Source organism: Meleagris gallopavo, chromosome 15 (genome assembly GCF_905368555.1).
Source record: "Meleagris gallopavo chromosome 15, MGAL_WU_HG_1.1, whole genome shotgun sequence".
Taxonomy (NCBI): Eukaryota; Metazoa; Chordata; class Aves; order Galliformes; family Phasianidae; genus Meleagris; species Meleagris gallopavo.
Window position 1 is genome coordinate 14,964,471 of NC_139418.1, and position 72,089 is coordinate 15,036,559.

The window sequence follows — 72,089 nt, forward strand, 5'->3', positions numbered from 1 at the left end:
GATGGCATGAATCTCTGCTGAAAACAAGAAGTTACAGCAGATGATGTAATTTTAAAACCATCTGTTGTAATTTACTGAATAATGAAGTGAAGCCTGGCTCTCCCCCGCCTGCGTGCCATTTGCCATTGTTCTGGCACATCCCTAAAATGCCACTGGCCTCTTCTCAGTGTCTCTGGGTGCCAAAGCACACGGGGGGGGATTATGGTGCTTCAGCCCTAATGATGACTGTCCAAGCACTGCTCATCCATGGGAAATGTGAAATGCCCAAATTTAGTTCAACCCCTGCACAGAGACATTACAACAGAGCCAGTTTTGCAATGCTCTCATCGGAAGTTGTTTCCATCTTCCCAGTGTCTGAGAAGGGCAAGGTCACGCTGAATGAGCAGCAAATCTGAGTGAATCTGGAGTTCATTGGGGGATTGATGGACTAAAATACAAACACATCTCAGAAGGTAAAATCATATGCTTCCTCATCCTCTCTCTTTTTATCTTATATAGCAACTTGGAATTCTTTCTCTCTTCTTTTTATTCAAAGCCTGTTCACTTCTTTTGGTGTCTGAAATAAAAATCAGCGTGTTGGAAATATTGTAGTTGATGCGTGGGAACCAAACTCTTGCTTTACTGTTGGGATCCCCTCTGATTTCAGGGTCTCATTCTCCACTGATTGCCTGCTAGACTTTGCTTGGAGTCTAAAAAAAAATAACACAAGAAAGGACTAAATTAAAGAAACAGCCTGATCTTGGCTGGGTATCCTTCATCTAGTTTAGAGAGGTTTACAGCATTGCATAGGGAGACCGGGAAGGTGTTTTACAGCGTATCCTTTCAAATGTGAAACACCAGATGTTTTTTGGTTTTGTTTTTTTTTTTTTTTTTTGTGGGTTTTTTTTTTTTTTTTTTTTTTTTTTTGCTTTTTGCAGCTTTCCTTAAGAAGTCACCGTGGTGCGAGCTGCTGACTCAGCACTGCCTGATAGTGAGCTGCAGGATAGCGTGAAGCTGGAACATCGGGCATGGAGCAAGTCCTTCCATCAGCAAAGCCAACCTCTGGGGCAGACTGTAATCACACAGCTGAGTTCTGAGGTGATAATCAAAAGGTTGATGTAAGAGAAAATGGGATGTGCTGCCTGGGACACCAGGGTGGGCTGCTCCTGAGACACTGCCCAGCTTTTGCTTGCCTTGCCCAGCAGCATTTGCCAACTTTCGAGTCCTGGGTCTCAGTATGGAGAATTTTTTCCTTTTTGCCAGGTGGAATACATTCGCTGAAGTGAAGGTACTTGGTAATAAATTCTTTCTGGAGCTCTGTTTAATGTTACTTGGACACAGCACCATTTGTCCAGCTCATTGGCTGCTGTGTCTCTGATGGGTGCTGAGACATTAACAGCAATTCACTCTTCAGTTTTACAGCTTCCACTATTTCCTTCTGTCTTCCCAGGCACTCTGCTGAGCAGGTGCCTTGCTGATTTCAACATATGAGCTCAGATGCAGATGCCAGGACCTGGAAGACATTTTAATTCCTCCAAAACCTGGGTATTTTTCAGTAGTTTTTCAGCAGCCTGTGTCAGTATCTCTGAACATGCTTTTGGTTTTGCTTTGTATTTCATCTCTGAGCCCTTTGTCACAGGTTCAGTACCACCAGTTCAAGAATGGATCTAGTTTAGATTAAAGCAGTAGCTTTTCTGTAGCCTCTACAAACTGAAATTTCAGCCTGCACATTTTTCATCATAGCTCTGCCTGTAATTCGCATTGTCTCAGCAGCAATAGGGTTGTGTCATCATCTGCTTTTAATGGCTGCCAATTTCCTTTCTTCTACCACATAGCTCAGAGAAAGTCAGGGTAACCTGGCAGGCCCTGAATTGCCTGGCTTGTTGGCTTTCTCTTTCCTTTTTGCATGCTCCTGCTCATTCTTATGCCCAGTATTAGCCTGGATTTTGTAGTTTCCCTCTCTGTGAGGTTCTGCAAGCCATTCGTGCTGGAAAGGTACAAAATTTCACCCCTCAAATCCCTACAACACAGTGCAATTACTTATTTATCTATTAATTTTTTTGCTGTAAAGTGCAGCATAAGGATTTCTCTGGGTGCCAGCAGTGCTTATATCTTCAGTAGCCAAAGCACAGCCTGTGATTGTTTTTCTTTGCAGCCTTGCATGCTTCCCGCGCTGCTCTTTGGTATAAGAGCAGAGGCTGCCTCCAGAACAGAACAGCTTATCACAGAAACACTCATAAATCAGGTCTTGCCTTTAACCTTAAGCCAGAGCTCTCAGTGTAAGATAAAGCGGTGCCAGACCACACAGTTCATCTCGGGGCTGGAGGTATAAGCCCTGGAGCCTGGCTCCATTCCCAGGCAGATGCCAGCCCCAGACATGCTGCTCCAAGGGCCGGCCAGGTCTGGCTTCTCTTGCTTTGGCTGCTGTTCAGCTCTGGATTCATAATACAGCTTAGTGACAGATGTAATAAACCCCTCTCTCATCTGCCTCCCATTGCTACCAAAGGAACATTATGATTTTTGTCAGCTACTTCTTGACCCTCTCATCTCTTACTGCAGCTTGCAATGAAATGTTGTCATCAGATCTTATCTGATCTTTTCCCTCTTAGGAACCAAGGCAAAAAATAAAAACGCTAAATTGGGAATTCAGGTCACCTGAGTGTCCCCTTTCCCTTCTTGTTGATTCAGGTATGTATAAAATGGACAGATGACTTTAAAATTAATTTACATACAGCAACAATTATTCAACACTCCTCCACGCTCCAAAGTCAGTATGAGTGAGTTAATATGTGCCAACACTGCACCAATGACGTGGCACACAACTAAATGGCCCGACAGCTCATGGAAGCTTTAATACCCAAAACTCTGCCAGAGCTGTCAGTAAGAGGCACTTCCAGTAGCACATCTCCGACTAAGCCTAAACCCGAGACCGAATTCTGCTGCTTAAATGCAATTTAAACTCCACCTGCTGGCTGAGCTCCTTAATGGCATCATGTCTTCTCACCGATGGTGCTTAAGCTTCATCCCTTTTCAGTGGTTACGGGCTTAAGAATAATCTCGTGATACATCCAACTAAGAAAAAGACTAGGTGAGACATTCCAAGGGGATTACTGATTGTGAAACCTCTGTTTAATAGACATAGCTCTGGTTTGCAAAATCACTGATCACTTTTGAAAATGTTGGCCAGAACAGTATAGAAATATTGGAATGCATGTTGGACTATGGAGGAGTAAAAAATGTCTGCATCAGTCCAAAAAAAAAAAAAAAAAGAGAGAGAGAGAGATTATGTTTTATGAAGCAGGCTTGAGATAGTGGTAGAGTAACCAGATGGTGCTTCATTTGCCAAATCCAGCTTCCACAATTGTCAAATAATTACATAACAGTGGACTTAACTGTACGTACACATGCAGAGCATGATGCGTATGCATGATAATGCAGGCAATGAGGTTGGTGCAGACAGTGGACATTAATTTTATTGAAAGTTCCTGCACGCCTATGTTTTGATGCTCTGAAAGAAAATTTGGATTTTGCTTTTTTTTTTTTTAATTTTAATACCTAAAAAGCAACTTCAGTGGAAAAACAACATATAAAGCAGATGAATATGAGGGGCATAAGAAGCGTAAGAATATGAGGTGTGTTCAAGTACTGTGCACTACTAAATGCTTCCATCTGTGATAAGGGCAATTTAGCATAAAACTGCACATTTCTTACTTCCTAAAAACTGGCCAAGCCTTAGAAAAATGTTATCATATTAATGAGATAGAAACCTCTGAGAATTCAGTTCATAGCATATAGAGAAATCAAAAACTAATTTGGGAGGCATGTTCCCAAGACATGGGGCTTGTCCACAACAATCAGTGCTCTGCAAGTCACCCAATATTATTTCCCTGTCAAAGTATGCGTAGAAATACTTGGATTTTCATTTTCTCTCATATTTGTATTTCATATTCATTTATTTTCCAATAAACCATATATGTGACTGTATTTCTATTGTATGATACGTTTGGAAAGTATTCACCACAACTATCACCTAGAGAATGCTTTGATTTTCAAGGTTTGAGATGATCAACCGACCCACAAGACTAACCCTGCTTGCCTGGTTCATCCAGAATCCTCTCCATGACCCTCAAGGCACCACCAAACCGGTATCCTGGCAGATTTCTCACTGACATTCAGCCCAGTGCTTTCCATAAGCCACTTTTTATGAACAAAAATGTAATCAGATGAATTAGCAAGGAACGAGTAGAAGGGAATAGCATAACCCAAAATCAGCTGTAGGGCTTTGTGTAAAGACAGCAACAAAGGATATTTTTCTGCAAGGAAGGAAGGAAGAAAGAAATAAAGAAAGAAAGAAAGAAAAATAACTCTTTTCCATTTGTGCATTACAGATACCTGCTTATTCTTCTTGTGTTCTGTGACACAATATGAAAATGACAAAGAAACCTGCCTCATCTCTAGACCTGTGCTTGAGTTTCCTGCCTTTGTATAACGTGTTCCTTCTACCAGGAATCACGTATAAATACGGTCTTAGGGATGCACACTTAGTTTCATGGTGGCTACCCCACCAAAGGCAGGACATGGGAACACAGTCGTATTGCAAAGCACATGGGGAAAAATAAATAAATAAATAAAAAGAGCAAAACTTAGCAATAATCACTGGGTTTCTCCTTAACATGTGTAAACCCTTTAAATGCACAAGTTCTGAATAGTTGTCAGGAAACCAAGACTTCAGTTAGGAATAATTGGTTATGGTTCATCCCCTCAGCATCTGCTCAGTGTCAGCACTACAGCCCATCTGCAAGCAGCAGAAGCAGCTGGAGATGTGTGGTCAGCTCTGTGAAGGTTTGGGAGCCAGAGGCTGGGGTGCAGTACAGGTGATTCCCACAGAGGGAGATGTTGCTTTCTTTATGCCTTAAGTTTTTTTTTTTTTCCATCTAGCCCTGGGAAAACTTCCATGTGTTCCAGTCATTACACAGACGCTTGAACTTCACATTCATGGATATTCCTGAATGATGTTTTTTCTATTGTCCGTATGTATAGCTTTTCTACTCCACAAAGAGCTGAAGGTGGACTGTTACAAAGTGACTTGGCAGACCATGTTGAGCCAGCATTTATGACAGCCCATGCCTGTTTTCTTAGCCCACTCTGATTACATTCCCCAGACAGGGACAGAGCACCCAGCCCAGCAAAGCAGTGGGGTGGCTGTTGCTCCCCAGCACTTCCTTGGGTCCTTCAGCCACTTTTGCCACAAACACACAGGGACAATTCACACCTCAGTCTCAATTGCAAACTGGTACCAAATACCACCGTTTGTTGCTTTATGCTCCTTTATCTGCACAGAGAAGTATAGCAGAAATGCTAAGTCAGGGCTTGAAGCAGTGATGGAGCACCTGGTGGGAAGGCAGGGGAGCTCAGGTGCATGCAATGCAGATGAGTGACCAGAAGGGCTGGAGCCAGGATCCACCCCTTCCCAGACCTCATTTAAGGGTTGGCAGTGGCAGTAAGGGGATCTTGGTGGAGATCCTTACTTACCTGAGGCCTTCTGAAGATAAGAAGCTTCTTTCCTTTATTTCTCTGCCTACAGCTGTTGCATTTGAGCAAATCCTCACTTGTTGAAATCTTCACTTGCTGCATCCTAGGACCTTGCTGCACTGCTGTTTTTGCTGCACTTTCCAATGTGTTCCAGTAACTTATTTCAAAATAAACAGAAGTTGCAACGGTTGCTCTGATGTAAACAAATTTATAAAGTTGTTTAAATTGAGTGTGTCAGCCTCTAATGATCTTTTGTTTGCTATGACAATGATCTTCACAACTGCAGATTTTAATTTAATGAGTAGGGTTTATCTCATGACGTGAGTTTGCAAGCCCTTGACTGCAGTGCTGCCTGGACGGTGTTACAGCAGGCTCCAAATCTCTCAAATCCTCCATGAACCATATTCTAGATAATGTCTCTTGTCCAGGACAGGAGCTTTTTCAATTAATGTTCCTCAGAGACGTGATCTGATTTTGCTTCTGGAGGCAAAGAAACGAGAATTGGTTCATTTTAAAAATAACCTGTTATGTGAAGTGATGCATCATAGAGCTCTCACACAGAGGAGCAGTTAGTAAAGTATTCCATAGCAACAGCCACATCTTAATAGGAGATCATCTCCTGGACATCTCCCTTTGCATTTCTGCAATTACTGACTCTGTCTCCTACCATCTGCAATTATATAAAATCCCTCTGGCAACAGTAGCTTTTGCTTACATGGAAAATTAACATTATGGAAGCTATGGGATTTAACAACTAAAAATAAGAAATATGAGTTGTTGCATGACTATTCACCAAGCTTTCCACCAGCTACAAGGAATCTCTGAGCGGATCATCATGGGACATAATTTTGAATCCTCTGGCTTCATGATGTAAAACATAACTCTTAGGTTTAATACTTCATTTGCAAAATAACATGGAACTTTCCCCCACCCACTTGACATTAAAAAAGCAGTCTTGCAGGAGGCCAGGAGAATATCAGAAGAAAATGAGCTGTGATGCTTAACACACAGCCTGAATCAGGTGATGCTCAGGGCTGACATCAGAGGCAGACAAGTGTTCCTGTTCTGTGTGCTTCAGTCTTATTTTAGAGCATGCTTCTTCCATGCTGCTAGGAGATAAGCACTAATGTTTCCTGATGTCTCTGCGTCACGCTGCAGCAGTACTGCTACCAATTCTATAATTCAAAACAGCATTTATCTTTTATTTAGGTGAAGTATGTTTTGAAATGCATTCGGTGGCTTTTATTTTGAAGGAGGGGGCTTTGAACTGCGTTACACTGGAGGTCAGTATTTTCTCTTCTCTACAGGTTAATTATGACTGTACCAACTTTATCATGTTCTTAATCACAGCATCCATTGGCTGCATAAGGGATTTCATAATCCAGGTTAAAAAGTGCAATTTTTAATTTTCCAGATTTGAAATGGAAAAAAAAAAAATACCCTTTCTTTTAGAAAAAAAAGTCTTTTTGTCTTAAAAAAAAATTCAAAGCGATTAAAGATTTTTTTGTAGGAGGGGTTAAGCATTGGTAACAATTAGCATAGGCGATATTTTTCTGGAAGAATGCAATTCAAAAATGGCATAGATATTCAAGAATTTGATTTGTCCCAAATTTCTTTTGTGGAATTGCACAAAAGTTGGCCTGCCTACAAAAGAAGTTTTGAACAAAATAAGTCAATTATGTGCTGTAACTTGCAGGCTGTTTACCAGGCTGGAAAATGAGTCCCAGACACCCACTTGTGCCTGAAAGTATCAATCTAACCATAACATATTAGCACTAGTTGACACTTCTGCTACAGAATAACAAGCCTGGCAACAATATAGAGCCAACAGTGCTTTGAGAAAACTGAGGCAAGAGGAAATAATTGTTTTTGATGTTCAGAAGAGGGGAACTATATGATCAGAATCGCTGGGATGTGGATGTCAGAGCTAAGAGTGACTACCTGAAAATGAAATTAACTGTGGTAGAGGACAGCTGGATATCAAACAGCGGTTCACAAAGTCAGCTGGTTTTTTGAGGCATGCTGGAAATCAAACTGCAGTTTTCTATCTGTATAATGAAGCTAAAAATGGATCATTATGATCAATGGCTCTGATCCTGCTCAAAATATGTACCAAAACTCGTGCCAGCACGTGTTCCAGCACCACTGCTAGGTGTTTGTGATCAATCTTGCTTGCAAAAGCTCCTGATTCTGATGGGTTAATTTTGAATAATGGTGGATCCGCATATCTTTATGGTGGCAGGAAATCAGGGCTAAGTGAAAGAAAAGACCTTGTTCCACTTCTGTACATTCAACTTGTGTAGTGCAGAATTTCTCACGACGACAATAATCACATTGGATTACAGCAATCTGTATGGAGGCCATTGTCAGCCTGCTGGAAATCACAGTTAATACCCTCTGCTGTCAGGAGGGATGGATTCTAGGTCTGTGCAATGCATTAGCAGTGTGATGAGCATTGACTGGATTTGGTAGGAGGTCACTGTGCCCATCTGATGCAGCATGCAAGGATGTCAGTGGCATCACACATACTATAAGCACATAGATGTGATTGCTACCTGACTTTAAGGGGTTAAATGAAGCATGGATTAGTGGTATAGTCTGCAGAAAGAGAGCAGACTAAGCAACTGAAGGAGTTTCAGAAGCCCCTCCTGAGAGGTCGGTCATGCTTGGGGAATCTGAACTTTCTCTCGACCAAGTGAAGGTGGAAGGGAACCAGCAGGAGTCTGTTGGCTTTGCACGCTAAATCCTGAGGAAATATTTCAGCAAACTGAAGTAACCTAGGCCATGCATTCGAAATATCCAGAGTAATAAACACAAAAACACCAGTGACTAATGAGGTCACAATCAGAATTAAGGTAGCTATTCCGAAGTGAAAAATGCTTAATCTATGTTTAAGAATACTACATCAGCTGCATTCCCTCCCCCCCCCCCTTTCCCCCCCCCTCCCCCCACCCGCATCACTCTGTCCCCTCTCAAGGAATATTTCCTTCTCTGCTATCTGTGCTGCATAAACAAGTTGGGTGTTTAGATTCTCAGTCACTCAAAACTGTCTTCTACAAACAGTCCCTTGGTGTCACTCATATTGATTACAGAGTCAGTTTCAAAATGAGCATGAGCATGGGAATGTAAGAACACAAACTGTTTATATAAACCATAAGGGCAGCAGAGCTCTTAGAAAGGTGCTTTTTATCATTCTTTATCTAAATAAATATATCACTAATTTGGCAAAGGGAAGAAAACCTAAGCCAAGGTTTGTTTTAGTGAGGTAGTTTATTTAGTGTTGTTTTACTGTAAGCGATTCTCCCTTTTAGAAAATTATTTGTGCCATGCTGTGTGCTTTCAAAGCCAGATAGAATGAACCCTCTTTGCAGACCCAGCAGTATGATGAATCTGTTGTTCGGTGGGAGGTGAGGCAGTCAAAGTTAACATTAAAAGGATCATCCACTGCTTCTGCACTAGCATCCTATTCCAGGCACAAATTGTTTGGGCTCTCTGCAAACTCAGGAAGCTCCAGAGCCTGTCCCCAGTTGTGTTTGGAAAGCTTTCTTCAAAGGCTCAGAATGCAGAGATTCCCTTTAAAAGAGACAATATGAGCAATGACAGTAGAAAGGCACAGAAAGCAAGCTATGCTGGCTTTTAAGGTAACTATCTTCACCTAGTAGACTTGTATCAGCCCCATTAGACAAGCAATGTTGCATATTCTTCAAATTCCACACAGACCTTTGCAGCTTTTTCTGACAACAGAGATATTTGGGTGTCTTTGGTTGGTTTGGTTTTTAGTAACATTTGTGTGGGTGACAGCAAAATGGGGTGGGGTGAGGCAAGCACTGCAGGAGCTGTTCTGCTCTGTGCTCTTACAGCCTGCAGGAAGGGTTCTGTGTGGGCAAGGGAAGGGAGTGGATCTTGGCTGCAGTGTGAATGCAGAGGAGGAGGTGGGAGATGGAGCATGATGGGAACATGGGGAAAGCAGTGTGTGTCCTCAGCTGTGTGCAATGATCCCATGGTAGATGGCCTAATAAGGAATGTAGTCACATCCTTAAGTTAAGGGCAGTCAGGGTCTACTCAGTGCTTTACTCAGCAGAGAGTCTTTGTTTAACAAATCTGTGTGTGGAACAGCATTCAGCCTGCAGTGAGTGCTCAGGGCACACAGTCACACCGTGCCTGCATGTGACTGCATGCTGCACTGAAACGTAATGAGGCATGTCTTGGGAGACCAGGAGTTTAGCTGCACTAAAAAGCAGACCAATCCTGGCCATTTGTACAGATGAGAGCAGTGAAATTATAATAACTGAGCTCACAGAACTGCACACAGCACTGTTTTTGTAGGCCTGATGCACTGTGCACAGCTCAGCCTGTGCTACGCCTTCAGTCTCTTTGTTTCAGAAACTTCTTCTGAGTGATGTTTCTCAGACCAAGTGCAACGTTAAACTACATCTCTTTAAGACAATCTGCCTTTCGTCCCTGAATTTTCTTTCTTCCATATACCACCCTCTTTCTGCTTTCTTTTTCACATGACCAAGTAAAAATAAGGAGAGCTGGAGTGTGCGTAGATAAGACAAACCCCTTCCCTCTCCCAGCTGCTCCTCAGCCCTTCTCGACAAAGGTTTAATAGCAATGAAGCTGTGTCACAGTGCTGCTGTCACCTGCCACAGCTCCAGCCTGAAAAGAACAGGAAGGAGCACCAGGGAAGGCTGCAGGCTGCATTGCAGAGCAGCAGCAGAAGGGCCCAGGAGCAGCTGGGTGAGGATAGGAGCATGCTGAGGGGACAACGGGCCCTGTGCTCTGTGACTGTGTGCTCCCAGCACAGCAAGGTGTGCTCAAGGACATCTGTGCCTCCACGGCATAAATTCCTCCCAAAGCTCCATCTGGGGCCTTTGCAAAATGGCAGCAAGCCATTTTTGTACAGCATGAGGAGCAGAGCGAGCAATCCAGTCAGTGCCTTTCATCCCCTCGAACAAGATACTCTGCTCAGGGAAAGAACGCAGCCTTAACCCTCCGCTTTGTCCTCCTCACCGTGTGAGGATTTAGGAGCAGAACACATCTGTGAGAGAGGGGCGGCTGTAGATGTAGGAGCCTGACTGCCAGGAGCGGCTCTCCATGGAGGAGCCTGACTGCCCCCAGGGCTGCTTGCAGCTACGGGAAGCCTCCCAGAGCCACCGGGCTGCTGCTTGGGGAGAGGGGGAAGCGGGGCCGGAGCCTTGAGGAGGGGGCGAGGTGGAGGGCGGGGCTGCGTCAGGGGCGACCGTTACAGCACCGGGACGAGGCGGGGGGCAGAGCTGCGGTGAGGGAGGAGGAGGAGGACTGGAGGGATGTGACGCCAGGCAGCGCTCGGCATTGTGGGAGCGCGCCGCCAGCCCGTCCAGCCGTTCCCGTTGGCCCCGCGGGCGGAGCGCAGGCAGCGGGAGCGGGGCCGCCGCCGCCGGGAGACATCTTGGTGCCGCCGCCGGGAGCCGCGCTGTAAGTGGGCGCCGCCCGCCCTTCGCAGCGGTCGTTCCCCGTGCTGAGGGCTGAGTGGGGCGGGGGGCGCTGAGGGGAGAGGGGTCCCGGCTGCCGCCTGGCTGAGGGAAAGGCGGAGCGGAGGGAGCTGTCTGCTTTTTTTTTTTTCTTTTTTTTCCTCTCGTGGTGGCAGCGGGCTGTTGTTTGTACTCTGAGTGTGTGGTGAGGGGTTGGAAGGAAGCCCGGGAGCGGCCGGCTCCTGCAGCCTGCCTGCCTGCCTTCCTCCAGGCGGGGAGCAGCGGGCTGTGCTGTCAGCGCAGCACCCAAGTTAGTGCCAGACGGTAAACGGCTCCGGGAAACAAAGCCCGATGGCGTGTTGAGAACCGTTGGCAGAGCCGTCGAAAGCATCCTGAGATGATGAAGAGAAGCTTAAAAAAAAAAAAAAAAAAAAAAGGGAAAAGGGAGGGGGTCTTGATTGTGGTAGAGCTGTCAGCCTGCAGTGTGTCTGCCTGCAGGGCCGGGGACAGCCGTAGTGCAGGGCGGGGGATGCGGTGTCCTCCAGGTGTGGGCAGGCAAACACGGCTGTGCCGGCAGGAGGGGCACTGAGGGAGCCTCTGCTTCCGTAACTCGTCCCGTCTGGAGTCCTTGCGTTCCTGTGTATGTTCAGGAGCCGGGGCAGAAGGCTGCATCTGGAGCTGGCTTGGTAGCAGAGGCGCTTCGCTGGTGTTGGTGGAAGGAGGTGCTGCTGTGAGGTGTCTGCAGGAGGCTTGTTTATTTCTTGACTGCAGAAGTGAATGACCGTCTTTCCCCCCAGAACTATGTGAGGTGTGTCTTAGCAACAGGTCTGTGGGGAACTTTGCGGATCCGCCACCTCCCCCAGTCCTAAGAGTCAACAGAAATAAATGAGCTGAGGAGGCAATTACTGAAAGCAGAACCTGGGATTGTAAGCACAACGGGGAGCAGAAAGAATTAGGCATAAACAAGACCACTACAATTGCTTTGACAAACATGAGTGCCGTTGATTGATGTATTTTGTATCGAGCAGCCTTTAGCCAGGTCCTTGTTGTTTCTTTAGAAGTTGTCTGAGAGAGTTACACTGTGTTTTTCCCAGGCTTCAGGTTGTTCTGATGCAGTGTTACGTTGTTTGTTTCTTTTTCCAGGTAGTGTTAGAGGTTGTTTTGCTGTGTTATGTGTCATAACCTTTCACACCAATGTTTTCTTGACCCATTATGGTCCTACAGAGTAACTGTCTTGTTACTGAGTGTTCGTTTGTTGCAGAACTGAGGCATACACTTCTGATCACCAGTAAAACCAGATGATGATTGTGCATAACTGTTGATACCCATAAATGATTTAGAAATTCATAGCTAAGGCTAGAATTTGGCTTAATGACAGTAAGATAGGAAGAATACTTAAGCACTGCTTGTTTCATACATCAGCATTAACGGAAAGAAAAACCCCTACTGTAAACTCACAAAGTAGGGATAAAGGAGCAGGAAGACGTAATTGATGCCACGGGAGAAAAAGGAGCCTCTAGAGAGAGCCTCCCTTGGGAGAAAGGTTATTGACCCAGCAGCCAGTGCAGGGAGCATCAGGTTTCGTCAGCTCCTTGCTTCCTTGAGGTAGATTTGGGGGAAAAATGTGCTAGATGCAGTATCTGTAGGAAAGTGCACTGAGGGGATGCGTGCAGAGAGGCTTGGGTGCCTTACCTAGAAGAGAGGATGTACAGTAGTACAAATCTGTACTACTTGCTCCTAAAACAGCGATGCAGTGATGCTCAAAGCACATCATTCAAGGCAGTGGGCTGAGTTCTTGCACTCTCTTCCATCAGCAGTACAACATCTATAGTACGCTTCTGAATTTTCCATTGGAAACATCTGCCTGAGTTCTTTGTGTTTTTGCTGTTGTCCAAAATGTCAAGCAGAAAACAAGTTCTCAATGTTCTTTGAAACAGTTTTTCTTCTGAATTTATAAAACAGCCTAGCGACTTGTATCGAATCCTTCCTACCAAATATACAGAAAGCTGCAACACACAAATGGTCTTATTTTCATGCTAGTGCTCCCAACTGGTCAGCGAAGACAATTGTATTTACATTTTTTCCCGTCTATTGGTGGCAGAGTGCCCAGCTAAAACTTTTGTCGTGCTCCCATCACTGTTCATAGTGGGGGCTTGTGCATTAAGGGGATATTTGTTTCAGGGTTTTGGTCCCATTGTGGGAGGAAGGGACTTCTGCCAGCTGAATAAAATTGGGCAATAGTATCTTCTTCTGCACATGGGTTTGATGAAAATATTATTTCTCTGTTTACACTGCCATGATGGGAGTTCTAGTCTCCCTCACCTTCAGTAAAAAGGACATCTGTAAGGCATTTGTAGATGAGGAACATTCTTTGATTTTTTTGAGTGAAAATAAATGTATACTGCTGCCTTTCCAGATAAGAAATCAATGCAGTGCCAGAGCAGCTGGTTTGCAACCAGTTTCACTCCTCTTTTTCAGACCACAAGGAACTTCTGCTTTGATAAAGCACTTAAGCTAAAACTTGAAATTACACCAGGCCAAACGATTGCTGAGTTGCTCTTTTTGTATTACTGTAGTACCTGGAAACCATGGTCACAAACTGAGACACTGTTGTGTTGGGCAAGCATCAATAAAGACTGTTTTATACTGACTCTATAAGCAGTGCGCTTTATAAATATGTCAAACTAGTTTCTGATTAGCCAAGAAGAGAGCAAATTAGTTGTCAAAGCAAATTCAAGTGCACCTTTTCAAAACGAGTTCAGTGAGCAGCTATTATTATGGTACATAAATAGATTTTAGATGGAGTGGCAGCTCTTACTTGTTAATCTTTTGAAACAGTGAGAAGAAAATAGCATTGCTGTTAAGCTCTCGTGATACGAAAGTGAACTTTTCAGCTTAGTCTTCCTCCTGGAAAGAGGAGGAAAGGAATTGCTCAATCTTAGTATTTTTCCTATTGTAGTAATGGTGTACTGCATTCCACTATACTTACAGATGTGATCTTGTACATCTAGGTGCAGTTAATGCACTAAGGTAAGCCCCTGGTGAGAACAACACCTATCAGACAGCAGTAGAACCCACAGTAATTTGTTAAGTCATTAAGAATCAGTACCTGAAAGCTGTTAGTATTATTGTTTTTAATTATTACTACTGTTTGATAAAAGAGTCACAGTGACTGAGCTAACGAAGTACTGGAATTTGAGCTATTGGAGATGAGATATCATTTTACCAGGATGTGTGGTCAAGTACTCCAGAACTGTATGATGTTAAACTTTTCAGAAGAGCAGATGCCTATGATCACTTTAGGAAAATGGCATTTAAAAGTAGAGTATCAATCTTTGTACAGAAAACTATGGCCAACAGCCAATTTCAACCAGGAAAATATAAATTACATTGATTTCATTGCTATACCTGATCATTATTTTGTTTCTTGGAATACATATTTCTGGCTCGCAAAGACCTGACAGCGGGCCTTGTAGTTTGAACCTTCACTGGGAGTGAATATACCATCATATTCTCATTTCTGTGAATTTGGGAGTGTTAGAAAGCAGTGAGAATCTTGCTGCAGTCCTGGAGAGCTTTTCAAAAGGCCACGAATCTGGTGCTGCAGATAGGGCAATCTGTGGCCCAGCACATACATATACAAAGTGTGTGTGTGTGTATGTGTGTAGGTATATATACACACACTTCGAAATACATTTAGAGTATTTTTCAGTTATTTTCTTGCCAAGGCAAGAGAGGAGTAAGAAAGAAAAAGACGGATTGTGATTTTCTTTTTGTTTTGTTTTTCCTCCTGCCCAAATCCAGTCTGAACTATGGTAGATGTGATAAAGTTCCCTTTGGTGAGCACTGCCTCCCTCATCTGCAGGCTCGCAGTGACTCAGCAGACAGCTCTGGTTCATTAACATTGGCAGTGATCCAGAGTTTCTGGTGTTACAAAGATAAACCATTTGAGAACATGTAAGGCACACAGTTTTCTTTGGATTTTGATCTGTTGCCATGCTCTTTCCATCTAACTTCAATAAATTTCTTTGTGTCTGCTGCAAGTGAAATCTATTTTCTTTCTGTACTTTTTGCCCCGTAGAGAACTAGAACTAGAGAAGACACTGAAAGCTCCTTGGGCCATCCATCCCTTTCTCAAAGGCAGGACAGGCAGGTTCTCTAAAGTAATGATCCTGAATCCATAGTTAAACCCCAAGAATTCCTGTTCCAGGTTTTCTTTGCCCCTTCTCAATAAAGTGATCAGCAAAATGAAAAGTGGTACTTAAAACCTAACTAGACTTCCTTCCTTCCCCCCAACATCTAAATTTCTGTGTGCTATAAGAATGGGATCCTTGAGACAGGAAGCTCTGAAACACATTTTATCACATTTGACTTGTTACGTTAAAGTTGCAGAAGTGTTTGCTTTGTTCAACATTCGAGACTCCACCTTTCTGGTTTAGATAAGTTTTCCCTCGTAAATAAGATAAATGTGACAAGCAGTACAAAATAAAGGGGGAAATGAACCTCTTAGTGCAGAAGTGGTGAAGTAAGCTTATGTAAGAATGTATCCTTCTATATACAGTGGTGTGAGATAATTCCAGATGACAGAAGGTTTGAAGTTATCAATTAGAAGACAGTACGTTAAAGGGAAGAACATCTCCTGAGCGCCAAATCAAAGATGCTGCAAAGGAACAGCCAAGTGTGGACTGACAAGGGAGGATGGCTGAGCATGGCCACAGCAATAGGCAGTGTGTCAACAACAGAGCTAGCACTGCTTCGTGATATATAGCCAGAGACAGTGATACACAGTACCCATTTGTTTCTGCTATGAAGGAGCCATTTCCCTTACTTCACTATGAACAGTCACTTCCTCGGGACTAAAAATAAAAGGGCAATGCTCTTTCATTTCCTTCTGTTTCAGCTACAGCATGGCCATCCATGTGTGTCTTCCATTTGGGCCTTTAGATTGGTAAGCTGTGTTTACTTCAGATTCTTCAAAGCTTCTTTGGTAATGATTCTGTACTGCCACGTATTTTACTCATGCTTTGATCCAAATGTTGTAGCAGAACATGGCTTTCCTGAAGGGGAATAAAAACAGTCAGGAGATAAGAACTTCCATATTCTCTTCCATCTATTCTGACCATCCCATAAATTCAGTAAACTGGATTTTATAGATCATGACCACAGCTACCTGCAGAGGTGCTCTGTGGGAGCTCAGAACTGCACTGCTCCCAAGGAAGGTCAGATCCAGCAAGGTGTTCCATGGGCTCTCTTCCCCCTTCCCTTTGACTGCATTGCCCAGCATGGGGAAGTGGGGATGGACTTAGAACTTTTGCAGGGAATTTCAAGGTTATTTACTTCCCTTTTCTACTCTACTCTTATTTTCCTTTTACATGGAATGTGCAACTTTGTATTCTGACTTTGTCGAAAAATGCAGTCCAGAATCAATATGGTCCCATTTGAACAGTTCTCCTGAATATAATCATTTCTTCCTTTTTTTTTTTTCTTCCTTTTTGCTGGGAGTGCAAGTAGACTGTTTAATTGCTCCCATCCCCAATTATTAGACTCAAACCAGTTAGAAGGTAAGATCTGTAATTAACACAGTTTCAACTTTCGGTTCCCCACACTATTCTGCTCAGCATCAGAATCCTTGCTACAGCTCTGGAAAGTAAATTGATTTTCACAGGGAATTAATTACCTGCTTTTAGAAGTGTTGTGTATTACAAAATGCACCTTATTGTGACAGTTAAAATCCAATTTTTGTCTTATAGAGACACTTCATTATGAAATGCTTAATTTGGCATTCAGTGTAACACGCTTGATATGCAAATTACTAAGATTTCTCTGTATCAATAAATAACCTGATTTTTTTTTTTCTATTAATGAAGTTTGCAAGCTACTTGAGATTCTCACAAGTTGCTATTTATATATGCTAGCACAGAGCAATGAAGATATATGTGACTTGTATTCTGGCTTGCATGGCATCCAAAAGGAGAGCCTTGAGCATTTAGGCAAACAGTTAATACAGTTCTATCATTTAAACGTTGTAGGTTTTCCATGGAAAAAAATCTGGTTTTTGTCATTCACAGATCAGTTACACAACAAAGGAATGAAGGGGGAAGCTAGAAGCATGGATATTTCTTGTGCGTGCTTTTCCTAGTGCTTAAATTCAGTGAACTTCTTAATGAGATCAAACATCTGTGGCAATGATGACAATGGAGTACAGATCATGAGAATATTTGCAGGCAGAAAGCCCATAGCCAATTGAAAACCACACCCAGCCATCTTCCTAACAGTGACAGAGCTCAGATGGAAAGCTGTAGCTAAATTGGAGGGTTTTAAAATCAGTTGTGCCTTTCATTTTCTCAAGGGAGGAAAATGGGCATTTGTCGTCTTCACGGTGTGTCTGCAGAGCTGAGCTCACAGTGAGGAGAGGGGAAGCAGTGCTTTCAGTGGCTCCCCTTCCAATTTCCTGTCTGTTTGTTGATATCAGTTTCATAAACGTGGTCTGACTTTTGTCTGGCTGAAAAAAACTGGGATTGTTTTGTTTACCTGTAACAATCAATAAGCCAGCTGACATTCTTTCACTTAATGAGTTTTGCACTTGCAGAATGTTTGATGAGCAGAGTATGGAAGTGGAAAGGAAAAGAAATAGCTGATTTTTGAGTTTCTTTAGTTATCCTGAGTGGTCTTCGTTTGATAGTTACATAGTCTGTATCTCAGTGACTCATTGGGGTTTAAAAGACTTCAGGACACGTTGGTGCAGATCAGAAGTTGTAAAAGTAGAGTTGGTGAACCTGTTTGGTCTAATCCTGAGCTCACTCAGATGTGGAATCAGGTGTTAATAAATACAGTCAAGTTCATAAGGAGAAGGAGAGAATTCAGTATGAACGTGAGAGAAAAATAAAAGGGAAACAGAGAACTGGTATGATGGGAAATAAAGCTTCAAGAGTTTCTGTTGAGGAGTATATAATCACATTAATGACTTTGCATTCTCCTCAGTTAGGGTTTAGAAAGGTAGAAAAGTGCTAGGATGTACCACTGATGCATACCTCTGGTTTCCCTGGAGCTTAGAGATGATGAAGGAGGGGAGGGGAACATTTGGACAGTCTCCTTTCCCCTAAGTTAATTTTAAAACCTTGCTGAAAGCCTGCAAACTCTCCTCCTCTTTGGATTTGCCAGCTTGTATTTACAGCCTAAGCAGAAATCAAAGAGGAAAAAAAAATATTTGACAGCTGAATTAGCAGGAGGTTTCTTCACAGAGATGAACAGAGATACAGTCATCAGAGGGCTGCTGGATGGTTAGACCACTGTTATGTTATGGAAGAGTTGAAGGCTGTACCACTACATTGTGCCTTCTAGGGATCTGATGGGTTTCAGTGTGAGCAGAGCTGGCTGCTGGTAGGTTCAAATTGCAGGGGATTCATTTCACTTCCTTTTGAAAGACACATTTAGTGTATAGGAGATGTAGTTTACCTTACAGGTTCTGTAAATTCATTCACACTTGAAAATCCAGATTCTTAAGGAAGAGTAATAAAATGTACAAAAGCTCTAGTGACTTTAGTGCAGAAAGCAGCCTCTGCTTTCATGTTGAAACTCTTGTTTTATGTGTCAAGTGTGGTAACTACCTAACTCCACTAATGGTGCCAGTTTTAACACGTTAGGAATTCCAGATTAGTAATTTCAAAGCAGATTTATGTGAAATTACTTCCCCTATTACCACTTGAAATTATTTAAATGCTGTACTCCTTATTGATTAAATTTTTGTCTTTATTTTTTCCCCCTAATATACAGAGTGCTGTTCCAGACCCAACACAGACAAAATGTCCAGCAGGGGAGGGAAGAAGAAGTCAACCAAGACTTCACGCTCTGCAAAAGCTGGGGTGATATTCCCTGTTGGAAGAATGCTCCGTTATATTAAGAAAGGCCATCCGAAGTACAGAATTGGTGTTGGTGCTCCAGTGTACATGGCTGCTGTACTGGAATATCTGACTGGTAGGTTTTGCAGAGCAACATGAAACAGCAACAGCAAAAGAAATAAGACAAACTGAATTTGCACAGTGTGCTAATGGAAAAGCTTTAAAAGGTCCTTTGATTTATAGAAGGCTTTTGAATGAATAACGAAGTTATGGCTTAAGTAACTGCTGTTGTTGACACATCTAAGCCAAAAGTAATATACAGTCATCCCTGCCCTTGCCTCAGTTTTTGTGCAGTTCAGTATTTGATTTGCTTTGACTCTTTCCATGTAGGCAGTCAGAAGGATTCTTGCATCAGTGAGTACGGGCAGGATCTCACATCACAGAACAGTAGGTTTTTTTTACCATGCATTTGTTTATTTCGATGCTGTGGTTGCAGCAGATGCAAATGTGTCCAGGGAACAGTGATCTTTAAGCCCTGAGCTGATTCTCTGAGGAAGAGTTGAAGTTCATTTTTTCATTCTTCAATTTGAGGACAAAGTAGCAAAGCACATGGTTTAACAAGTGCCCTGATTGACAACTATGATTATAGGCATTGAAGGCTATTTTAGATACAACTCATAATAGATATTGACAAGGAAGGACAGAAATAGGCTGATCTTTTTTATTTATTTATTTATTTTCCTATAAACCTTCCACCCCTAAAAATGAAGACTGGTAACAGAGAATAATTAAGTGCTTAACTTCTGTGAGGTACTTCTATTACACGGCTGAATTTTCTGAGCCATTAAACTTCTTTATTTTCATTTGCTCATATTCACAGTTTTCCTTATTTGAACCTTTTCTTTAAAGGAATGCTTTTAAACTTCATAGATGGCCTTAAAAATTAACATTTCCTTCAGCTAGGTTTCCTGCTTAGAGCAATAACTCAAATAAAATGCCTCTTAGAGTGACTGGGGCTTTGAATGCTGCCCTTTTCAAGAAACAGAACAATACAGGTGAGCTCAAGATGCTGCTAATGAGCAGCATGTGTTGTTGGTTTACTGACTTAAAGGTTTTCTGAGGTAGTGACAGTTTAGGCAGCAAAGTATAGGCTTGGGAAATGAGTGTTCCTTTAACTAGCATGGATCCAAAAATACTGATTCAGGAGATTTTTTTTTTTAATGAATAATTGCATACACTGCTACTTTAAGAAATAGTAAAAGAGGTGGCAAAGGGAAGAATGAAGGTGAGCTTAGGAGGAAAAGCATCTTTACTTCTCCCTCAGAATATTTGTAAGGTTTTTGTGGTGTTTTTTTCCCCCTCTGTATGTTGGTTAGCCCTCATGACATGTAGGTCAAGATTATCTTTCATTCTTATGAAGATGAATGTGTCCCAAAAACAAGGATACTCTTTTCCTTCCCTTACTTAGTTTTGTTTTATGACTTTTTCAGCCTGATGACTTTTTTCCTACTTTTCTGTAAGTTTTTTTTGCACTCTATTTAGCAAAGTTTTTTAATAATTAATGATTAACATATTTTCTCAACTTCAAGTTTCCTTGTTTTTCAGTGGATTCAGAAACAATCTCCTGAAATGGGAAGCAGAGAGATTTTTGTTCTATGTGTATGGTTTTTTTTATTGTTTTTTACCCTGTTGGTAATTATGTTACAAAAATTGAAGTCTTGATTTATTTCTTGAGACTCTTAAATATGTTCACATCTGAGACTAAGTGGAGATTGAGCCATTTAAAAAAGAAAAGCAGGAACGTGACATAATGACGATGATAAACTGCGTAAGTCAGAAAACAACCAGAAAGGAGAGTAGAAAATTAAAATATGAAACGCAGCTCCAGGAAAGAAAGTCTTCAGAAAAAAACTGAGATGAAGTGGCAGAAATGTGACCTAATAGGAAGGAACCTACTAAGGTTTGAAAACTAGTTCACGTGTGTGCAGCATCTCACTTCAGTCCTTTAGAAGATGAGGTGCTAAATTTTGCTGGCCTTTGTGAAAGTTGAACTCTGGATGTAAATCTGAAATTAGGCCATAACGTGATCAGACCTGGGATTTTTGATTTAGCTTGGGATTTAAACTTCCATAATGCTTCCAGCTGTTCAGACTTGCAATTCAGTTTGGGGTCCATCTGTAGGTTATGATTTTATCTGCTTTTACTTTGAAGGTAACTGTTAAGATGTATGTGCTCATCAAAAAGTGAAAATACCCATTCTCTAACCACTTACAGCATATGTGTCCATTTGTAATTTAAGCTCTTCTTCAGTCTGTGCTCAACAAAGTTCTCTTCAATTTACATTTGTGTTCTTCCCATGCTTTTCTATTAGTTTGTGTATCTGCTCTTAGCTCCAAGAACAGGAACATACGTGGTTTTAGCACACAGGTTACTCTGGCTGCTTCAGATGCTGTGAACTAAACGCTGTGTGTATTTGCTGTGCTGATTTTCATTCTCTTGGCTTCTGATGGCTTCTTCTGCAGGGGCCAGAGTACATCTTCCCTGTGCTCTTTATTGTAGTGACTCTGAAAATAATAATAAAACTCCCCGTAATATTAGCAGCCAATAAAGTGATTTTCCTTATCTCACATTTCAACCTATTTAAGTATTAAAGAGTTGCACGGAGAACATTCTGCTCTTACTTAATAAAATTTCTGTTGTTACCTGTAAAAAATATTATAATTCTCCCAACAGCACACCAAGTGTTCATAATTTGCTTTCTATAGGCATATCACCTGCTTATTCTTTCCTCCTTTTTATCTAAGGAAATCAGATGCATCATCCACTGTAAATGGGATACAAGTGTGTGTTTGAGGCTGTGTGTGCAGAAGGCATCACTGCGTTTTACCAATAATAAAGCAAGTGGGTATACTTTCTTCACACTGGAGGAATAGTGTGGATGAGGAAGAACTAAAATTTATGGGTCTTATTTCTTTTGATTAATTTCTGTTTATGCTGCAGAACTAATTTTAGGCATTATTAACTAGTTGGAGCTGTCAAGAAGTTCGATGTTACTAATTCCTTCTGTCATCTCTGCTTATTGTGGCTCTTTTGTTACAATAATTTATTGCTTCTTTATCTTCACACGTGTGGAAAACTACACTCCTCATTTCATCTGCAACAAAGTGCATCAGGATCAGTTTGTATCAAATAAAATACAGAGTCAGGCAAGAGGGTGGCTGCTGCCTTTGGCTGGGGCATTGCAGCCACTCAGATGGCCTTGTGTGGTTTGCATTTGTCCAAACCCATCCAGCTGTATTTGTAAACAGTCTCTTTTGATCTACAGCTTGCATAGGTTACAGTATGGTCCTTTGGTTACAATGTTTGCCCTTGGAAATAAGTGTGTGTGTGTGTGTGTGTGTGTGTGTGTGTGTATGTGTATCTCCTGAGTGTATTTAGAGACAGCAAGAACCAGGCCTGCAAGCAATTTCTGTTCCCCCTGCCCCCATAATCTCCTCTATGTTGTAAACAATTTTCAATTGCTAAAATGTCATAGCAAATGAGGGAAATGGGAAGTTTATAGAACAGGAATATGGAAGAAATAAGGCTTTGATTTATATTTGTTCTGTACTTATTGAACTAAGGTAGGAAAAAGATGTCTGTTTTCTCCATTAGGGTTTTTCTTTTCCCCCAGTGAGATTTTATTGCCCATTGTGTACTGTTGATCATGTATTTTGTTAAAATGTGCAGTAAGCACCTTTTCAATCCTAGGGCTAGAGCTGCATCTGAGGCATTCTGCTGCTCACCTTAGGTTTTGTTCCCAGGCTTTTTGATGTCACCAGAATCCCTTAATGGAGGTTCATGTGCCAGAGTTCAGTTCATTGCATTTTCACCATGATTAATTTTTGATGTGGAAAACTTCCTACAGCCAGCTGCTGATTGGCTGCAGAAGAGAAGTCCTTCCTGAAGGCACTGCGTTTAACTGCTCGCTTCAGATGCTCGCTTTCCCAAGTGCAAGCTGATCAACCTGAACTGCTGTTCACCTCTCACGTTCTGCTTGCTGCTGAAAAATTTTACAGGGTCACAGAAGAAAACAATGATTCGCCCTGTTTGTCGAAGCACGAGTACTGCTGAGCTTCTGCTTTGAGGCGGAGGGGCAGATGAGAGGCTCCACAGTAAAAAAAAAAATAATAATAATTAAAAAAAAAAGGCATTAGGTTAAAAGCAGATTGAAGTTCCAGGCATTTTGAGACTGCCATAAATAACCATCCTTAGGGAGTAATGAAATTTAAGAAGAGAATTAATTGACAGTATCTTTTTGATACAGTTGAGACGTATTCACTACCGAGATACATTCCTTCTATTTAAACAGCTTCAGAAACACTAATCCCTATTACAGTGTTATGCCACAAACTGTGTCCCAGAAGAGGTTCAAGGAAAATTAAAGGGCTTGTAGGCCCATGCCTTATTAAAGCAAGCATGAAACCACCTCTTCAGCTCCGGTGTGCTTTTAAAATGGGTTAATTCTGGGCCTAAAACACATCAGAGTTGTTTATGCAGTAGCCTTGCAGGCAGAGGCCTTTAAAAAATAGCATCATGGCAAAGCACTTTTGTAACGTTTTAGGTAAGGCTTCAGTCTTTTCCTTAACAGAAGTGAGATTGTCACAGCTAAAAATTGCAACTCTTTAAGAAGTGACAACTTAGATTTAAAACTTTGCATTGTTATAACTTGAGTGGTTAACATTCTTTGTGAATTAACACCTGCGTGAATCAGTGCACTTCAGTGTATGTAAATGAAGAGCTTTCTTTCATCGATTAGCCCTTGGCTCCTGCCCTGTAAACCCTTAGGTGTGTTCCTGTCTTAACTTGTTGTCCCACGAACTTCAGTGCGGCCCTCCTAGGTACAAAAGCTAAGCTTACTCAAAGCAACTCGCCAGGTCGGGGTTCTGCTGCCACGCAGATCAGGTCTGATGAAAAACAGTAAAAGTGAAAGCATTTCATGTGATAAAAGCCCTCACAATACATACTGGTTGGTCTGTATAGATACCTATTTCAGAGGGGCACTTTTGTATCAAAATTTGCATTTGTGCCATTCTGAGATAGTGTACAAAATGATACGTCAGGGTTGTTGGTGCTTATTTGATTTTTGTTTTTACATCTTGATTACCAAATTACTGTCTCCCACTGACAGCTGCTAAATTCAAGTTATATTTTAATACCTTAATATAGAATTGTGCTTTCTCTTTATTCTAGTAATGTTCCATCTCTACTTGCCTAATTTACAAGTAAGCAACAACTTCTGTTATAAGTTGCTGTTCAGTTTAATAGTCTTGAAAGTTTGGCTTAAAGGTCAATATTATAAAGGGAAACAGCATTTCAGTAAATCTGTGATAGACTGAAGGACAGAGTAACATTTCTGTGTGAGGGCTGTTATTCAGGTATTAGGTTCATAAAATATGTAATTTTAGGGCTGTGCTTCGTCACTGACTGTCGTAGGCAATTTAAACCTCTATTGGACTTTTTTCCCTGAGAAATATGTATTGTTGTTCAGGTGAAAATAACTTGGGTTAAATCCCATGGTCCTGTTAGATGAGAGAGCTGCTAGTATGAAGGGTCATTCTTACAGGCCTTACTGCTCTCTCATAATATCCCTATTATTCCTGCCTTGCAGCACACATGAAAGAATTCAGGACATCACTGGGGTAAGTTAGCAGTAATGGTACACTGTGGAAATATCAAACATGGTGTTTTTAACATTTCAGACACTGCAGCCCATGCGTGTAAATGCTTTCATTACTTCAAATTATCAAATATTTTATCCTGTCCTCAGACTGAATGCTGGATTTATATTGTGTTCTTAAATGTCCATGGCCTATAATAATGTTTCAATTGCAAGCAGGCCTGGTCTGCTTGTATGGGATTTGTATGGGGGGTTTTCCAGCAATTTGAAGAGATCCTGGCTCAGTGCTGCCAAAACAAATTTTCCACAATGTGTAGCAACAGGCTTTTATGAATTGTGATGGAGAGTTTAAAAGAGTAATATTAATTCTCACTTTAATATGTTAGAGCTGTGCTTTGGGGTGTTTTTTTTTTTTTTAATGACATCACTGATAAGAGCCAGTTTTTTCTCATATTTTGTCTTCCATCAAGGGAAAAAAGCGTTCTAACAGTAAATTCTCTTGTGGCATAAGGTTTGCATAAGAATGCTTGAATTCTGGTTATGCAGTGTGTTTGCAATGGGTCTTCAGTTTTTTTTTTGGTTTTTTTTTTCTCCCACTCTACATTTGTCCCTAATTCTCTTTCAAGGGTGAAATTGCAAAAAGATTGTTAGGTGCAGCAGGATGAAATGCTTCATCCTCAATGTAAACTTCAATGGGGAAGAAATAAATTGAGGGGACATGCCGTGAAACACTATATTTTTAAAATAAATAGGCAGTACTTTTCCTCCATTACAAAAATGTCTGGGTTGTAGTGACACTTGTTGCAAGATATGGGTTCCAAAAATTAGAGTAACTTCAAAACTATTTTACACATCCATAGACGTGAAATCCATTGGGAGGCTAAATGGAAAGATGGCATTTCTAGCTTCAAAAGCCCCTAAGTTGCAAATGGCTGGAATCGGAGGGAGTACTCTGGAAAAGCAGCATTTGAAGTAGTAGGAAGAGTATTTCAAGCAGTAATCCTATGGAACATTTGTTCTTGGGCACTGGTTGGGGACAGAATATCAGGTAAGATGTGGTTTTTTTTTGCTCTGATGAAATAGTAGCTGCTCTTTAAATTAGACTACTGCTGAATACCCAAAATAATAGAACTTTTTGCACGGTGTGTTCCGCAGACATAGATTTAAAACTAACAAACAAAAAATGCTGATTGTCCTATTAGCTTCTCCATAACTGCTTTTGTAAAGTAGCAGGGAAAAATATTTGTAAATACATTTACAAAATTCTTTCTAAAAATATTTGTAAGTATTTTTCTTCTAAACAATAACAATTGTGTTTGCCCACAGACACCTGTATTTATTATGGCTTTCGTTGCAATCTTAGTGCTAAAAAGGACTCGGAGTTGTAGAAAGACTTAGAGACAGCAGTAATTTAACGAGTCATAATGTTTTCAGTAATAAATTCAGAATCCTGCTTGCTTTGCTGTCAGAGGTGGTAGCTAATAAAACCATTATTGCCATCTGCCAGATCTTGTAGAAATGAGCAGCGTGCTGCAAAAATGAGAGCACAACGTGCATGGATTGCATCAGGTCAGTGTTTAGCAAAGGCTCTGACTGTAACTTGTGTGCTTTGCTTCTCTCTACGTGGGCATGGCTGCACACGTCCTTGAGATACACTTCTATTTCCTCTTCCTACCCAAGGTTTGGAGTCACTTCAGCAAACTCTAGAATTTCAGTACGAAGTCATCTCCTCGTTTTCTTTGGCTAATTATGTTATGAATGTTTACTGAGTTTCAGTAGATGATTGGCATCTGCCACTTGACTTCTTTAATGTTTGGAAATGCAAGTTTCTAACGTGCCTACAAAGGTCAAAGACTGAGCTAGGACCACGTCAGAGGACATCAGCAGTCTCCTGCCCTCTGTAACAGCCAGACCAGAGCACGCATGCTGCGCTTGATCAAGTAATGTCTGGCAGCAGTTAAATTAATCATGTCAGAGTGTATTTCTAAAGCATATGTAAACTGTTAGGAGTAAGAGCGGAGTGTAAACTAATGGGTAAGGAAAGCTCCAAAGGAAGAGAAGAAAAAAGGCAGAGTTAGATGGGATTCTTTAAGTCAGTGGAGGAGAAATAGGTGATCACTTTTGAAATTAGTACTCACAGTGTGACTGTGGTAATCAATAACATTTCAGATTTCAGAAAGTTCCATCTTAAGTGTCACCATAAAGTGAATTCACATACATTCTATTGACAACATTTAACCTGAAAATTTACCAAAAAAATAGTATATTAAATAGCATTGCATTTCCTACAAGGAAAGGAAAAAAAAAAAATCCAGAAAGTTTCATATAAAGTGTGGAAATGAAAAAAGAGCTGAAGATAAGTGTGAGTCAGATCAGAAGGCTTTAAGTGGAAGTGGCTTTTGTGGACTGAACTCGAATTCTATGTAAACAGCAGTCTGTCATCTGCCTCACAGAAACACAAAACTTAGAATAACTTGGCAAAGTTCACAGTTTCTCCTTTAAGGGGCCTTGTTTTGATACAGCTCAGAGACTGAAGGCTGAAGGTTTTTTATCGCATCCTAAGAGAATGATTGCCCTGCTGAGAGTTGAGGTTTCACCAAAGCTTGTTCATGGCAGTAAAATATCTTGAATTGATTTTCACTGCATCGAATTTCCATGACTTTGAACCAGGGCTGAGAACTGTTTTACTGGAATGCATAAGAGGGAAAGTGTTGTTAAATGATTCTGCTTCCACTGTTGGGACTGTAGATTCCGGGGGGATTGGGTGGAATATACAGAGAGAAGAATGCAGGAAGCTCATAATAATCTTTGATGATTGGGGTTGATTGGGTTAAAACCTTCCGGAATCATGCAGAATGATTCTGAAGTCAATAAAATGCTGATGGAAGGTTGATTAATTTAAAGTACAATGAACAGACTCCTTGTCATATAGCTGGCTCTGTAGCCAATACACTTTTTCTCAATAGAATTGTGTCAGCATTCATTTTTCTTTCATTTCTGGATATTGTTCTCGAATATTTTATTGTAAGGAGAGGCTTTGAAATTTCTTTTGGAAAAAGTTCCTTGTTGGAGCTCCAGCCTTCAGAAGTTGGCTTTATGTCAACGCATCACCTGTTAGTTGTTAAGAATTTAATTTTCAAAGCTATGATTTCATCTCCCTGAAGAGAAGGCGGACAAAAGGATTCAATGCAACAGCAGATTTTTAGTTTGAGACATAAACAACAACAACAAAAACAAAACAAAACAAAACCTAAAACACTTTTGGGATGAACTCAGACATGATTAAATCGAGTATTTACATTTAGAAAGTACAACAGCCTGAATGCATGCTGAGCTAAAGGCTCTGTCATTTGAGCTCTAAAGGAGTTTTAGTCAATAATGACCGGTAATACTTTGTTAGGGTAAATGAACTGGTGCATTGCATAGGAGTGGGAAAAACACACACTTTTGTTTATATCGAGGTCTATAGTTACTACTGTGCCTGATTTGCTTATGTCCAACAGTGATTTGTTTTATTTTAACTTCAGGGCTGAGTTCTTGTTTCAAAATCTGCAAGTGTTATGAAACACCAAAGGCCTGGTACTCAGTGAGCAGCAGTGAAACAAATGCAAGTAATGGAACTGGGAACTTTGTAGGATGTCCAAGAGAGGATCGGAGCAGAGAGGTCTCTGCAAGTCAAGGATGAGGAACTTGCTCTGGCAGCTTGCTCCAGGATGAGGTTTCTGTAGAGACTTCTAACAATTTTTGATAGTGTTTGAGTAGGAAAAGCCTCGAGAACAGCCTTTCCTGTGGTCTTATCTCAGGCTTAAGCACAAAGATATACAACCTATTTTCTTTTCTCTTTTTAAAATGTTGAACTGAACTTTAGAAACCTCAAGAGGGAGAAAAAATAATAATAATAAAAAAAAGACTAACAAAAAAACCCTGGTGCTTTTGTTTGAGTGCTGAGAACAGGATTAGTCCAGTTTTCATTACCAATATCCATTTGCCTTGTTCCAAGCATTGCAAAGGATTTTTTCACTTGTATAAATGAAAATTAAATTGAAGTTAAGAAAAAATTTCCCAACTTAAGACTTTCTTCCCACTTCAAGCATTTGCTTTAAATTGTGTATTTTCAATCAAACCAATGTGTTCTTGCTGTAGTCTGACTCCTAACGCATCCATTGCTACAGGAAAGTAGTTCATACATCATGACATTCCTATTTAGTTTTTTCTTTCCTAATTATTTGCTCTCTACCACTTTTTACTGAATGTTTTTCTTACATTTGCAGGTAATGTGTGTTGTTCTGCTTGTTTTTTTTTTTCTTTTTTCTTTTTTTTTTTTTTTTGTCATTTGAAATGCATTTAAAAGCATTTAAAAGTCATTTATAAGCCAGCCATAAAGAGCATCTCTTCCTAGTAACCGAAATTTCAATATACAAAAATTGAAGAGTTTTATCTTTTGAAAGCTCGTCGTGATGAACAACTTGTATACTTCTCTCATGTTCAAAAAAAAAAAAAAAAAAGCTCCTTCTATAAAGTATGTCTCATAGCTGCCTTTGCCTGAGTGGTGGCCATGTAATTATTCTCTAGGGTGGAAATACCTTGAGTAAATGTATGCGGAGCAGACATTATGCAACCTACTTTCCTCCTTTCTGTGAGCCCTCATTTTTGCAAAGTGATCTTGCTTTGTTTTTCTGGCTGGATATATGTGCCTAGTGAGTCTGATATGGAAGCTCGTAGGACTTTATTTATTTTGCCTCAGCCAAAGTGAAGCTTTACATCTTGATTCTGTTGAATTGCATGGATATTCCTGAACATTCATCTGATGTGAGTTCTCATAGATGATCAGTATTTATTTACTTGTTCACGTACTCAGGCAGACTTCGATTGCTTTGTGTTCATAAATGAAAAATTTAGATATAATTCAATCCTTAAACCTTATACAGTATTAACAAAAACCAAGTATGTATCTGTGCATTAGGCCCTTCATTTGGTTGCCTGTGTTCCAGCTTCGTGGTGCTCTCTGTAGGGGTGCAGCACATCATTAGAACGTTACCTTTAATGAAGCAGAGCTCTTTGGTGACTCAGCCCCTTGAAGCTGATAGATGGGTGCTTCCAACATTGCCACAAAGAAGGATCTGACTGCAGAATTGGGATCAAACCAGTTTTAATTACCTTTTTCCACCTACTGCTCTTTTAACCATGTGCCTACATTCAGAGAGACTGTTCTGGAAATGTGAATCAACTCCCTTACTGACAAGGCTAGATTTTGCCTCACTTAATATTAGCTTAAAACATTGGGTGAAACACCCTTTAAATCTTGTAGATTCAAAGTAGGATAAATCAGGTATGAAAGGGAAGATGGCTGCAAGCAGAATCCAGCCACGTAGTTCGGATCCCATCTGGATCCAGAAGGTCTCCATTTCCAGCATACATAAAGGCTCTGATCTGCTGGGTCTGGATTGGGTTTGTCTCTGTCAGTTCTAAATCAAGAAGTTGTTCTCTGTATTGGCCCCATCCCTTCTGAGGGTCCCCTCTGTCCGGCCCTGTGCACACAGCAGGGTTGTGCAGCTCCCTGTGCTGTGGGCTCTCTGCATGCACAAGCAATGCCTGATTATGGCTGGAGCTGTTAGGAGAAGGTCAAAAGAAAAAACCCACCCTCCATGCCCTCCTCCTCTCCCTGAGCTCCTCTTTTGTGGTCCTCAGCAGCAGTGCAAAGCGTTCTGTTCCCGAAAAGGAAGCGGGGTACCTCAACTTCCCTAAAGGACCATTAGAAAACTGTAATTTCAAAATGAGTTTCCTGTCCAAGGAAGAGGGCTTAGCACTTGCAAGAACAGTTCTCCACTGTACAGGGCAGACATTTGAGTTTTATGAGGAACAAATAAAACATTCCTCTGTGCTTTACAGGCATAACACTTTCTTAGACTCTTTAGTTACAGAATGACCTGCCTGCATAGTTATGCCTTTGGGTTGCAGAGAATAACACGGCCCAACTGTTCAGCAGTGCCTGACGCAGTAAAGGAGTGGAGGTGGGGGAAGCAGAGGCAAACCAAAAAGCAGTCTGCTGCTTGCAGCCGTGCTTTTCAGCCAGTAGTAAACTCTGAGATAGAAACAAAACGATTCCTGCTCTGGAGAGGTGGAGGTGGTGGCATTGCAGTGCCAAAGAATCTTATTGAGGTCAGTGGGAATGCACAGGGTGTAACCAAGAGCACAGCTTGCCCTTTGGAATGTGATACAGGTCCTCTGTCACAACAGGCAAGGCAGGCTAAACCACAAATGTCTGAGCTGTGGCTTATGAGAAGTATGTGGAAGGGATTATGCCAGCTTAATTCTGTTCTTTGGAGGTGTGGAAAGCATAGCCAGGTTGACCTTACCCTGCTAATCCTGCTTTAAAAATAAATTAATTGTTGTCAGCGTGAGATGTTATAAGAGTTACTTTCCAGGGCTTAAACTTTGTGTTCTGTCTTGCCCCATAAAAAAGTAAATTGCCCACTTTAAAGAACACAAAAATGGTGAAAGTCCACCAAAATCCTTGATGAAACTTCACTGTAGAAGCAGCTGTACGTTTTCCTGCAGATGTCATTGTTAGCTTATTGTGGGACTTGTGATGAAAAATAATTGGAGAATCACGTTCAGTCTAATGAAAAGCCATAGCCTGTGCTATGTGGTATTGCTTGACATTTACTGTGTGCTACAGTAAAGACATGTGGTCATGCAACCCTTGATTTTGATCTTTTTCATGTTAGGATTACAATCTTAATTTACTTCTATTTGCCTCTAATGCAAGCTTATGGGAGGGCTTTCTTGATATATTTTCTTATTAAATAGGAAAGCACTCTGATACACAAGTTCTAATGTTAAATTTTAGCATGTTTTCATGTTCTAGGTGTATAAAAGGCAATTTTTTTTTTTTTCTTTCTCCTCCAAACACTTCCAGGTTTTAGAGAAGGTAGAGTTCCAAAAGCAGTGGTGAAACAGTCTGTGCAGAGGGAAGTGAAAGTTTGGATAACAAAAGTATGGATAATGAAGACAGCTGTAGCTTGTAACTGCGAAGTCAGATAAACATACGATATCTTTTTTTCTTGTTCCCCTGACTTTGTTTTAATTAATGAGGTTCTTTGCCTAAGGCTTGTTGAGTGGAAGACAGAGAAGTTAGCAGGTAAGGCTCCTGCCCTGCGCTTCGTAGATCCTTATAGGAAAGCAAGTTAATCTTTCCTAATTCCAATAAAAGTCATCATAGGCACAGCTGTTAAGTGTAATTTATAAGGGCTGGAAATTTCTTTTAAGAGGATGATCTACTTACTAGGAGCAAACAAACATGATTTATCAGTTACCTTTTCTGGCCGACTTCTTTAAGAGACAAAAAAAAATCATTAAGTGTAGCATCTGCATAGCTTGTATTTGCAGTATCGTAACTTGGATGTGTGTTTTACGCTTCCATAACATTACAAGTAAGGAACTGAGAATAGCAAGTTCTCTAGCAATTAAAAAAGTGGAAGCCATGCAAGCCAGAATTCGTATTTGTGACAGGTTTTAAAAAAATCTACCTTTGTACATCTGGTCCTCTGCCACATTATAGAAAAGGGAACTGGGGGAAATAAACACACAGTAAACTTGAGAAGAACACAGAAAAGTTGGGGACTTTGTAAGGACGACAAAGTAAATATAGTTTAGACCACAGGTCTTCACATGTGCATTCTGCCTTTGGTGACTGCACCTAGGAAAGCATACAGTGATTTTAGGCGTAGCTATTTCACTGAGGTTATATGACAGCAGTCAGGAATAACACTGTAGTATTCACATTTATTTATTTATATATATTTTAATGGATGCTAAGTAATATGTTGTGGTCATTAAGAAAAATCACTGTGTAATTAAAAGGGGCTTACTTTTTTTTTCCCAGCGGAAATTCTGGAGCTGGCTGGAAATGCAGCAAGGGACAACAAGAAGGGTCGAGTCACTCCTAGACACATCCTGTTGGCTGTAGCAAATGATGAGGAATTAAATCAGGTAAGAAAAAACCCCACCGTGTGAGGGCCGGGATTTCCTTCAGGGCTTTTAAAATTGTCTTTCCATATAGCTGAATTGTAATTCAAGACCTCTGCTTATTGAACAGCCCACCATGAAACAGCCCATTCGCTCACTAGCACACTGGCTGTGTGACAAAAAAGAGCACTCAGCTTAATTATATATTTCAGGATACTTCCAATGCGTGAAAATACACAGGAAATGCAGTGTGACATTTGCTTGCACTGCTGCAGTCACTTCTGTTGAAGACAAGAGCATTATCATAAACTCTCAGAGCGCTTTTTTGTTTGGTTGGTTTTTGTCTTCTTCCTTAACCAGCTTAGGACTCCATGGGACTTATCCTGTTCCCATTGAAGTCTGTCTTGGCAACCCCAGAATGAAGAGTTCTGGAACTCTTGCAAGTCTGTGTCCTTTACAGATTTCAAGATATCTGATTTAGCAAAAAAATAATTGGGCATTGTTATTACAGTGTTGTGGTGTCAGCCAGAGGCAGTGGCCACAATTAACGTCCCTTTTTTGGAGGTGCTGTAAAACAACATCTGATAAGATATTGTTCCAACCCTGTGTATTGGATAAAGCTGAAAAGAAATCATCCTTCTTCTGTTTTTGTGTGGAAGTAGATAGTGCTTTCCTTTCGTAATAATACCTCCTTTTGTAAGCTGAGAGCCCCGCTGGGTTGTGGTTGGGGAGCAGTAAATGTGAATCAGAAGGTGGGAAATACCTGAGAGACTTTGATGTCACTGTTTCTATCTTTCCTAATACTTAATTAGTCCCAGTAAGATGTTAGGAAAAAATAAAAGGTTTAAGTGGCTTTAAATACAGACCATGATTTATTTCACCTCTGCTTTTAAAGGCTTGAATGAACTGCACACTTTTGAGTATTGATCTGCTTTTCTTCAACTACATAAAGATTTTTTTGAAGAAAGACTTCCAGGTATAGAGATTTGTATAAATGTTACCCTCCATTTGAAGTTCTTTTTTCTAAGAAATAATTTCTGTTTAAAAAAATGCCTGCTGATGGAAATTCAGCAATGGAGACATACGTTGTGTCTCACACAGCGTGGTACATATTGCAGTCCTGTACCATAGACTTTGGGGTCCGTTCCTCGAAAAACAAAGAATCCCCAGCCACAGACATGAGGGCTTTGCAGGGCAGCCTGGTTTCTGGTAGCTGGGTAGCAGCCTTCACTGCATGGCTTCACAGCTTAATGAAGAAACAGCTCTTGTGTGAGCTCAAGTGACATTCACAGTAACAGCGTATGTGCAAGAAGAATATATACTCCCTTTACAGTTATATCTCAATATGTGATTAACTTTACTTGAGATGTTTCATATTGCTTCTTGTTGCCTTATTCAAGATAGATGTTGAAAAACGTAGCAGAATCAGTTAAAACTCAAGACAGTGTATGAAGTTTGCAGCAAACGCTATTTTCTATTGTTGGTGTGTAAATGCTGGAATTTGTCATCTGCAACTTTTATTTTTCTTATTAGCTATTGAAAGGGGTCACCATAGCCAGTGGTGGAGTGTTGCCCAATATTCACCCAGAGCTGTTGGCAAAGAAGCGGGGCTCAAAAGGAAAACTGGAAGCCATCATCACACCACCTCCAGCAAAGAAGGCAAAGTCTCCATCACAGAAAAAAACTGTATCAAAGAAAACAGGTGGAAAGAAAGGAGCAAGGAAATCCAAGGTAGAGTAATCCATTTATTTTCAACCCAAACAAGCTGTAGGGAACATCACCTAGGGAAGTTTAGCGTGTGGTTAAAGATAGTGATTTCAGTACAAGCACAAGCAAATGCTGAGGGAAGAGTGCTGCCCAATCCCTGCAGCAGGTGGAAGAAGTGGCACAGGCCTGCAGGACAGGCAGGCAAGTGATGAGTGCTTCACTCTTTGTCAGGTTGTTGGGTGAGCACTGCTGGAGGCACCAGCAGACAGAAGTGGGATCTCACATAGCAGCTGTAGGGATCACTTTGCTGTGATTGCACAAGTGTCTGCATTGCATTAGACAGAGTAAACTTGGTTGGACTTTGTTCGAGTATACTCTAAAGTTGTAAATGTTGAAGAAAAACAGTACTCTAGGTCACTTGCCTTGTAATAATGTCAGCAGCCATTAACGTGTCAGTTGTGTTTTCAGATGTTGTTTTTTTCTGTGGTTTCTGAATTAATCTTCTTGTTCCAGGTTAATATAAGACTCCTCTTACTGTAGTTCATTTGCTGAAATTCAGACAGAGTGAAATAGTCCCTCTGAAGCAGGATGCAATTTTCCTAGAGCAGGTAGTTCAGGCTTTTGCAGCATCAGAGAAATTGTATTAATCGTGGTTACACACGATTTCTTTGGCTCAGCTGAAGACCCACAATGTCCACCTGTTAGTATACATAAAGGAGATTCTTCCATGTTTAGACTTAGTGTTTTAACTCTGAGTGATCAATGAAACTAACTCAAAAGGAAGGTGGAGTTGAGGGGAAGAACAAGAGGTCCAAAAAATGATTTTTTTTATGCTAGAAAGCCAAGAAAAACGTGTAGCTGCCTTTTTTCCAATTTTAGTTTCAGGAGTAGGGAATCTTTCTAATGTGTGCACGTGCAACCAAGGAAGTTTTTTTCTGCAAAATAACCATTGTAAATCAATAGATAATGGAAGTAGGAAGAAAAGTACAGACATTTTCCTGAAATAGACTGCATTTGAAAATGTTCCCTTCTGAGTCAAACAGAGCTTCTGTATTCATCCTGTATGTCTCTCGTTTACTTGGTCACTATCTTTATCATTTCACTGTGTTTTGGACTGTTGAATTTAATTCTCCTTATTAGAACACCTAGTTGCTGACATTTCAAGTGCAAAGCTTCTTATAACTGTGCACTAATAATTTTTCTAAATCTGGATTGTTTTTCCTGCTTGATTACAAAAGCAGGAAGTCTGTTGCGGGTTTCTGTTTTTCTTCCACACAATAAATTGTATTGTCTCCTTTCTATATTGGTATTCAGTTAACAGTAAATTCTAGGGGAACTGAAATGGGACCCATGAAAATCTAATTTTCAAAATATTTGTGTAAAGAAAAGCATGGCAACAGCTTCTAGAAGCACAAATACACCTTTGTATCAGTCGTCTTGGTTGTTCAGCTACAGATTTAGTTTATATACTTTGGAAAGAAGTGATAGGAGAAAGGTGGCTGCCTAGTGTTGCACGTGTGTTTCAGCTTCAGCATATGTAGTGCTGAGGCAACAAAGATTGAAATGAGCTCACAAGTAGTAATTCAGTTCACAATATGAAATGATTCTTGGTACCAATTGATAGCTGCAGCAGTCAATTCACTGTCCGCATGAAGCATCCTTTGAAAAGGATGCTTCTTAATTCTCTTTTTTTATTCAGTAAGTCAATTATTTCCTGAAACTTATCGTTTTACTTCAGTCATATAATTGAAAGGAAGGAATGGTGATTGAGGAAACTGCCCCTCCACAGTTTTACTGGAGCTAAAGGAAAATGACCAGACAAGACAAAGACAAGTTCAGCCTATTCCTTACTGGTATGCAGGCAGAAAGCATGATGTATTTCTCAGCACCGTCCCTAAGGAAAGATGCATTTCAAAGCAGTATTTCTAAAAGGTCTCGTGAAACCTTTGATGGCACTCCTTCACAAAGAGACAAAATGTGTTCTCTGACAAGCCGATTTGTACCTTAAAATGAATGTCTGCCTACACATCAATAGAAACAGGATTTCTGCACACAAACCATTAGAAAGCTATTAAAAGTTTATTTTATCTTTCAACATTTAATGCATTCGTCCCCTCAGTTGTGTGCAATCATAGGCAAGAAAAGAATATATAGATATGCAGACATTGAGGTCATTTTTGCTGTGATTCTTTCAGCTTTTATCAGCCACTACAGACTTACGGATAAAATCCGAATGCCAGTGTTTGTTGTAGCATTTTATTGCCTGGTAAGCATTTGTGTATGTCATATTTGTTAGTGTTATTAAACACTGTTGTACCCTGAGTCTTGAGTTAACTAATTAACTCTGTTTTTGGAAGAAGAAGCAGGGAGAAGTGAGCAAATCAGCCAGTGCTGACAGCACAACAGAGGGAACTCCTGCAGATGGCTTCACAGTCCTGTCCACAAAAAGTCTGTTTCTTGGCCAGAAGGTATGTTCATGCATTTTTATAAATGAATACCTATTTTTCTGTGCCGCTTAGGGAATAGCCCCTCTCACCACTCCCTCCTCCCCAGAACATCCAGGTACAATTGACATTTCTCCACTGCACGTGTGGAGGTGTACGAAATTAGTTTATGAACCAGAAATTCTCTGAAACAACTTCTAGAACATTTAAAAAATACATAAATGAGTCTTCATAAACCTACATAATTAAATATTCAAATAGAAAGAAAGCCTGTGTGCTTGTAATCTATCATGGCTTACCCACAGACAGCACAATTGCTACAGCTAAGCTTTTGCCAGAGACAAAATTACTGTAAGAATAAAATGGCTTTTCTTGAAGGGCATCCCACCTCATTGCTGATGTGGAGGATGTGCAGTTTTTAATCAAAACCTCTTTTAGACCTTTGCTTATAATAGTTGTCTCGTGTTCTGTTCTATTTTTTTTCTTTTTTGCAATAGTTAATGCTGTGTAATAATGAATGATGCTTTTATGAAAAGCTCTAAGTCCATGATCTTTTTTTCTCTGTGAATATGCTTTGGGACATGGGGTGGTTTGATACAAACACATCTGTTTAAAAAGACAATTCATTTGAAAAGACAGTTGAATAAATTAATTTGGTCTTTTATCTTGGAACCTGCCTTTAGTTTACAGTACTAAATTTTATTAAGTAAAACTGCATCTTTCTTCTATCATTCAGTAATCAGATCATTGTGTTGTAAGTCATAAAAGATAAACCATTATTGTCCATTGTGGGATGTATCCTCTGACCCGTTTTTTTATTTCATATTGAGGATGTTCTCCATTTATTTTCCACAATTTGTTCGCTAATTTTAACGTGCATGAGAGTAACATTATTTCTTGTAAGACTTCTTGTTTTCCACTGTTAACTGTACACTTAGAGCCAGATTATGAGATCAGTAGGGTTTTTTTTGCTAGGTTTTTTGTTCTTTGACTACCTCTAGGGGAGTGGTTTAGAATGTAATTTTAAAGACTTGCAGATGACCGAATTAGAACCCAAAACTTACAGACTAAGTTACTGTCTGAAGAAAGCTAAGAGTGTAAGACTTTTGGGTCTGACTCTGAGCTCCTTGTAGTTACCATAAGAAATCTGTAGTAGGAAGTAATGCCGTGCTCTAACAAGACTGGCCCTGCAGATCAATGAGGCTTTGTGGCTCAGAAGAAGAGAGTTGTGAACTCCAGAACTGCTTAAAGCAGTGATGAGCAAAGCCTCTGTCTGTTGTGGAGCTTTCCAGCAGTACCTTGTATGGGAAATGGGCTTTCTGGTTTGCTCGTACCCTTGTGAGTGCAGCTCCAGATCACTGGTGCTTTGTATCCATCCTCACACTGGTTCTTCATCTGTTAGTGCTGCATTTTTTACCATTGACACTTCTAACAAATATAAGAATGTTCAGTATCTTGTTATGTGTCATTGAAAAATGAAACTCTTGGATGCTCTGATGTACCCCCAAAATAGCACGTTTAGACCAACCTGAATTCTTTCAAGCACTCATGTTAAGAATGAAAAAGAGAGAGCCTAGAATACAAAATCTTTGCCCTGTGGTGATCAGACATCTTATTTAGCATACAAACCAAAAGACATCGCTATTATGCTGGCTTATTCCTAGAAATATTTTAAAAGTATTCTACCGAATACTGTACACTACAATAATAATTTGGAAAAATATTCTCCAAAGATGCATTTTCCATATGATCAAGATATTTATTTTCATGTAACTAAAAAAAAAAAAAAAAAAAAGCAAAGATAAAATATTCAGCCGTAGAATCAGTGGGACTTCAGTGCACCCTGTCCTCCAAACTTGGGCTGGGCCAGAGCATCTGCTGCCATGCAGGTCTGGCAGCCTGGGGACTCACTGCCAGTTGTGGGGGTTTATAATTATTTGTGACGTGGAAATCCCAGATAATTGTTTATTTATTTTGGAAATTTAGAAACGAAATGTAACAATTATCTTTAAAAACTGCCGTGACATTGAATCAATTAATGCTTCTATGTAGCCACTTCTATATGCAATTGATGTTTGGAAAGTTAATATTGACTTTAAAATGCCTTAAATTAATGCCACCTGATATTCATAAACATAACGACGAGAGTTTTCCTCAATAGCTGTTGTAGATAACAGTGCTGTGGTTGGATTCCTTAGGCTCCTGCATGGTGCTTATTTTGGGAGTGTGTGAGGACAAAAGGTGACTGCCTGGTTGCAGGATGACCTTTCTTCCACTCAACATAGCCTCACTTCCAACAGCATTTTGAGGGAGGGAAGAGCTTCTGGCCTCTCTAGGTTTGCGAAGATGCCAGGTGGTTCAGATCAAAGCCTGGGATATAGAACTGCTGGCTTCTGGATTTGGCCAGTTAGGAGATACAGTGAATCACCTCTTCTCTGCCTGTTGCTTTCCCCATTTATGGAATGGAGATACAACTACACTCCTTACACGGATGGCAGAAAGGCTTAATGTGTTAAAACATTTTGAGCTGTTCAATTTGAAAGTAAAAATATTCCTATTGATCACAGCTGGTTAATTAGTCTTGTATTTCTGTTCTGTGTATTCTTAATGGAAAAGTGAGCTGCGGTGCAAACTGTCAGATCTCAAGCCTGAGCATCAGAGTTTGGGCTTTCAGAAAAATAGCAGCATGTTGGGCTGTAAAATACATCTTCACTTTGCACTATGAAACTCAGCCTAGGAAAACTTCCAATAATTTGAAGGTTGCACATGGGTGTGCAAGTAGGTTTTTTTAAGGGTGGCCCTTTAGAGGTTCGTTTCTTCTGTCTAAAATAAATGCTTCATACTGTTAAAAAGCAAAATTGAGCAATTGCTCTATTTAGTTCTATGGGAAAACTTTGATTTGTGCTGTACTGTTTGACAATCAGCTAACATTGCACTGAACAGCACGTGCAGAATTGAACAAATAACACTTAGCTGCCAACACAAGTCATCAGTAATGGGCAGCTTTTTAAGCATTTCATTGTTCCTGTTAAGTTGAAACCTTAAGTAGCAGCTGGTTGCTATGTAAATCCCTCCTGTAAGTAGGTGCAGAGATAATTTAAGGTCTGAAACCAACACACTGCACAGCTGATAAACCTGGGGCAAAAATTTGTAGAACTTGATTAGGGATCAAAAAGATTCACCTATAAAATGGATGAAATGTGCTTAGGAACATACTAAAATCTCCACAAAACAGTCTTTTGGTGTGTGCATGTATTTTGTTTTTGGATATTTTTTATTATTACTATTTCAAAATTCATAGTTTATTTAATATTTTGGTTTGGTTTTATTTGACTTCCCTTTTTTTTTTTTTTTTTTTTTTCTGAACAGCAGTTGCTTGTAGTCAAACTCAAGACTCAAACTCCAGTATGAATAACTCACCAGGTGTGAAGTATTAAAGGACTCTCAGCTATTTGGAAAGCAAGCTTGCTTCAATTTTTATTACAGACTCCCAGACAGACCCATACTTAAAACAGGGCTGAATTACACTCATTTTTAGCCAGAATCACCCTATTTTGAGGGAATGGAGTTTACTCAGGGAACATATGCAAATTATATCAAATTGCCGACTTTTAAAAAGAGAAAGAAGGTCAATTCATACAATCACATGAATGAAACGGAAATATTTTTTTCAGAAAACTTAAATGGATGAATGTTGGCCTCCTTAAGTGACCCATTCATTTGTATTGGTTTCATGAATTGATTCGTGTTCCCTATTAATAAAATCACATACACGTGGAGAAGACATAAAGAGTTAAGTTTACAGAATGTGGGTTACAAACCAAGAGGTGAAATTTGGTTTTTGATGAGATTAATTGCCATGTTTGAATGTATATCATATGTTCCATATGTTGAGGATGTGGGCTTTGGATTAGAAGGAAAGCCTCACTTAATTTCAGTTGGCTTGAAGACTTGCATAAATGAATGAGAACTTATTTTTTTGTAATTGCTTTCCATGTGCCCCACTTAGCTGGTGAAACAATCATTTTAAAGGTGCATACATATTGTAGATATAAATATAGTTATGAAGTAATTGTTCTATTTGACATAACAGTGCCTATTTACAGTACTGGACCAGGATGGCACCAGCAGAACTGTGTGTGTGAAAGCCAAAGTGACTGCAAGGCAGGAGATGGTGACAGTAGCATGGAAAGAAAAAAGAAGTGCAGCCTTTTATTAGGGTGGAGTGCCTCCTTTCCTAAAGACGTGCTCAGGTTCACTGGCTTCAGTAAAGAGAAGCTGTGTCTTTCATCCATTTGAGTGCTGAACAGCCATGGCACATCCCTGCAGTAGGTGCATAAGAGATGATCAGGGTGCCTTTCATCTGTCCTCCAAGAAGAGACAAATACCTTTTTTATAATGCTGAAATAAGAACCTCAAATAGAACTCAGCACAAAGCCAAAATAGGGCCTTGTTGGTAGGTACACTTATTTCCTCGCAGCGTCAACAGTGTTTGAGTCTTGGGTTTGATGTTTTTAATTGTTTAATTTATTTTTTTTTTTATAACAGCCCTCCTTTACGACTTGCCTTTTATTTTGCATATTTGTTTGCAGTGATGCTATCTCCATCTGTGTTGCAAAGCTCACTTTTCTGCAGCTTCTCTGTGATTTCCCAGCTGTCCTGTTATTTCCCACCTCATGCTTTTCTTTTCAGCTGAACCTTATTCACAGTGAAATCAGTAATTTAGCCGGCTTCGAGGTGGAGGCCATTATCAATCCTACCAATGCTGACATTGACCTTAAAGATGACCTAGGTAAATGGGGCATGGGTTGACACAACTAATGGTCACATGGAAATTATGGAACCCAGAATTTACTCCCTAGGGCCTCGTTCATTAAATAAGAGCCAAAATTCGAATCTTCCAGGTTCTCTCTTGTTGAAGAACTATATTCAAAAGACATTTTCACCAAATCTGAAAACTTGCAACTACTGCTAGTCTTCAAGTTGAATTTAATTTAAAAAATCATTTAAATTCTTTTCCATAATGATCATATGTGACTGTTAGCTATTTTGGGGGGTTTTTATGTGGCTTCTTTGAGGACTAAAATACTTTTTTTGTCAGGTCGTTTTCAAAATAAGCAGTTTCTCCATTCTGACTGCAATCTCTGATGTTATTTCGTTTTCTGATACTCAGAGTAGGTAGAACACTTTTTGAAGAGGAATGATTAAATGATCAACTATACCCAAATTTTCTGTATCTTAATTTCATATGTGATTCAGTGAAATTATGTTTCAATTCTGTTTAAGTTGCTCCCCATCACGATCACATTCAGCTGAAAACAAAAACTGATAGTATACCAATGCTGAATTTGCTGATACTATCATTGATGTTGTATCATTTTTAAACCTCCTCCTGTTCCAGATTCATCAACTGTCTGTTCTTCAGCAAGCATAAAAGAAAAATTAACTTTTCACACATTATCTACTGCCTTCCACTGTTACTTGATTACACCCACTGTTGTTTTTTTAATGGAATGCAACCCATAATTCTGCTACTGCATTTCCTGTCTGTAGTTTAACAAGAAAAAGATTCAAGAAGGGTCATTTAAAATCAGTCTTTCTCAGGTACATGTATGTTTTTACACCTGTGTCTCATCCTTTGCAACACATAATTCGAAAATATGCTTTACCTTTAAAATATAAACTCAATCATTTACACATTTTAAATCAAATTCAGTAAAATCCTGCCATACATTGCTTCCTCCATGTGAAGGAAAATGTCGGTTTTAGAAACCAAGTAATGAATTGCTATGCATACGAAGAAGAGTTCCTGTCAGCTTATTGGTGCTGACAAAATGGAGAAACTAGTTATTTTGTTTGGCTTGACAATCATGAATTTCTTTTTTTAAACAGATTCCATATTGTAGTGTCATGCTCTGTGGGGAACTAGTTGTTCTAGGATGCTGCCAAGCGAAATGGGGTGTTAGCTGATCTTAAATCTTTGGAAATGATCTCGTGTGATTGCTCTGACTTGTCATTTTAACATTTATTTGATCGTGTCGTACTCAATATTCCTCCTCCTGTTCCCTACACCCCTTTCTCTACACACACCTGCACACACCACTCAGCATTACTCCTTTGGCGCAAGGTTTGGAGATGTGAAGGTAGGAAAATAATGGACGTTGGTACATGTGTAAATGTAGAGCCTGTGCTGGGTCTCTGTCCAACGTGGTTGATATACATCTGTTTACCTGTTGTAGTTGCAAGTTGTACAGGCTGACATTGCCACGATCGACAGTGATGCTGTCGTTCACCCGACAAACTCTGACTTCTACACCGGTGGTGAAGTAGGTAATGGAAAGTTCAGTGCTGCGGAGTTTGTATGTGTGTGCATGGTCAATCAGCAGCCACAAGCTTGTTGTAGCTATGCAGATTTGCATTTATTTCTCACTTCCAGCAGTCCTGACTCATAACAAAAAGAAATGAGTTGTTGCAAACTCTGTAGGTATTTCTGATTTTTATCATCAAATCAGACTTTCAAAAGTAACGATAGAACGCACTGCCAAAATTTGAAGTGCAAGAACAGCATACGTACAATGCAGGCATGCGACCAAGGAAAATGAACTACAACATTGTATGACATGGAATATAGTTTATGCCTTGATCTTTAGATTTCTGGCCAGTTCCAGTACACTCTCTCCATGCCAAGTTTCAGATGTTCACATCTGACATGCTGGATCTAGCCCACCTTATTTTCTGAGCACTCTTAAGATGGATTTGTTTTTTCGTGTTTTAACTCGTGGACCAATTACCTTTGTAGCCCTGCTCAGTGGTTGCTTGTGTCACCAGCACGTGGATAGACACACAAGACATTTTTCATACAGTTAGTCATCTAAGCTACTAAGCTGAATTAAGGTATTATATATTATAGACGTCTTCAATTGTTATCTCTGCTTTGCCCTGAGTAACTCCTATCTTGGTTACACCTTTAATATTTTGAAGGATATTATTACGAACAGGTAGCCATGCTTTATCTGATCTGCCTTAGTAATTTGAGAAGGCAAAAATCAGAATTGGGCTGAATGTGGAAGTTGCTGATGAGGGTGATGACACCATACTTAAGTAAACCAACTGCACGATCCCAGCCTCTTACATTTCCTCTTGGCCCCATCATCACTGCACAAAGGGTCTCCCTTATGGAGGCTCCGTGTCCCATTGCAGGTCAGCAAGCCTTGCAACACCCGTTGTTTCTTAAGGAGCTCCGTTCTGAGTAAGGCACAGAAGAACGCAGCCCTTTGTGGCCTGTTAGAGGGGGAACAGCTGCGACTTGGCTGGCGAAACGTTATGCAGAGACATGAAAAGAAGAGTGTCACAACTCCCTTTATCTGAAGAACATGCTTCTAAAGCCTGTCAGGCTCATTTAGACAAGGTGCTTGTCTCCTGCCCTTTGGCAGAGAAGTGCTCAAGAAGCTGCTCTACAAAGACAATTTTCTCTCAGAGCTGTGCTGCTCGTACCTTAGCATAGGTTCCTGTTGCCTCTGACTGCTGTAAGAAAGAATAGAAGTGCACAAATGCCTAGCTTCCAGTAATTAACTTTTACCCATCTAAATTCATTTATTTTTTAATTATTTTTTTGTTGTTGTTGTTTTGTTTTTTTTTCCCCTAACAATGTAAGTGTTCTGGGGGCTTACCCTGAGAATTTTAGAGCCTAAATTTCTGCTAACGCTGTTTTCAACACTGATACCAATGCCTGCTTCAAAAGCATGAGATAATGACCTTATTCTCATGGGAGTGGCACATATTTATGCCTGTGAGCAAATAAGCTACTAACCTTGAAGCTCTGAAGCAAGACTTCCGTCAAGAAAGTTGCTAAAGTAGTGGAAAATGATTAAAGGCAGTGTGTTCTTTCCAATTGACAACATAGTCCTCACATATAATTTCAATATAAATGAAAGATAATTTCAATATAAATCCTCACTATTAATCGGAAAAACATAACTGAGAAGTAAGTGCAGAAAACACCAGTGATACCACATATGTTCTTCTTTCAACCATATCTGCAAGAGCTCAGTGTAATGAGCTGACAGGGTTGTTCGTTGCTTTTAATTATAAATTAATTCCCAATAGAAGGGGAAAAGCTGATCCTTTTAGATTGAATTAGGGAAAACTAGGCTAAATTCCATTAAATGTACAACAGCTTTGCAATGGCAAAGAGATGACCTAGTTAATAGATCTTTTCTGTTCCTAGGTTCTGTTCAAGGCTTAATTATGTTTCCCCTTGAAACAAGAAAATCTAAGGATTATGAATGTCATGGGTTTGAGGACTGATCTGAGTTCATGGACTCAAGGGGAATATAACTGGAATGCATATACAGATCTGAGCAGAAAGGATATGGAAATACATACAACAGAAATACAACTAGAAGGAAAACTGTTTCTTTCCCTCCCTATCCCTTCCCTGTCAGAGGGATTTTACAGATCGCTCATGTCAGCCACATCAGGTAAATAGGTTCAGCCACGGCTGCTGTAAAGGCAGAGCTCCTCTGAGCCTCCAGTCCTGGGCACACCTCTCTTCATAGCCTGCTCTCCTAGGACACCTTGCTGCCGTAGATGAGCCATTGCTGTCTTATCTAAGAGATTTGCTTGATGGTGCCTTGTACTCAGTTGCACAGCTAACTGAATTTCATAAAAATCTTAGTGTGGAGTTTGTCTAAATAAGCTTAGACCAAAGTATTTACACAAAAAATCTTAATTGAGTCCAAGGAGCAAGTTACACTCTGACTTACACAGTCTGATCTTGCAATTCTGAGTTAGTTATGGAAAAAAAGCAAAATATGAGATGTACACTTATAAATTATGTTCAGCTTTTGTACCCCAAAAGCAATAAACCAATGACAAAATAGAGGCAGGGTCAGTTTTTGAATGAGCAAACAAATGCCTTCTTGTTTTTGAGAAACTTCTAATAGTCATTTTGGAAGAAATTTAGCAACGGGGTCAAAACGAAGGCATCTGGCAGTCCTCTTAGTTCTCAGAGCTATAACTCTTATTTATTAAGCTGAACCTTGGAGGAGGGGCTCTGCTTCATCAAGCATACAGTATGTGCACTTCCATCAGAAAAATGAGTTTTTTCTTTCTCCATCAGTGAAAGCAAGGGGCTTCACTAAATAAAAGCCTAAATCCTTAGAGATCCTAGTTCTGAATTTTTGGAAATCAGTTTTGGAAGTAATATCTGAAATCAGAGCCTTTATGATACCACTGCTTTTTACTTACCTGCCTTAATAATTAATATGCACAGCGCAGAATTATTTGGGATGCTTATGTAGTTAGGAAAATGCTTTCTTGGGCTGTTTTTTCTTATACATATATTTATACCTAAAACTAGAGCTGCAAAATAAGATCTAAACCATTTAGTGATGGACTGCCTTTGGTAAAAAGCATACCTTTTGGTTGCCTTGAAACACTGCACAGCTCTTCTCCTCCCAAAATGACTTTGTCCAGCTCCTTAGCTATAGTCAGAGAAGTTCATTGGAGGAATATGTTCCTTAGAGATTCTCCTTATTTCTGAGGCTCTTCCTCTTGGTTAAAGGTGGCTCAACAAGCTGGGCAGTTACCAAGTAAAGCAGCCCGCTGCACTCACGAGACTGTTTCATTCCTGGTGCCACCTGTTGGGGTCAGGGACCAAGATCAGGTGAGTTTCAAATTCTTATTGTGGCAAATGGCTCTTTAAAAACATTTATAAGAGAGAGGGGAAATGAATCTTAAGGGAAGGAATTATGGAACTTCAATCACTTTTGAGCTAGCACATTCTTCTGCAGCATTTCACATTGACAGATGCTCATGATAAGGAAGGAGATAGGGATGTCATGTCAGATGTTTTGACATTAAAATCAATCTGAGGATGTTAGCAAGGGATACAGATGGAAGGTTTTGGGGTGCTTAGGGTTGTCTTTTTGTTGTTGTTTTTTTTTTTTGTTGTTGTTGTTATCATTGTTGTTTTTAATTAATAGCTAACTCTGAAGTCCCAAAAGGTTTAGATCTTACTTTGCAGTCCCCAAAAAAAATGTTTGGGCAGAAATATGTAGAACGATGTAATCACAAATAATGATAAGTCTTCTCTGCTGTGGGAACCCGAGATGAGAGGAATAAAATAACAATTCTCTGTTCAGGAAGCACTTTGGAAAAGAAAGGTGGCAAGGAGTTTGTGGAAGCTGTCATTGAGCTTCGGAAAAAGAACGGGCCCTTGGACATAGCTGGAGGTGAGGCTCTGCGCTTCGGAACCCACATGGCTCAGTCAGCCACACATCCTAACACACTGCTTGGGTTCCTGCTGTCCCCAGGCATCACTGCTGGTTGTATTGTTATCTGTACTCTCCAGAGTTATAATACACACATTGCATCTTAGCTAGCCATTACCAAAGTAACCAGAAAATGGCACAGTGATGTAATATTACAGCTAACAGCAGGCTGTTCTCAGATGCACACATACACAAGGGAAGTTGATCGTTAAGGGTACGCTTCATAAAAGCAGTTAATTGGATACTTATTAATCAGAGCGGTTGAATTCAACTCTATTAAATGTCTGCTTTGCCAAGATGCCACTGACTTTCACTGAACTTAAGCACGTGCTTAAAGTCAAGCACCTGCTTAAGTGCTTCATTTAATCAGTGCCAAAATCATCACTGTGGAAGCTTATGATTTTTTGATGTCTGGTTATCAAATTTTATGCAATATTTGAGAAAAATCTACTAAAGAGTACTAACATTTGGTAATGGCAATTTGGCACCATCTGTGATATTGCTGATACATGCTGGTTCATATAGAATGTTGGTTCTGCCATCTGTGTTTATGCTATAAAAATAAATACAGTACATGCAGTTTTGTAAGCCAGTTTTGACTAAAGCTGAGGGAGAGATGAAATACTTCAACTATGACAGAAGGAATTGTGACTGTTTGCTTCTGGTGCTTCATACAGATTTCTTCCTTACTTTTTAAAAACGTTACTCAGTTTTTCTCAGAATTTTTGTTTTTGCTAAAATATTTGGAATTTCTCTTTTTCCCCTTATCTGCATTACTCCTTATCTACTCACCAGTGAACAAGACAAACTGTGCTCACAAACAGATTGCAATTTGGAGGGGAAAAAAAAAATAAAAAATGATGTTTCTATCAGACATCAGTGCACCCTTCAGATCTGAGCACTGCAGATCTCACCCTGTGGAGAGCTACATTCTACCCCAGAGAACCTGACTGCTAGAGAAGATTGGACACAAGTCAACTTCCCCATTAATGAATGTGCACTTTTCAGATTTCTCAATAATGTGGGTATCCCCTTTAATAAAATACCTGGACCATGACTGTAACTAGCACAGAATAATGCAGTGGTTCTCTTTTTTTTTTTTCTATAACAAAACTTATTTCCCCTTTCAGAACATTTGCATTTAAAGAAAGGGACAGCTGCTCTGTGTAATTAACAGCTGTCTTCAACAGAATCCTAATTGAATTAATGAATACTCTAGAATACACTCCCTGTCTGAGGAATACTGAAGTTGGTGATGTGCATCAATACGGCATTTTATTCTTTCAGTGTGAAGGAATTACCAGCATTTCACATCTGACTAGAGATATGTCAGCTGCTTTTATGAGATTTCTCTTGGATTTATGATGTAGTCTGGAGCTGCCAACATCTCAGTTGCCTTTAAGGACAAATTAAAGTTGCCTGGAGTTGAAGTGATTCGATCTGTTGAGAATCTACAAATCCAGAAGAACATCAGCCCTTGTGCTTCCATTGTCCTTTCAAATGTATTCTTCTGATGAGTCACTCAGAATGTCACATGACAAAGTCTATTTTCTCCATGTGATATTAGCACCCAAAGTTCTCTATTGTATTTAAATAATAATAAAAAAAACACAACAAACAAACAACACTTCATAAAGATTCCAGAATGAAGTAGAGGATGCCTGGCCTCTCAGCACCTTTACAAAACTGATTTTTGTAAAGATTCCTGGTATTTTTCCTAATGTTTTGGAAGATACAAGCTTTCATTTTTAACCTGTGTTTTTGCAGTCTTATATTATTACATCCCATAGTCTGTTAGAGGGCTGACTCTTGGTGAAGGTTCATGATCCTGTAAGACAGTGACAAGTTTCTAATTGCAGCTGCAGACCTGTGAGTTCAGCTGCCATTTCTGATGCTCTTATCCTGCTTTCTGGAGACTCACTGGCTGTTAGTGGGCAGGTGCTTCTTTGCCTTGGTAATCATTGTGTCCCTGACAACATCCTGGTGATAGCATGCAATTGGTGTGGTTGAAGTTCTCTGTACATACAAGGCCTCACCTATTGGTGCATAAACAGTGTGAATCAAACTTTGTAAAGCTATTATTGCATCCTGTCCAACTGTCTGTCAAAAACAGGGAAAAAAAGAGTCAGTCACTTAAAAGTGGCAGTGTGTAAGCACTCTCAGATGACCCATTCACAAAAAAAAAAAACAAACCTTGAATAGAACTGGGCCCAAAGTTATGAAATGACACAAAATATCTTCTCTACAATTACTCAGAAACAAAGCTGGAAGCAAAAGCTTTAATTTACCTCTTTTCCAGCCTTTCTTACCAATTTGTGTAATACTAAAAGCTCCAAACTGATCCAATTTGGGTTTCATTATTATCAAAGGCTAGCTGGAATAAAAATGTATAGCAAGAGTAGCTGAAGGTCACACGAGTCATAACTCCAGCAGGGCAGCATCCTAATACTTACTGTAGCTCTGCTTTAAACTCTGAACCAAAGCAAGATCATCCCTAGAATGGATTTACATTTTAAGAGATTACTGCCTTTTTTCTCAGACATTACATAGATTTCCACAATCCCCAGTATAAATGCATTTCCTTTGATGTCAGTCATGAATTCTTGCTCTCCAAAATAAGCTCTATTATAGTTATGATTTATAAATTACCGTGGCAAAGTACAGCTGGAAATAGGAAAGTCCCTGTAATCATGCTGTTATATTTTAAAACTGTGTGATTTCTAATCTAAAACACTGAGAGGGGATAAAGGAATATCTGTCAATTGTTTGCTATTTTAATCACATATGCATTCTTTTAATGCTATGAGAGGAAAGAGTTATGTTTCACTTTCATTTCTTATTAGCTGTTGTCAGTGCTGGCCATGGATTGCCTGCAAAATTCGTGATCCACTGTAATAGCCCAGGCTGGGGCTCAGACAAATGTGAGGAGCTGCTGGAGAAGACGGTGAAGAACTGTTTGGCTCTGGCTGATGAAAAGAAGCTGAAATCAATTGCATTTCCTTCAATTGGCAGTGGCAGGTAAGGCTGTTACACGAGCCTGATGCTTGATACTGACCATGTTTTCTAAGCGTTATAGTTCTTGTTATATGTTCCTGTCTCTTCTTACATACAAAACCCATTTCTACCATGCTAACTTCATTCTTGTTCATTCATTTCAGTTCCCCAAATTAAGTATTTCTTCTAGGTTACTTCAAGCTGCACGTGGAGCCTGTAGTATTTTCCCAAGTAATGGGAAAACTTCGGCACATCTAGCATAATCCCTGCAGTTTTAAAGCATACAAACAGATTAAAGAGCAAAAGTGCCCTTTAACAGTGTATCAATTTGAGGTATAGAGGAAAGCATGAAGAAATGAAGTCTATTTTACCTGGTTTTAGCACATAACTAGACCTACTACAGCTTTGGGATGGCTAGAAGACATCTTAGCATTTGTGTAAGCAGCAGACCTGAAGAGCCTTATTCTCAGGATTTGCAGTCACTTCAAGCTTTCACCCCAAATCCATAAACTAAACTCCACAAAGTTTACATCATGGGAATCTTCCAGAAAAAAAAAAGTTATCTTAAAACTCTTTGTCAAGATTTTTAAAGCCTAAGTCTAAAGTTAAGTTCTCTAGCTTTGATGCTCAGTGCCATTAGAAAGTTGAATAATGTTTTTAAGAATCTAAATATAGACTAGAATTTTGACAAACTTGGATTTGAGGAGAGAAGGGAGGTTTGAAACATATGGCCTTTGATGGCTCACTATGAAGACCTAATCTATGCTGAATTACACAGTAGTATATTTAACCCTAAACAACTGCCACTTTCAGAGTTGCCATGAAAGAAGTTGACTGATCTTCTGCAAGAATGTTCTTCCCATCTTATAATGCTAGAGTCACCTGTGCTTGTTCTTTGTAGAGCAGAAAGCTCTGCTTGAGCTTTAGGGTGAATAACTATAAAGAAACAGAAGTGTCACTAGGATGATTAATACAAGTGTCTTGCATCAGAAAAAGCTCCAAATAAGGCTGTTTTGAGTGGGTGTCATTTTACAAAGTTTGCTTCTGTTACTTCCTTAAAACTGTGATACAGTGGAGGATCCATACTGACCTGTTTAAGTGATAGCTGTTGGTTCAAAGACTACTCAGTGAAATGAAAAGCTTTCTGCAGAATAATCCAAAATCCACAAGCTAGGCTGTTCTGTGAACTGCCCTTCTTGATAAATTGTGCTGTTCTCAGACTGTAGGGTAGCTAAGGAATTCAGTATGTAGGTGCCTAGAAGCAAGGCTATGAGAAGTGCGTTCCACAGATCTCTCTTTTCTGGAGAGCACCCATTTCAGACTGTTGTTGCAAAGCAGTTAATTGATACTGGGAGATAATGAAACCCTGAATAATCATAAGATCCACATTATGTTGTGAAATCCAGTTACTGACAGGCAAGATCTGTGGCTGTGTTCAACTTGGCATATGCATGTTGCTCTCACTCAAGCCAATTGAAGTGGTGCTTTTAAAACATGGAGAGAAATCAACTAGAGTAGAGAAACATATGTTGTTTATTTTCCCTTTTTTCTTTAATTAGAAATATTCAAGCATAAATTAGTTTTTGAGAAAACAGTATATTCTGACAGTACTCTTTACTTGCTTTTTTTATGAAGTCAGAAGTGTTAAAAAAGTAAAGCTTTCAAAGACAGCAAATTCCAAAGACACCACATGTTTGCAGCTGTTCTAGTACAGACATCTGTCAAGCAGACATCACCCAATAAATCCACATAAACAGTTTCATTCTCTTTTATAGTTGAGGAATGGGATTACATGAGGGCAGTTCAAATAAATCATGGGGGAAAATAAAATAGCATACTTGTAGCATTCAGTGGGCCAGATGCACAGCTACAGCCAACTCGTGGCAAGCACAAACTGGGTGCTGTACAAAGGTAGCCTGGGGTTCAGTTTGGTAGGGCCAGCAGAACAGAGAAAGAAGAGTTTGAGATTGAAAATAAAATAATCCTCAAAGTGGGGATTTCATTCTGAGGCTCTAACTTTGGACAGAATTGACACCAACTTGGCTGAATTCTCAAACAGCCTTTTCACAAGACCGTAACTCAGACTAGTAGATCATTGTAAGAGGCTTCTGTGTCACCTTGCAGCCCATACGTGGCTGCTGGTCAGCTTCCTACTTCTGATTTTCCCCTTCTCCATCTGTTTATTTCCCCTACAGTGGTCCTAAACAACTCATTTTATTCGGCTTCCCTGTGTGCATGCTTCCCTTTGAGGAGTCTCCTCTTCTCTCTTTCACCCTGTTGTGACCACCTTGCAGGAACATCAAGGAAGTGGAAGCTGTATGACTTCAGAATCCACTTTAAACAGTTCAGAAACAGGGTATACCTTGATTTTTATGTTCTCCTTCATGACTGGTTCTTCTTAGGAGCAGAATTCCTCAGATGTCTGCTCTATATATACATATGCCAGGATGCAACAGTCACAGTTAACTAGCAAACAATCAGATGTGGAGGCATACTGACTCCATGCCCTTTTCTCAGTGTAGGCCAACAGCAGGAATTAGCTCTGGTGTCAAAACTGCTGTCAGATCACACAACTCATTCTCACCAGCCAACTCAATCAGCTTTGGAAGTTTACAAATGTTTTCAGAATGTTTTTTTCCACCCCCCCCCCCTTCTGCTCCAATTAGGGAAAAAAAAGTGCTCTTTTTCAGAAAAAAAAAAAAAAAAAAAAAGCAGATGTACTATTCCAGGTAATCATTCCTGAAATATCACATGTACTGTCTCCAGGTGGCATGAATAACATCACATTGCAGGCAGCAGTACTACAGAATTGCTCTTGGAGTGTATTTTGTGGTGAGGTAACATGCAGTGAACTGTCCATGACGTAGGCAATTGCCTTTCTCATTTTGTGTCCTACTGCATATTAGGAGAGTGAGTTCAGTGATGTTTTATTATCAGTTTGGTGCTTCAGTGGGCAAATACTAAGTCATGACGCACCTGTTAATGGCAGAGGTGAATTGAGCCCAGATTCTATTCTATGTTTCTTTAAGTTTTTGAGGAAACTGAGAAATCCATCCATCTGTATGATCTGTAAGTTATTACTATTGCCCTATGTTACGTGTCAGTATTACACACTTCAGTTGGCTCAAATGAAAGACTGCTTTAAAGGTCATCAGTATTCTCTATTTTACTTAACTTTCTAATAGAGAAATTCAATAGAGAAATGTGATTTTTTTTTTTTTTTCCTGTTTGTTCTCCCTTGGAGACTACTCACACTCTGCTTGAATTCAGCAGCAGAGCTTCTGTTGACAGAAGAGTTTAAATTCTGGAATTCTCTTAAGTTGTACCATTCCTATCATTACCACATTCCAAAAGCGTGATGAGTGCTGAAACAAAGATACAGCTCTCTAAGCTGCTAATTGCTATAATACGAGTAACGTGATAAAAATCACAGCAATGACAGCAGAGCAACAAGATCCCTAACTGCAAGCAAGGATTCACTCCAACACAACAGCAGTAAGCACAGAAATAAGAGAAAGCAGCTGCTTACCTTCAGAAGGACTCAGGTACACAGGGATCTCCAGAGAGAAGATACCTTTGCTTCCAGTGCCAACCCTTAAATGAGGTCTGGGAAGGGGTGGATCCTGGCTCCAGCTCTTCCATCATTCAGGTACATTGCTTGCACCTGAGCTCCCCTGGGTTGGCCCTGCCTTCCCACCAGGTGTTCCATCACTGCTTCAAGACAAGACTTAGCATTTCCACTACAGATGTAGCTATATGGTTATGTCTCGTTAGAGATAGGCTGAATTGATGGGGCTGTGGGACTTGTACAGAAATAGTTTCTGTGAAGATACTGTTCTTAATTATAATGAAGAAAGGAGAAAGAAGATATGATTTGTAGTAAGGCAAAAGATCGGTAGTGATCTATAGAGAAACAAAAGAGGATGATGTGCTTGGAAAGTACAGTCTTCACAATTGAGGAAAATGTGTGTAACTTCATCATCCCTTCCTCTGCTCCTTGCACGTCTCTTTTTATTGATTGCACCATTAAATTAATTCTACTGCTATATTGTTTGTGTACATAACTCTTAGAAAAATGAATCATGATTATCAAACCTGTCACAGATGTGTTTGTACCGTGATTTCAAGCCTCCATATCATCCAGTGCTGTGCTGATGCTGCTCCCCATGGCTCCCCTCAAGGCAGCACTAATTTCATGATGTCCTCCGTGTGGCAGAGTGGGGTCATTGGATAAGCCTGATAGTACTTCCATAGGGCTTGCTCTGCCTCCTGTCACTGATGCTAACTGAGCTATCTCTTCCTCTTTCTAAGCACGTGCAGCAGGAATTTTCCCTTCTCATGTGTAATTGTAAGCAACACACACACTTGGAAGAAATAATACGAACAAAATAATTAGTTCCATAGGCTGCCATACTGTGAGCACCAGCTGCATTCTGCTGACTTCCAGGTGGCTGTGGTTCCTGTCAAAAACAGCTATTGTTTGTTTCTTCTTCTTCAAAAATAACAGTAATAAATTTGGGGGAAAAAAAATAAATCACTGACTTACGCAATTACAAGGAATGAAAGAGAAAAAATCCCACTGTTGTCAAAATTACAACTGTTACCACCCACCTCTGCCATTTTTGTATTCAAAATTCATCTGAGAATGGTTTTGGTACATCCTTATCACTGTTTGTCTAAGAAAGACTTGAGTAAATACACACTTTATAGCAGTATTGACTGTCATATCTGTAAGTGTATGGTTTAGCCGCCCTCTAAATGAGAACGGTGGAGCCAGCAGATATTGAAGAGTTCAACCCATTGACGTGTGGACTCTGCATTCCTATTTTGGGAATGCTTTCTGTTTGGACATTTAAGTCTTGCCTAAACAAACAACTTTGTAGCTTCTAATTCGGATAGTAAACACTAGCTTTGTAGCTTTATTTACTGTGCTGCATTAGGAAAAAGCCTGAGCGTTCCGTGCAAGTTTACACCATCAAAATCTTGTTCAGCAGGACTTGATTTTCTGTCTTTTCTTTTTTTTTTTTTTTTTGTCTCTCCTACTAGAAACGGTTTTCCAAAGCAAACGGCTGCGCAGCTGATCCTGAAAGCCATCTCCAGCTACTTTGTGTCAACAATGTCCTCTTCAATCAAGACGGTGTACTTCGTGCTCTTTGACAGTGAGAGTATAGGGATATACGTGCAGGAAATGGCCAAACTAGATGCCAACTGAGCATAGAAAGCTGCAGTACCAGCCCCGTTCTACCCTTCCTCTTCTCCAAAACCTTAACTCATTGTGAAGCAGAACATCCCTTATTTTAAATTTTGCTCATCTAGGGAAATAAAGGTGGTTTTTTGGATTTATTTTAGTTTTGTTTTTTACTTTCTAAAATGTTTTATGTTGGCACTGATAGTTGGCATTACTGCTGTTAATGCACTGTATACCAGGCATTGTCTGAACTTAGTGTAATCTAGGAGATTTTATAGTTTTATTTTAATGAAGTACGGATTGAAGCAGGAAGCTGTTAGGAAAATGTAGTCTTTTACTTGTGAAAGAAACAGGCCGACCCTATTTTGTAACTGTGTTGTGGTGCTTTATCAATACATCGAGTGGCGTTCCTTTCATTTTTTAAAAGAACAGATGCTATAAACCTAATTTGTGTTTGTTTATTGTCTTAATGATAAATCTGGAAGAAAAAGATACAGAGACCCTCTTGTCCTTAATTATATTTACAATTTTGAAATCGTGTGAATTGATTTAGTAAAATGTTTGAACTGTTGCTGTTGGTGTAGTGGAATTTTTCTCTTAAGTCTTCATTTTTTAAATTCAGGGAAGTTTGCTGTGAGAATTACAGCAGATTTCAATTAGTAGCCTGGAATCTTGTCTGGAGACGTTGGGCACCTTATATGTACTGAGTGGATGTCTGCACACTCAGCAACTCTCACAACTGACCTTTCTTCTGTGAGCATTCAGACTTTCCAGTTGGTGCTTCAGATCTCCCATAGAAGAAGCTGACTTAATTGGCTGCTTAGTGTGAGAGGTCCCAGCCTTTTAAATCAAGTAAGGCCTAGGGTTTTTTTTGAACTAGTTCCAGTCATTGAATATTGGGTTGTTTGAAGCCATTCTGTATTATTTCCAAATCTTTATGAGCCCAGTTTGTACTGGTTGCCATATCGCTTGCACAGCTGAAATCCATACCAACAAAAACCTTACGGAAGCCACTTGTTTTTGTACTTTGAGAAAGGAAAGGTTACACATTCAAAAGCATATGAATGCTCTCTGAAGAGGAAGCTCTTCCTTTGAAGTTTTCAGCCTGCTTTCTAGATAGTAGGCATACGTTTTCCATTTCTATTAAAAACTTCATTTGCTGATGAAAGAGTGCTTTGCATCCCTCCTGAGTTGATCCAGAGCAATGAATGGAACATATCTGACTGCTTTCAGTAAATTCACTACCAAGTATTAAAAGCAGGTAAGCTTAAGCTCTGTCAAGAGTTTGGAGTTTGTTGTTGTTGTTGTTGTTGTTTTTGCATAGGATTTTGAATACTTTCAGCATTTGAGTGCTGTAGAGGATCAACAGTGACAACACTGGAAGGCAAAGTTTAAAAAATAGTGCTGTTCTAAACAAGCAGACAGAGTTAGGAGCAGAGGATGAATTAATTCTGTGCATCAAAAGCATAGGCTTGACCACACTATGAAATCAAAGTGAGATTTGTTGAATTATAGTGTCAATCTTTAACAATAGCAGCTTCAGCAGCAATAAGGAAAGTACCACACCTTAGCACTGAAGTGTGAGTGGCACATTCCTGCCCTTGTGTTGGTCCTCATAGACAACACGAAGCTGCACTTTCCACAAATATCACTAGATGTCACTGAAAGGATTGAAAAGCAGAGGAAAGCATAGACAAGCATGTAGGAGGGGGTCCTGAGGAGACCTGGTATGAGAAGGGCCCTTCCTTTTTCATTACAGAAGGAATGTGCACATCCCAACAAGTGTGAACCCAACAGATTGCAGCTCCTTGGTCTCTTTACACATTATAGTAAATTCTAAAGTGCAAAGTCTTTTTTCTTCTCTCCAAATTACACCAACAACAGAAAAAAATGTATTTAAAATACCTCTGGTATTTTCAGAGCAGTTAAAAATACAGCCTGCAGTCATATTTAACGGATCTTTTACACTGTTATACAAGATGAAGAGATATCAACTTTGAACTGAGAAATTCTCAAAGCAAACTGCACCATAATTCAAATGACACAGACTCGTTTCTTCTGCCTGCAGATCTCATCCACTTCTTCAGCCACTGGCTCTGTGAGTAGTTCACGTCATTGCTTGTAATGTGCAAGGTTTGCTTTGCATGAATTCAGCCCTTAATTTGCAAAAGGACCCATGAACATCTCCCACCTGATGAGGATCCGAGCTCTCAGCATCATGTTCCAGAGTAAACAGAAAGAGTTATCAATGCTTCTCACATGGCTTTGAGTGGGGAAACACCTTGCTTCTCACAGCAGGCAGAGCCCCAGCCTGAGAGCTTTAAGGTCTCCATTCTCATTGTAACCCAGCTGTGGGACATCACTTACAGTGAGCATCACTGTATTCTCCTTTTGTACAAATTCCAGAGCATCCTTCTCCTCCTTGGCACTCATACATAAGCTCCTAAACCCTCGGTGTTTCCAATGGCTACTGTGGATCACCCACCTTCCCCACAGCCTGGAGAACATTGCTCTCAAGTCCTGCAACCCAGCAGGCTGTGTGAGGAAAGCAGAAGCCAGAGATCCCAGAACAAGCCTGAACTCAGCCACATGGTGCAGCCCCAGCAGATTGTGGCATCGATTCAAAAACCTGAAAAGAAACATATCTGGTTACATGTATAACAAGAAAAACAGAAGAAATTGCTGCTAATGTGTACTGGGACCAAAACAACATCGCTCTGGGAGTTGTCTTCCCAGCATTGTTAACAGCTAAAGATACTAGTACCGTATGTAAAAATAAATTAATCATTTAAGGAAGGCCATACACTGAAAGTCTCAGTGAACTTGTCTTTACTGCTTGTTCTTTCCTTGCTGCAGTCCGTTAGGGAACTTATCTGAAAACAATGGTTAGAATGAATGTTCTCTAAATACTTTAAGGTATTAAAAACATTGCAGCCAGCAGCATTTTCCATCCGCTGCCTCAAGCCTTGCTTTCCACTGCTCCTCTGCTTTTACTCCACCGACTTTCCCTCCTTTATGTAATTCATTGTAATACTGTCCTTTGGGTGAATCAAAAATTGTGTTACTTTAGCAGTTCCCCCTAATTCTGTAGGCTATCATCCTGCCAAAGCTTTTTTCATCCCAAGTTGTCAGCCACTATGATTAGTTGAGCAGGTATAATTATCCTACCACAGTCATGGTCAGGTTGCCAGGCTGGGTTTCAGATGCAATTAGCTGCTGACAGAAGTGTTACTTTGCCCCAGAGAGGAAGTAAGCAAAAATGCAAATTTGGGGTCTCTCTGTTTTCCCCACTGAAGGGGAAGAATTCATCATCACGCTGCAGCTCATCTGCCTCTTTGAATCCTTCCTTCCTGAAGTCCTTTTTCCCCCTGAGAAATGGAAGCAATGAATAACAACATTTGTGTAACCTTTACTTTCCTAAAACGGTTGGAGGAGGGCAGAGTATTTGGTAACCGCAGTGCAGATGTGTCTTCTGGATGATTAGTGCCGTGATGGACAGGTTAGGCTTTCAGTCTCACGTTACATTCCACTGGAATCAGCCCTCCATCCTTCATGATTAATTTAAGATTCAGTAACAAATCTTGCTGCATCTCCTTCAGCTCTCTTCTAGATCTCAACTTTTCGGAAGTTTGGATTTAGCATTTTGGCAGATGCAGAGGTACAAGCAGGCTCCTAACATCCACATCTGTCCTGCAACCTTGACTGAGATCTCCCCCCCTGTTCTTAGATGTGCCCTGGGCAGAAGTCTGGGAACCAGCCTGTCTGCTTCAATTCTTGGGAATCCAGCGCTGTGCAGAGATTGAGGCATTTGGGAAAGTAAAGCAGCCAAGCAAGGACTAATCTCGACAGCCACAGGTGCCAGGAGGTACAGAAATACGGTAGGGGCTGTCCCTATTCTGGTTCCTGCTTTCAATCCAAGGATACAAGTGTCTTTGAGTGGTATTATAACCACAGATATCTGCTACAAAACACAATGTCACTTTTCAATCCCACATTCTGGTTCTCCTGCCGTGCTTTTCCCCAGATACTGATCATCCTTTCCATAGATTCATAGATTCATTAACATTCTGATCATCCATTAGATGATATCTCTTCTCTGCTACAGACTGTGAGGGCATTGCACAGGCTCCATCTTAATCTGTCGCACAGTAGAAGGACAACATGCAGCAAAGTAATGAATGCACCTGATGGGACAGCATCTGAACATCTGTTCTCCAGAGATTTGTCATGAACAAATGCTTCCATGTACAAGATTTCATAACTGTTAAATATCATTTTATGATTCGTTGGGAGAAGCATCATGATTATAATTACTGTATATGAAAACATGAAGAGATGGGTATCGACAGTGAGATGTGAGAGCTTCTGATCTTTCAGTCTGCAGACTTACTGCAGTGAAGGCAGTAAAACAGCCAAGTATTTGTACAAGTGCAAGGAGGCTGGAATCTGACTCACTAGGCATGAGCAAACACTCTTAGAAATGCTTATTTTCCAGTAAAAAGGCATCGGGAACTCTTTGGTCTGTGAACTCTCCAAAGCCAAAGTATGTACATCCAATGAATCTGAGAAATTAAGAATTCAGAGAAAGTACAGCAGAAGGTAAAAAACACAGATGGAATGCAGGTAGCACATACAGGCTGACAAGGTGAGAGCATTCCTCGTTAGCCAAACAAGCAGAAGTCTGCAGTAAAATCAGGCTCTAATTTCCCTATGTTTGTTAACCTCAAGTTTTTGTGAGCTCTTTTCCTCTTGATCCCAGCTAAAATTGGCTTTCTAGCCTGAAAAATAGCACTGACAGGAGCTGCAGTTGCCTGGCCACTCAAAGATCAGGTCTGCAGCCCATGGTAACTCGTCACATACTCTGCTCTGCGACGGTTTTGCAGAGGACAGTAATACCTACAGTTGTAACAGCAACTCAGAGGGAGCAGCATAATTGATAGGCCTGAAGAGCGCAGGTAAGTAGAAAGATTGTATTTATATCCCTGGTGTGAAACCCAATGGGAACCAGACTATTGCACACTGGCTAAAGTGCTTGAAAATTGCCACCAATTCCTTTTTGTGTCGAGTTCTTCAGAGATTTAGTTCATTCCTCCATAGAATCCCACTTAATGCCTCCACAACTCATGTTTAACCATTATCACTAGCACCCAGCTCATAAATGCTTCTCCCTTGTCTGACTCAACGCACAGGAATCAAGGGGAGATGATACTGCTGTTTCCTAATACAAAGCAAGGACAAGATTTCACAGCATAGCCTACAAAATCCCAACTCTTCCTTTTTCCTTTTTTTTTTTTTTTTTTTTCCCTTTTACCAGCCTGGTTAACAGGAGAAATGTGATATTTCTGTACCTTGAAATGACCAGCCTCCTTCAGCTTCGGAGAATAAATTAAAGTTGAGCCAAAGTATACCTCAGCTGCAGCGATGGGCAGATTGATTTGCTTTCCATCTGGGAGATTAAATTCCACTGCCAAAAAAAATGGCACCAGCATAATTAGCTGTCAGTCAAGTTGCAAAGAGACAGACTATGTGGGATAATTGAAAGCCCTGCAGCTTCTCATTACATACTACAGTAGCCCTATTTGCAAATTTCCACCTTGAGGAGGTTCCCCTAACATTGTCAGGTTTGTACGTACTCCTCCTGGCACATTCTTCTGAAGTGAAACAGGAATACTGGGCAGGGATGGATTAATTTTAAGTAATTTTTGCTTAACCTAAGTTGCTGATAATATATTTGTCAACAGCCCCTGACAGCTCCACTAGGCTTTAATTGCACACAGATCCAAACCACCAGAAGGACGTGGTAGGTCTTCACACTGCTTATGCCCAGGAGATGCCTTTATAGGCATAGAAATCACCTTCCTGCCTTTTTCTTTCTTTTCTCTCCATGCAATATCCCTCCCTCGTGGATTCTTTTATTCAGCAAATTGTAACTCATAATGAACCTATCAGCATTAGGTATTAGAAATATAAGTTTTATATAAAAATTACCAACCTTCCTCCTCCCTCAATTCTTGAATTTTGAGCATGGTTTGGCAATTGCTGAGTGTACATAAAGCACTGGGAGAGCCCAGCAGCTCTGGTGATCGCAGCGAAGACTGAGGGCTCTTCTTGGTCCTCCTAAAACATTCTACTTCTGAGCATAGCAGGGGCCAGCATGGACCAAAGTCTTCTTTTTGGGCTAGCGTGTGTACTTCCCGTCACCCTTTCCCAGTGACTTCCTTGCTCACCAATAAAACAAGGAGAATCGTGTCCATCATACTTGCCAATATTCTGCTTTTTAACAGGAAACAATTACTGCCAGCTCTGGCTGAGGGCTTCAGCCATCCTTCCGTCCCCCAGGGAAGAGGCAGAGCTGTGCCACCTGCCTTACAGCCGGGCGTTCTCTCATCACGTCCGCACTAACGCACTTTCATGCCAATGAAGTGGAGGTGGGAGGGGATGGGGGAGATGTTGTGGGCTTTGCCTGCCTTTGGCAGCTTCTGAGTTCTCCAAACCAGAAAGGTTACTGCTTCCCACAGAAGAGGGAGCCAGTGTCACACCTCCCACATGGCTCCGAAACCTCTGAGCTAATAAAGCCTGGTCTAATACACTAATAACTCTTAAACCAGAGCTTTCATTATAAAGAGTAATTTATGTTCACCTTTAAGAGCACCACAAACCTGAGCCCTCTTACAAGCAGAGATTTGCCTCTTTGCTCCCAGCTTTGAGGGAGTGCTGTGGGGAGGCTTTCCAGACCTGGTGGGGACTCAATGGTGGGAACTGGGAGCCAAGCTGGGAGCAGAGCAGGTGGCTCATAAACCTCTAACACTCAAGCCACTATCTCACTGCCATGATGTGGGAGACTGGCTTGGCACAAAATAACGAGACAGAAACTACAGAAAAATGGTGTGAAACTATTTCTGATGATTCAAGCTCTATCAGAAACATAAATGCACCAATCTACCCCATGTCCAGAGGGAGCAAGTTAGGATTTGGCTTATCCTCATGCATGGTAGGAAAGGAAAAATTGCCCCTCTTGTCTGTGTACAATGGCCCTTTATGATTTATGAGACAGTCCTCCTTCTCTTTGCCTCAATTACTCACTTCAAAAGGGGGTGGAAATGGGACATTCCTAGCCCTAATATTAAATGCATGTAGTCAATAAAAAAGAAAAAACTCTGAAAAATATTTAAAGGGAGGGTGCTTAAGTTATTGCAGCCCTTGGGAGCATTAATGTATGTGCCAACAAGTTACTGTATGTGGCTTTAACATGCTTATTTATTCTGCTGTGCTATAAAACTCTGTCTTAAATATTGCCAAAACCTGTTTGCCATGGCAACCCCTCATCACACATATGTTCCAGTACTACTTACAAGCACCTTCTTAAAGAGAAATACACAGCAGGATGAATGGCTTGTGACCTCTAGGGCATTTTACAAAGTTTTAAGCACCCAAGTAAATATTACTTTGGGCTGAAATATTTCTCCCATGTATTTCCTTCTCCCCCCCACCCCCATCCCTTTTTGAGTAGCTCTTTAAGCAGTAACACAAAGCCTGTTCCCTGCTCACTTCTCTCCAAATGGAGCTCTAATGACTTGGACAAAGCACACATCCTGATTTTTACCTTGCAGTGCTCAGGTGCTGCCAGTTGGCTGGGGAAACATGGCAGAAATCAGCTGGTCTTCTGTCCTTTTAGGGGCACTGCAGCTGTTCCTGATGTAATTAGTCATCCTTTGTATTAGCTAAAGAAAATAGATGTTTTCCCTCCTCCCATTCCCAATAAATTTTTGCTCAGCCAACCCACTGGCCTTTAAATTCAAGTATGCACACGTTCGTTATAAAGCCACATAATGTTAATGTTACACCAGCAGTGCTGCAAGCACTCAGCCCGAGAAAGAGTTTGACTCAGGGTCCTTTTTCCACTGCTTACTCAGTGCTGTGACTTAAACTGCAGAGAAAAGCTCATTTCCCAGAGCACAGAGAAGATGCATCTCAGCAGCAAGTTATGTCGAGTAGCTACAGGATAGGCTGCTAGATCATCCTCCAGATACAGCATTCTGCTGTGTGGGAATCCCAGCAGGAAATTGGGCCCCTCAGATTGCTTTTTCCAATGTGTGTCACTACTGTACCTCAGTTACATATAGCTCTATGCAAAGAACAACTTCTCCAGCCTTTCTGGGTACAAATCCCACTGGCTCAGCAAACAAAGCTTAACTGATAGTGGACTTTAAAAAAAAATTATTACTGTTACTTGTTCCACCAGTGCCTGTGCTGTAGCTCAGAAACAAGTCCATAAGGCTCCAGGCAGGTTCTGCCCTGTGAGCAGGCTGCCTCTAGGTAGGTCAACCTAGAAAGGGTTCCCTGCCTGCCCTTCCACGTACTTTCCTTATCACCCACTTCTTCTGGAAGTGTTCATGCTCCTTCTCTTCCCATTTGAAAGAGTCTTATTTCATATTTCCTAATCTCATCACAGAAGTCAGTATACCTGTGCTGGATGCTGCACCTTTACTCTCCCTGTTTGGAGAGGGCAGAGCTGGGTGTGCAGCCCACTGCTCCATCTGACCAGATATCACTGGGGGAGTCTCACCAGGAGCTGCAAGGACCCCATTCATCTGCACAGCCCCCAGAGGGGATTCCCAGGAGAGCCTCACCATCACCAGAATAGCACGTAGGTGGAAGCCCATGCCTGGAGCATCCACAGACCTGCTGAACTCACTGGACTCTATTCAGAAGATCTCTAGGAGGATCATAGAACAGAACCATAGAATATCAAATCAGAAGGGACACAACAATCATCAAATCCAACTCCTGGCTCCACAAAGTGCTACCTAAAAAATTACTACTTCAGGAAGGTTGGGAGATATCTTAGTCCTCCGTCACGGTACCATGAATTTCTCCACAAGAAAGCTATTTAATCCTTACAGAAAAGAATAACTCTGAAGGCAAAGTGAACATTACCAGAACTGATCATAGTGACATCTCTTCATAGTCAACTCCAGGGGGATCCTAGATCCTTCCAGCACCCAGGGGTGAAATCCTAGAAAGTACCAAAACACAGTTGTTTGAAAAATAAATAGATGTATATAAAGCCAGAAAAGAAAACAGTGTATTCTTAATGCTCCATTATTAACGGTACTCAGTAAGGGATTTTCTGCTTTGCTGGAGCATGTAACAGGCTTAAATAAGAATCCCTATCAGAACATAACTTTGTAATTATGCAGATAACATTTTGCTACTGTAATGATGACATAAATGCTCACAAACTGCATTGGTTACACATTTCTCTGAAATACAGAGGTGTCTCTCAGCTTGCACTTCAGAACAGACCACAAGCACATCATCTCGACAAACACTTCAGTCTCCAGGCTTTTCATTGTGTCATCCTTTGTTTTTAGTGAGAAGTTCAGCTCCTGGTTCCTGGCACGTGTCCCCACAGGAGTTGCACCAGGGGTGGACGCTGACTTCCCAGCCCCATGCTATTCGTTAACCACTTCCAGCCTGCATCAATAGCACATCCCAGCAAGAGCTCAGGTGCATCTGGTGCTCAGCCAGCACTTCTCAGAGCAAAAACCCTCAAGAGCTCCCAGTAGACACAGTGGTATTTTTGAGCTAAATTTTCCTGTTTTCACCATGTTTGTTTGTAGAAAGTCTCTCCAAAGAGAGCTATCCAAACACTCCACTGTTGCTCTTTATCTCCCCAAAATAACGATACCACTCTGGGGGGGAAGCAGATGAAATACTGTGTTTGTTTTCTTTTCTCAGTGACTGCTCATGTTTGTGATCTCAGCGACCATCGTGGAACACAAACACAGCACTGACATGCCTGCAAGTGTAAGTGACAGAATGCATCTCAAAATTTCCAGTGTGTGGAAATAAAATGTAATAGTAACGTACAGTAAACAATTCTTTCTGGTAAGCTACAACCTGCTTCTGTTCTATTGCAATGAGTGTGTTTTATTGCTCTGGCAGTGGGACTAACCCTTCCAAAGCCAGTCTTGTAAACAGATACATCCCTTGCTGGAGAGCTGAAATGTCCTGATTACCAACACTTCTGCCATGTCTCACACTTCCCAAACCCCAACTGGAAACCATCTTGGTATTATACTGTGTCATCACAATACAAGAACATATAAAGTCAAGTTTATTGAGTTGCAGAATTGCAGTTCATTTGCAAAACTCAGAAAATATGTTAATGTGTTATTTCTCCTAAAAGCAGACACTGAAAACACACACTGATCTACTCATGCACATGTTTACTGTTATTTCTGCCCATGACAGTGTCTAAATAGCTGTTAGAAAGATTTCCATACTAGAGTGTGTATGTTCAGTTTTACTAAAATTCCCATAAATGCATATGAAATCTCTGCTGCCTGGAGACTTCTGAAAACATATTTTTAACAGGAATCAAGTGTCATGAGTGATGCCTATTACAGCATCCTACCCGCCTACTCCATTAGAACTTGGAGACATCGCACTATTTGTTGTCATTACATAGTGGTGGAGGCATGAAAACTCCCCAGGCTGATTAGCATCTTCAGATTTCTCACAGCAAAGCACCTAATCCATCAGGAAGGACTGTTGGGTCTCAGCTGATCATTCATTTGTCTCATTGAAACCCTATGACTCCATTTTAAGAGCTTTTTTATAGACTCGTATAAAGGAGAAAGTGAACTTTTTAACATGTTTGCACTCCACTAAGTCAATACACATAAAAAGAAGTACAACTGGGGTTCTTACATGGATATATGGCCCAGAAGTGCTAAGCTGGTAAAGAGATACAGCTACCAGTTAGGCAAGAGATTAGCATTTGATTGCCTTTTCTTCACATTGCTAACCACTTCCTGGAAGCAAAGGGCATCCAGAAACCCAGTGGCAGCATGAGCCAGATCCCAAACTCCCCAGACAGAGGTTCTGCCCAGAAAATTCCTATGTATAATTTTTCCCTACATTATTCTTCCAGAATAGTACATCTTACTCTGGTTATTGGTTTGCTGTTGCTTACCTGTCCTTTCAACGTCAGTCCAAAGCCAATGGAGCATGAAGGCCTCATGGCAGGTATTAGAAAATAATCTCTGTTTGGACACACAGAGGAGTCCCATAGTACTCTTTCTATTGGACCTTACTGCTCAAGAAAATACACAACTTCAGAATAACAAATAGCCTCTGTCCCATCTCTGGTGCTTGTCTGTATCTTTCCCACACTGATAAAAAAAGTTGAGTCAAGGGAGAGAGAAAGGAAAAGCAGCTTCTCTCCACTGGTGCTGTTGAAGACACCTGGCTCCTCTCTCTGATGCCTGGAAGATGGCAAGAGAAACATAGAGGAAGCAAGACACAATACTCTCAGCAGCTGCAAGATGCAGCAAATGAAAGGAACATGTTTTTAAATAGAAACCATCAGTACCAGTACAGCTGTCAACTGTGCTTTGCCCCAAAAGTGAATTTTTATTAAGCTCTGTAAAAACTTCTAAATCTAGAACTTTAAAAGCATTTTTTCCATATAAAACAAAAGTTGAAGATGGCAGATCTTTATTGAAAGTCGATGTTAAAGCAAGAATTTTGCCAAGAGAATAGCTGAGATGAATGTAGCTATGAATTTTCATTTAAACATCTACTTCTTAGGCAGCCTTTCACAAACTGTCTGAAGCTAATCAGGATCTCCCATCCAGATGGTAATTAAATACCATGAAATAAACATGTACACATCAAGAGAAAAATGTTCATTGGTAAGCCTAAAATTTGCAAGAATCCAGCTGCATTGCCCTGCTCCAACACAGACTGTGCAAGTCACTTATTATCATACCCATAACTGTATTAAGAGCCCAACTGCTGGAGCTTCAGTTATGATAGGCAATTTGACAACAATCCAAAATATGCCATACCCAAAACAAACTCTGACTCAAGCAGCACATACAGTGTCTGTCCATGCATTATGAGTTTGAACATGCGGAGTAACATAAAATGAGAATTTGAAATGCTTCAAAACTTAATTACCTCAATCATCGCCTTGTTAATTATGCCTAATTTTAGTCCACCAACTATCCTAATTTATTTGGGGCAGGTATGTCCTAACTAGTGCAGTGTTATCTGCTAGGGAATGGTGGGAACTACACGGCACTGCCACACTACGTTTATCCAAGGAGCAGCATTCCTGCTGTGCTTCTCATTCTAAGTGGCTTTGTTTAAGATATGACAGGTAGTACAGTTTCACCTGGCCCTGCTGGTGGTCCTGGGATCAGTTTCACCATATTTCTCACAATGATAGGTTTTTCAAAGATCCTCCAGCTTTCTAAGCTGCTCATTTCAGAAAGATGATCACGATCCTACTCACATCTTGCAGAAAGGCCGTAACAGACAGACCTTCCTGAACACAATTCTTGGGCCAAAATACGTGGATCTGTCCATATTGGTACAGTTCATCAAAGATCAACGTCTCCCCTTAACTCTAAATGGCAACACTTCCAGGAAGCTATTTCCCTTTTTTACTTTCTATGTTCAGACAACCTGCTTTTCTTTAATTAAAAAAGGCAGTACCCTCCTGAGAGATAAACAAAAGGCAGGGAGAACCACGGCCAAGTGAACAGGATCCACTCTCTGATATGCAGTTTGTGCATGGTAATGGATGGTGGGCATTAATATTTCTTACCCTTTTGTCTGTGTTCACTGTAATAGAAACCCCTGTCTAGACTGAGTGGCTACTACAAGTAATCCCAGTAATATCCAGTAAAATCACTCTGAAATGCGATAGCTACAGTTATCAAGGAGCACCAGGATTAACTTGATTGATTGAACAATGGACTTCTGGTTTTTAACATGATCTATATATGTCCCAAAATAAAAAAATATACATACAGTTGTAAATCCTTCTATGCAAGGCAACTTATCATAGTCTGTAAATGTACCGACACACCCTAAAAGGAGAAAGACTAGTGCTGCTCCAAAACGAAGGGATAAATAGCAATGGCCACAAAGGAATACTTTTACTGAGCAGCCATTGCTTCTGCAAGGACAGGACGCATCAGCTGCCCTGCTGACAGCTAGGGAACAAACTATACAAAATTGGCTCAGCCTTTCCTTAAGAGGCCCACTCTTGAAAACAAATCACAGACAAAGATGTCTGTACTAAGTTCAACCAGGAGAGACATCTCTATCCAGAGCAGCCTTTACAATGACTCAGTAAACTGGCATTTCATTGGATAAGGAGAGCTGGATTCTACCCAGAGGTATAAAATTACTTGCAGTGCACTTGATGAACTTCAATGGGTGGTAAAACTTCTGGGCCCAGGCATAGAGTGTCATCCATTTCCACTATGAAATGGTTTTCTTGCTATCCTAGGCCTGCAAGGGTGCACCTGATACCTTTGCTTTGAGCTGAGATAATCTGGGGTGCTTAAGACTGACCTTTCCAAAGAGTGATTCACATCCACAAATAATTAATTAGTCAGAGATGTAAGACCTGGAACCAGAAATTCTGCATCCATTTCTAGCTCAGTCCACAATCCTCTTAATGAATTTGGTCAAATATCTGAGTTCTTTTTACGGATCTTTGTGAGCCTACACTCAAGAAAAACTATATCTAGCAAAGTAAAGAATGGATTATTTCTCATACCAGGAAAGTATCAATGTTTAGAAGGGCTATACCTTAGCTCACTTTCATCCAAGGAACAATCACTTAAAAACAGTTCTGTATCTCAAATTCAAAAATCAGTTCCTACTAACGTAGAAGTTACAAACTTAAAAACTTAAAAAAAGTTACTAACTTAAAACTAGGTCGATAGAGTTGCAACAGCACCTTGTTATAAGAAAGGCACCTACAATTAAACACACGGATGATGAAGCTTTGGTACAGTAATATTCCCTTTAATAACACATTCTGAAAGTGAAATGAACTTTTCCTCTCATCTGTAACACACAGACAGGCAGCATAATTGCATAAAAATGGAAAACTATAAACTTTAGTGAATTCTTCAGGTGCTCGTATTAATGATCCCAGTCGTGTAATAACACAGCATGTTTAGTCATCACATTTTCTACCCCGACCACATACTGTAGCAAAGAGACAAGTTTCCTTCCCAAGCATCTCTGCCTTCCTTTTGGTAACACATCTGTGCATCATATTGCCTTTTGTTCCTGCATTAAAATGGCAGAACAGGCGGCTCACGTTAGTTTGAAAAAATAAATTAAAGAACTCTCACCATATTGCTAATTGTTAAGTAGCTCACACTTATTTACCTGTGCCAGGTCTCCTGTAACAAGGTTGCTTGTTCTCTCTGTTTCTGTAAGTAATCCAATCTGAATAGAGCAGAACAGGAAGGGAGTTTCACAGCGAGTCCCTAGTTCATTTAGTTTTAATTTTTCTGATGGAAGTGCTTTCATTTCCAGAATGTGTTGCTGTAACCACTGCCTAGCCTTCCTCAAATGGTGATAGAATCCAGCATCTAAAATGAACAAGAGATGCTTCACTTAAATTCTATCCACTCCATCAGCCTCCATGGAGCTTTGACAGCCTAGGTGAGGGTATGTTCCATGTCTAACAAAACATGATTAGAGAGCTCCCAGCACTGACCTGACACTGAACCTTTTGCTGAGCCATTCTCACTGAAGGAAAATATTTATTATAGCCCTGCAGAACTCATCCCAGCCCAGATATTCAGATTAAGACCAAATGTGGTGAGCTTGCATTAGGTGAAGCCATGAGAAATTTGCATTTGGGATTTTATCTGTACTTCTTTTGTAGATGTTAGTGATTTGAAAGGGCACAAAATAAAAGAACTGCTTAATAATAGTTCACATGGCATCTTGTAGGTTCTTCTGGGGACTTTATAAAGGGGATAGCCCTATCCTGTTTCAAATGTTGTTTTCAAAGGATTATGTAACTAGTCTCCCTGAATCCAGAGAAATTCCTTTTACAAGAAAATTCATGAGGCTCTCCTGGCTGGCTGAGCAACTTCAAGTCTAAAGTCCTGGCTTACATCCATTCTCTGTACTTCACAGGGCCTGAAGGCATCTCCAGACCCTGCTCAGTAACAGCTCTAACCATCCCAACAGCAACGAGGAGGTGAAGGAAAAAACGTCTCCCCAGCACCAACTGGAAAGGTGTCAAGCAATAGAGAGCTCTTAGTGGATGCATGTCACCAGGCATAGCCCAGATTTGATCTTGGGAATTCTGAAAAATGATAGAAGGACCATCTGACCTGCACTGAAACTTCAGTCTAGGATGAACAGTGAGATACTCAAGAAACACTCACACGTTTCTGATTTTCACTGCATTAATGGCTGTTCCGATAGCAGTGAAAGAACTGAAATCTCCTTGGGTTAGACACTGATGAAACCATTAAAGAGTTTTCTCACCAAAGTTTGTAAGTAATCCATGTTCTCATGGTAACAGCAAAATTCCTGTTAAAATATAGTTGCAAATATCCTGTTTCTTTTTATGGCTGAGCTGATATATCAGACCTAGGATATGAGATATATGATATTTCCATTACAACCATAATGTCTCCTTGGGACCTATATGGTGTCACTGTGTGTTACCAGACTTCAAGAGTGATCTTGAATACGAGGATTTTATTTACTAAAATATCACATGCATCAGTTCCTCATTCACCTATTGTAATACAAGGATCATGAAAAATAATGGAAAATAAAAGCATATTCCAGTATTTTAAAGCCCAAAAGAAACGTTCAAATTTAGATGGTGTGGTAGGGAGAAAGCAGAGAAAAATAATGTGAAATATTACAAAAGTTCTTTTATCTGTTCATGACCATGAGAGAAACACCAAACGAATACCATGAGGTTTTATTAGTGTCTCTGGACTTGTTTCTGTGACTGTGTGAAAGAACCTTTATAAAGGAAGTATTATTAGAAGACACCCCCCCCACCCCTCCCAGGTTTTAATACTATTTGCTGAAAATGTAACAATATATATCACTAATACTGAAACTGAGATCAGCCACAGTGTTATCTATCTGATCTATTTGGAAGTAGCTTGAGACACAAGGAAGGGTGGTGAGATGCAGATGTTATCAATTAGCCAAAGAAGTTAGCAAAACAACTTCCACTGCAACAGTTGTTCCAGCTGAGAAGTCTGAGGTATGAAATGAGTGTTTAGCTGTTGCTGTGTGCTCACTTCTGTATGAACTGATAGGAAGTCAGTCAGACCACAGCTGTGAAATCCCAGCTTTGGGAACCAGATCCTTCCCATCAAATTCAAGAGGCAGCAGGAAAGTCTGGCATCACAAAAGATGCCCCGTCCCAAGGCACAAGCCACAACTGAAACACAGCAGGTCTTGTAAAATAGCATATGATAGACATAAGTGATAAAAGTAAAGCCTCTTCTGTCAGAGGCAAAGCTGGCAGTAACACAAAGGTTATGAGAATTGCTGTTAAAACGAATTCGCCCAGGTCATGATAAATAAGGAAAATATTTGGGAACCAATGACCAAGGCTAGGAATAAACTGGAATTTTGTTTGTTCTTTGCCCTGAAGTGCTATTGCCTGACTGAGGTGCAGTAGAACAGGAGTATGCGGGGTTTTGCACATACTTCATCTTACAAAGAAGAAAGCAGAAACTGAATACAGTTTGAATGCAAAGTTGAGATGTCCTAGCCTTGATTGTGACAAGACCTTTGATAATGTCCGTGGCCCAAGGTCTTGGGTGAGAGATAGAAATATACCACAGTGCTCAGTAAATAAGGCTTGCTGGTGACAAACCAGGCAGTGATCATGGGCAATGGTGTTGGGAGCATAAGGAGACCAAAGTGATGGAGAACAGCTGAGTAATTGCACTTAGCACATTTGATTAAAGACTCATGTGATTGAAGAGAGTGCAGCCAGACGTTTAAAAGACAAAATGTGCTGTCGTTTACTAGAAATAACAGCAAGAATTGTTACTTACTCTGATGTTGAAGTGACAAGAGAGAAACGGTAAGAAGTGGAGAGGGAAGAGATTTCTGCCTTGGAGCAGAAGTCTCCCTTTCCTACCATGAGTCCTCCACGACATGGCCACTAGCCCAGAGCTGTTGCTATTTGTGGTGTGTCATTTGGATTGCATCTGCTGGAGTCTTGTCTAAAGTA

General features: G+C 40.4%; 1 protein-coding gene and 1 long non-coding RNA gene across 7 annotated transcripts; both read left to right on the plus strand.

The window, feature by feature from the left end:
* Positions 1 to 332: 332 nt before the first annotated feature.
* Positions 333 to 5,371, plus strand: LOC104913275 (uncharacterized). Its single transcript, XR_004161417.2, has 3 exons — positions 333 to 452; positions 2,589 to 2,667; positions 4,034 to 5,371. It is a non-coding gene; the product is annotated as an uncharacterized LOC104913275 (long non-coding RNA).
* Positions 5,372 to 10,808: 5,437 nt separating this feature from the next.
* On the plus strand, positions 10,809 to 55,607 carry MACROH2A1 (macroH2A.1 histone). Of its 6 annotated transcripts, none has more exons than XM_085236461.1 (9): positions 10,809 to 10,968; positions 18,738 to 18,938; positions 32,347 to 32,453; positions 33,963 to 34,160; positions 36,494 to 36,604; positions 41,273 to 41,372; positions 46,726 to 46,815; positions 49,698 to 49,872; positions 54,895 to 55,607. In XM_085236461.1, exons 2-9 carry the CDS (start codon positions 18,767 to 18,769, stop codon positions 55,058 to 55,060), a joined length of 1,119 nt encoding a protein of 372 aa, XP_085092587.1. In that variant the 5' UTR covers positions 10,809 to 10,968; positions 18,738 to 18,766; the 3' UTR covers positions 55,061 to 55,607. The 6 variants fall into 6 exon arrangements, with proteins under 6 accessions (XP_085092587.1, XP_085092589.1, XP_085092588.1 ...); XM_085236463.1 differs by lacking the exon at positions 41,273 to 41,372 and adding an exon at positions 42,820 to 42,910; XM_085236462.1 differs by having other exon boundaries at positions 36,497 to 36,604.
* Positions 55,608 to 72,089: the final 16,482 nt, after the last annotated feature.

Bases quoted from the DNA above. Each gene is read 5' to 3' on its own strand.
- MACROH2A1 (XM_085236461.1), top strand. From the start codon at position 18,767: ATGTCCAGCAGGGGAGGGAAGAAGAAGTCAACCAAGACTTCACGCTCT. The intron at 36,605-41,272 runs GTATGTTCATGC...TTTTCTTTTCAG, and splicing joins GTCTGTTTCTTGGCCAGAAG to CTGAACCTTATTCACAGTGA. The intron at 49,873-54,894 runs GTAAGGCTGTTA...CTCTCCTACTAG, and splicing joins CCTTCAATTGGCAGTGGCAG to AAACGGTTTTCCAAAGCAAA.